Source organism: Populus trichocarpa, chromosome 3 (genome assembly GCF_000002775.5).
Source record: "Populus trichocarpa isolate Nisqually-1 chromosome 3, P.trichocarpa_v4.1, whole genome shotgun sequence".
Classification (NCBI taxonomy): domain Eukaryota; kingdom Viridiplantae; phylum Streptophyta; class Magnoliopsida; order Malpighiales; family Salicaceae; genus Populus; species Populus trichocarpa.
Window position 1 is genome coordinate 7,071,291 of NC_037287.2, and position 72,089 is coordinate 7,143,379.

Sequence of the window (72,089 nt, forward strand, 5' to 3'; positions counted from 1 at the left end):
GAAAAAATAAAATCAATTTCAAAAAATGACCCAACGCAAAAAAAAATTAAAAGAATAAATACCAAATTTAATATAAAAATAAAATAATATAAAAGCCCTGAGCCAATCCAAGTAAGCATGACAAATTCATGACCTAGATTGTGAGGTCAAGCTATCCTTGTAGAAAACAAACAAGAAAAAATAAAGAAGCTTAATCTTTAATAAAGTAAAATCGAAAAAGAAAATCGATGTAAAAAAAATAAAAATAAAAAGAATGATGTCATTTCAGGTTAACATTTCATATCCGTGACTCAGGTCATAAGACAAGGATCACCGCACAAAAAAACATTGTGAAGCCCAACACTCAACCAATCCTGTTAAAGTATGAAGTTGAAAAAAGAAAACCAATTTTAAAAAAGGAACCAAAGCAACAAAAAAACAAATTAAAAGAACAAAAATCAAATCTGACAAAAAAAATAAAATGATGAGGGATGAAATTAAAAAAATAATAATTAATATATATATATATATATATATAGAATTAAAAGAATGAGAACTAAATAAAGATTCAATCAAAATTGAAAAACAAATCAATAAAAAAAAATTCAAAACAAATAAAAAGCAATCAAAATAATGGCTAGAATTGAAATAAAAACAAAATGGGAGGACAACTTTAAATTTGATTTGGGCCAGCACAATTCCTGAGCAAAGAGGGGGAGAAAAAAATTCAACCATTACCAAACCATCGTACATGCACTTCCCTCAAAGGATACGTCGCCACTTGACTCTTTGGATGAAATGATGGCTTGTTGTTTTTTGCCACTGGAAGGTGTCACGCACGCCGCCTGAAATGTTTGGTGCCTTCCACACACTAGCACACACTAACAAAAAAAAAAATTAATGATATTTTATATTTTATTAAATATCAAATTGCCTTGGAGTCCACTTTATAATTATAAAAAAATAAAGAATGAAATGACAAAAAACCATTGGCTGCAAGCCTAAGAAAAATTAGTTTAAAGGGTAATTATTTAGTTATTTATTTTGTTTTAGAATGAAGAAACAATTATTTCATTATATGAATTTACAATGAAATGTGATGTGAGTGGTTTCACATTAAAACACCAACCCCCAATTAGTTTTTTTATAATAATATAATATAGTTATAATAATTATAATATAATAATAAAATGTTGCTATATTTTATAAGATTGTAAAAAAAAATAACACAGAAATAACTCAAATTTGCAATGTTCATCTTTTGTATTTTAGTTGTGGATCCATCATAAGAAGATTGTGAAGTTTCAAAGGACTTCTCTTCAATATCTCTGAAACCAGGAACAGGAGTCTGTCCTTGTCAGTAGAAGATTCAATAACAGCATGTCGTAAAGGGTGCCAGTAACAAGAATTAGTTGTCTAATAGATGCTCAGACAACGTCCAAGGGTTTAAACAAGACACAACATAAGACAAACTTTCAGGTGAGAGTCTGTTTGGTATTGTGGTAACTTTTATGGTTGTGGTTTTAAAAAAGTTATTTTATAAAAAGTATTTTTGGTTGATGTTGGTTTGGTATATATAAATATATGTTTGGTTAAAACTGTAGTTGAAATTGAGATTGAACAAAAAGTAGTTTAATGTGTTTGGTCAAAAATGCTTTTCAAATTAAAGTTATAAAATAATTAAAAAAGATATATATTAATATTGATGGTTTTAATTTAAATATTATAGATTTAACTACTGCTATTACATCATGAAATAAATAATACTTTATATAAAATATTTTTTATTATTCTATTAAACTATCTACAATTTCATCACGTATAAAATCCATTCGACAAGAACTACAGTTTTCTTGGTTTCTGAAGCGTGCAACAACATCAGGTAAAATATCATCAGGAACAAAATTGGGATTGCGATCAAATTCTGCAAATACTACGTCATCAAGCGATCTCCTTCTAATTTATGTAGTGTTATTGAATAATATTAAACACTAGTTTTTTGAATAAAACACAATTAAAAATAAATAAATAATTGAATTTTTTTTTATTTTACTAGGTTGGATCCGGTTCAGTGCATTAAAAATAAAAATAAAAATTAACCCGGTCCAGCCGGAATAGTGGAGACATTCTCCACTGTTCACATGAACAGTGGAGAGTGAATTAGTTCACTCTCCACAACAGAAGAAGATGAAAATGGGGTTCTTGCTGTTACCAAGTTGCCTTTTCCAACTTTTGTTAAACCACAAGTTCGGCTACAAGTGTTGATGGGTCCCACCAAAATAAAATCGGGTTTGAAACATAACCAACCACAAAAACATTGTGGCTTGCTTTAACATCGGTTACAACCGCATTACCAAACGGCACCTAAATCCAGTAATGCCATCTATATTGCTGAATTAGAAGAGAAGGACAGAGAGAAAGTTCAAATCAGGACAGCCTAAAAACATTGTATCATAAATACAGGAATTTAGATAAAGGGTACATAAAAAAGAAAAGGGGAGTTTTTATTTGAAAAGGACACTTTTAAGCTTTTTTTGGTATGAGATATATAGCTCTTTACTATTATTTTGGATGGAATTTCTATTTTTTGCTTCTTTTCTCAATAAAGTTCTTCTAACTAGAGAATGACTAGTGTGGTACTGACAGATATCTACCATTTATGAATTATTTCTTTTCATTACACTACCATTCTTCGTGACCATTAGCCCTAACTCTTTTCTTCACAAATATAGAATTTATTATCAATAGTAAGAAAACAAACAACAAACAATCATGTTAACCTTTTAAGTTGCTCTAGAGTGTAATAAACATTACTCAATTGAGTTTTTCAGAACATCAATAATTGACAAAATTAACGGACATGAGTAACATCTTTAATTTTAGTGAAAATATATTTTAATCAATCAGTTGGTTACATGTAACATTGCTTTTATTCATGTAAAACATATTTATTATTAATAAAGACTTTCTTTATCTTTAATATTCAATTATATTTGATTAATGAATCTAGAGTAAAGGTAAAGTTCGTGAAAAAAATAACTTGCATAGAAAATTATAAAATTGTTATAATTATGAGATTCCTATTGTATCAAAACATTGTTTTTAAATGTTACTGTTCAATGTTCTATTAAGATTGAATATTAATTAGAGTTGTTGAAACCGATGCATATATTTGTTCCTTTTTAAAACATTGTTTTTAAATGTTCCTGATCAATGTTTCTAGTCAATGTTCTATTAAGACTAAATATTAATTAGAGTTGTTGAAACCGGTGCATACATTTGTTCCTTCCTTCATGAAAGGAAGCAATTACTCTCATAAACTAAGGTATGAGTAATACCTAGAACTACTATGCAAGTGTTTATCATATGACATGTACATTGAACTGACCCGCAATAGAATTCTATATGGAAAGATCAAATATGTCTATGGAAAGACTCATGTGATAATTGTGTAGGTGATCCTTAGACTTAAAATCACTAAGTTATCTTATATAAAGAGTTTTATACTATGATTATGACCACATGTTGCCCTAATAAAGGGTAACAAAAGGAAAAATATTGAGTATAACATAAATTATATGAACATATTTGAGTAATCAAGAGAGGATTCATTACCTTCGGTGACTTAAAAAAATATTTCATTTATTCTCAAATAATATTAATTAAGAAATCATTGACCAAGGTGGAATGAGATTTGAAAACAGTTTCAAGTCTTATTCAAAGAATCAATAATAATATTGTTGAGAGCTAAATGATTTAACAAAGCAGACAAACTCAATGTTATAATGTCTAAATCAAAACATTTGATAAAGGGATAATAATTACATTAAGAAACTAGTCACTTTAAGGTTAAGTCAAACCACTTACGACTTTCTTAATATTTAGATAATCATGACAGGTTGTTAAATATTGTACTTGATCTTTAGATATAAATTAATCAATTGTTTAATTTATTTAATCCTATTTTATTTAAGATTGTGATTTATATTTGGACTAACTTATTAGGGAACCTAATGAATCACACACATAAGAACCATTGGTCAGAAATTAAAGTGGGATGCTTAATCAAGTATGACTTGATTATTTAGAAATTAAGATCTAGAATGTAATTAATACAAGGGATTACAATTCTAGACCTAGAAAAAATCAACTAGGGACTTGATTGATTAAATTTATAAAATTATCCTAATATAATATTTGTGATATTATTTAAGGAGAAAATTGATATTTTGTTATTTATAGAGTTTTTAGGTTTCCCTATAAATGGAATGTTATGCCTCTTGTTTTCTGGACATTAAATAATAGTACAATAGTTTAGTACAGAAACATCTAAACTTAAAAGAAAAGACTTAGCGCTCATAAACATAGCAATCTCTCTTGTCTAAAAGGATTTAGGAGATTTTTCACTAGTGGTTCGTGTAGTAATATTGTTAGAGGATGAACACTTAAAGGACTTGTAGTTTGTGACAACTTAACCTTGAAGAAATTATTCAAAGTTGAAAAAAAACATCTGATCTTTCGATAATATTCATATAAACCTTAAACAACTCTAGATTTGTGTAACTGAATCCTTAGGACTCCTGAAAAATTTTAAATTTATTGTCTCCACTATGTGTATTCATTTCGAGAAACCTAACATTTAATACCTACCAAAAAATGGTTGATGCATAAAATGAAGTGTTGATAGCTCAAAATCAAAGATTTCCGGATCGTCACAAGTATAAGAAAATCAATATGCGATGACAAGACATAGATGATTGCTGGAGAAGTTAAATAGGGTGTCGCATTGTCAACGATTTTGTCATGCAATTTTGCTATTCAGCACTTTTGTTTTAGGATCACACCTCATTCTTTTAATGAAATGTGTCTTTTCCTTGCCTTTTTGTTGTTCAAAAATCAAGAGATGTGTCAATTATATAGTTTTTTATGGCAAACATATCTGCTCTTATTAGCTCAAACTCTTAAAGGAATGAAAGCACAGCAACTTGGCAACATTGTGAAAATCAGGGTCCTACTTGATCAATTGATATTGAATTTTTGGATAACCATGGAAGACAACCTCTAGATTTATGTATACATTGACAAGATGTGAATTAAGAAATAAGTAAGAACTAATAAATGTATGCATTAAACAAAAATAGTCAAGCTCAGAAATCCAAAGGTTTGTGATTTTTTTAAAATAAGGAAATTTAGTAAAGAGTGTGTAATGAGTAGAAGATAAATAAAATTTATAGAAATTGTTCCCTAAGATACAAAGTTGAAGGAAAAAAAATTAAGAAAAAGAAAAATGTCAAAGCAGTTTTTTTCTACTAGAATGACATACCAGCTGATATAGTACATTATACATGGACATATCTAAATGGTCACCACACATAGTAGTAGCCTAGGATCACAATATGAGGACCCCGATTGCAACAACCATGCCACCACATGTCACACCAGCCACAACAAAGGGAGCTCAACTCTTCAGTCAAAGAAGCAAACAGTTATTGGGATTCCTAAGCTTCTTTGAATACAAAAGGAAAAATGAAGAAAAAAAGTCCTTCAACATCTATACTCTTCACTCTTAAAGTAAAAACTATATACACATGACTTAGTAGTCACAGTATAGTGAAGAACCAGGGAGGTAGAAGCAACGTTGAACTTACTAGGTTGGTGGATGATAAGAGGTTGGTCATAGCTTGCATTGTTCTTACCACTTTTCTTTAGATGTTGGAGCATATTTGTAAACTTGGAATTTTTATTTTTTTTTATTCAAGGAAACCCCACCTCCCGGAAAGCGCACTTTGTGAGCCCAGGTGAGCGAGTAAAACATCGGTTGTCCCAGGCTCTTATAAGAGATGCACGCCCTGACTCAAACGTAAACCTGGAATTGGTTAAAGTTTATATGTAAAACACAAATGCCTATGCTTGGAAACTTCAATGATTTGCTAATGGATCATCTTCTACCTTTACTCCTCAAAAAACTTTCTTCCATACCAAAAACCTAGATGGCAACACTTTTCTTAAAACTTTTTTTTTAGATGGTAATGTTTAGAAAATTAAAATTTAATAAAGCCTAGAATAAAAACTAAACTAACTTGGCAACTATCCACAGTAAAGCATTTAAAAACATTTCAACTAATCCAATAAAAACAGATATCTATCAAGACTGCATTATATATAAATTCAAGATGTACTTGAAAGTAAGCTTCCCTGTGAATTTTGGAATACCCAAACTCTATTTATACATTATAAAAAAATTTCAAGGCATCAATGAAACATTGTAATTTATAACACAGTTTATTGTGGATTGGACTAGGGTATTATTGTTATTTTCATAGTCATTATCAAATTAATTGGGTTAAATTGATCCTTTTTTTTATGCACAAATAAATTACTTATTTAACCCTGGGTGCCAAAAAAATAAATCTAACATGCAGAGGGTTTTTAGCATATTCAATTGTTTTAGCATAGCAAATTTATTCTATTACCCTTTGACTAAAAAAATACATTTAGGCTTAAGGGTGTTTTCATCTTTTTCATGGTTTTCTTATAATTCTCGTGTTATATAGGGACAAGATGATTATTTCATGAGCATGTAAATTATTTATAAAAACAAAAAGATGGCACATGAACACTAACCGCTAGATTCTAACAGCGCATGTGGTGTCATTCAGCGGTCGAACACCAACTTCAGAACGGTGACCAAATTACCTTAGCGACTCCTCCACTACTAGGTGATGCATGTTTTTGAAGTGTCACTAGTTTGGTATCGATAGCCTTTATCAACTTCGATTTTTTATTACTATTTTTTTATTTTGAATAATTTATCAAATTTGAATTTTTTTGCAATTTCATCCCCCCTTTTTTTCAAATATCAAATTTGGCCCCTATTATTTCAATTGCTATTTTTTTATTTGAGATAGTTTTCAAATGTTTCTTACAATTTCATCCTCTTTTAGCCTTTTTTATCAAATTTAATCCTTTTTTTTAATGCTATTTTTCTTGCCTTGAAAATAATATTTTTTTTAATTCATCCCCCAGCGTTAAATTGGTTGGGTGATGAGTTTTTAATTGAACTCGAGTCTATAATTTAATAGATTACGAGTTTGAAGGATTAAATCAGGTTCAGAAGATTCGCTCGAGTTTGCTTGGTTTCTTTTTTCTTTTTTTAAGCTTTATTTTTCAATCTCATCATATTTTAAGCTCGTTCTTATATAAAGATGACATGACCTGTTGTTTTAAAACTTGGACCGACTCGGTGGGTCGATTTGAGCCCTTTTTTGTTTGGTGTTTATTTAGTTGAAGATTGGGCCCTGTTTTTTTTATTATTTTTAATGATTTTAAAAATGACACGGGTTCTCACGGATTTGTTTTCGATCTTTATTAAATCTTCTTTTTTAAAAAGGAATTTTATTTTTAAATTACATTAATTGATTGGATATAAGCATTAGATGCTCGCTTCGTAGTATTTTGTTTGGTTTGCTTTCTGGATCACTGCTCTAACGACGTGTGCGGTCTCTTTCAGTTACTTGAACCGACTCGACGAGTTGATCCAAACCCTTTTTTCTTTTGGCATTTATTTTAATTGGAGATTGGACCCTATTTTTTTGCTTTCTATAAGATTTTTCAATGATTTTTAAAATAGCATGTATCTCAGAGTTTTTTTTTTTCTAGTCTTTAATGAATTTAGTTTTTTTAAAAAAAAATTATTTTTTAATTAAATTAAGTTAATTGATTGAATGCAAGCATTAATTTCTCGATTCATAGTATTTTGTCTAGTTTGCTTTCTGGGTTGATGTTTTGACAGTGCGTAAGATCTCTTTCAATTACCTAAGTCTTAGATTATTTTTACTTTTTAAAAATGTTAATGCCACCTGAACATTTTTTTTTTACGTTACAAAAATTTATGTCCAGCGTGTAGCATAGTGCATGCCATCTAGTAAATTCTGAATCTCGTAATAAAGTATTTGCAATAACCAAATTTTCAGCACACAACCTTTTCTTAAGGATTCGTTTGTTTCACGTAAAGATGTAGTTTTTTTCTTGTAAAATGTTTTATATGTAAAATATTTTTTAATATTTGATTTGAAAAATATTTTTACATAAATTACTTTACATGTAAATATTTTTCTATGATGGTGGTGGTGGTATGACGATGATTGCGAATAAAATGATGATAGTAGTAGTTGTGACACGACAATTATGATTGAGCTCATGGTGAGGTGGTCAATATAGTAGTAGTGAGATGATAATAATGATGGTGGTGGAGTATATGGTGACGAGATGATGATGGTAGTGAAGATGGTGACATAACGACGATGGTAGTGAAGATGGTGAAAAGAATGATTGTCAGGTGGTCATTGTGGTGGTGAAAGAGGAGGAGATGGTCGGGGTCGGGGTGTTGATTTTGACATGGTAGTTGAAATAGTTAGATAATATTTTGACATGTGATGCATTTTTTTTTAACAAAACAAAATAAAATATGAAAAATAGTATTTTATATTTAATATATATTACCATCAAATTTATTTCTTAAAACAAAGCTAGCTAGATGATATTTTATTTTTTTACTTTAGTTTATATTAAGTATTGTAATTAATAATAATATAATAATTCTAGTTATGAAACTTAAACCGGCCCAGATGGTTGACCCGAAGCTGGGACTGATCCAAGACTCTAGGTTTAAGAAAAATAAAAGAAGGATTGGCCTAGGTCAACCCACAACTCAAGGTAAAACCTGGTCAAATACTGGGTTAAAAACCCTTTGACTTTTTGAAAACAAAAATTGTTGATACGACATTTGATTTGATTGTTTTTAAAAAAGAATTTTTTTAAAGTTGATCCTCCTGATCTGTGACTTGAACCTTGTCCCAAGTTAACCTCAAAGTCAAGTTTTAAAACTATGATAACAACTATTTTTATCGTTCTATGCTTTGGTTGAACTGGTTATTAATTAAGAGTTTTTTACATTGATATTTTAGGGATAAAAAAATAATAAATATTATCTCTAGAAACATCTTCTTTCTACCTCTTGTTTTGAAAGTATAAAAACTCTTTAAAATTATCTCATTAAAGTATAAATTGCTTACATGGATATTTTAGTGGCTTGTACTTTATTACAGGTCGGGCTGAATTTTCAATAATGTAAAAAAATGATGCTAAAGTATTATTAATGTATTTTAAAGAAAACAATCCATGACTTGACACTATAAAAATAAAATTGAAAAAAATAAATTTCAATCCCGAAGAATCCAAACATACAAGGATAAAATAAAATAAAATAAAAATTAACAAAAAGAAGTCTAAAAAACAAAGCACCAGCAAATCCGACTGAAGTCACCAAAACTCGTGAAAGAGATCATGTGAATAGGATAACCCAATAAAATGCAAAACAATGGGTTGACTCGAGGCTTAAGGCGGGTCAGGTTTTAAAAGAAATTTGGAAAGAATTAACCCATTATAAAACAATAAAAAATACAGGTTGGCCCATGACCTAGTCAATCCATGGCAAACCTAGTCAAGACCATGTCAAAAATAGTTAACTATTTTTCTTTATATTTTCTCAAAATGATGTCATCCTTACTTTTTTATTAAATAAAAAAATTGATTTAATTTGGTTAACTCAAGTCAACCCACCTGACACGTGACTAGTACTTGCCCCAAATTGACTCCTGAAAAATGAGAGGATAACATAAAATTTTGAATTAAATGGCAAAATCAAAAAGAAAAACCAAATTAACAAAAGAATCCAAATTAAAAATAAAAACCAAGAGAATGAGGACCAAACTTGAAAAAATAAAAAAATCAAGATTATGGATCCAAGAATAAAATTGAAAAAAACAAATTGATAAAAGGGTAAAGACTTAAGAGTCAAAATTTAAAATCAAAACATTAAAGACCTAACCTTAAATGTCATGAAACTTCTAATTGAATAGTAAAATTGAAAAGAAAAATAAAATTAACAAAAGAATCCAAAACAAAAAATAAAAATCAAGAGAATAAAGATCAAGTTTATAAAAATAAAAAACCAAGATTATAGATTCAATAATGAAATTGTAAAAAAAAATAAAATTTAATAAAATAGTTAAGAATCAAAATTTAAAATCAAAACATTAAGGGTCTAATTTTAAATATCATCAAAATATAAATTGAAGGGTAAAATATGATATTACCGTAATAACCCTTGTGAATTTGACAATAATATTTGAACTCTTATAAACTTATTGACTAGCAGTTATGTTGTTCATGGGTTAAATAATAATTTCAATATGCAAAACACCGAGTGAAACACTGAAATCTTTTTCTTGATTCAATTTAATAGTTGATAAACTAAAATCTCAAAGTGAAATCATTATAACAAAAGTTAAATTATGTGGGGAAATCACTGTAGAACAAGAAACATTTTACTGTGGATTGTAATAGTAGTTTTACTTTTCATTTCTCATCTTTTTACGAGATTTTCTTTGGCTTTCTTTTTTTTCCACAACGAATGGAGGGCGCCTGCGCCATTAAAAAGGCGTGTGTGACACTTCCCGGTGGTCAAATCTGGTCATCTCAGGTCTCACTGGATGCGCAATTGTGCCATCTTCCATATTGTATGGCACGTGTAGACAGATAATGATTGGATTGCCGTCGATGATAGATTATTTGCGTTTTTTCTTTATTTTCTCTCTCGTGACAACTAGAGTGCACAATTGTTCTCTTTGTTTGTTGTTTGTCAAATCAGACATGTTTGTCATACTCAAATGTCTTGGGTCTGACATGGTTACGAGACCCACGCATCTTGGGTCTGGCATGGATGGCAGACTCAAGCGCTGGACTTAGCAAGCATGCCAGACCCATGCGCCTGGGTCTGCTAGACACGCGTGCCTGGGTTTGCCAACCCGTGTCTGGGTCAAAAAATTTAAAACTTTTCAAAAGAATAGTTAGACTACAAAAACAAAAAGTGCCTCATTCAAACAGGATTTTTCATTCATATGCAATAGAATTTAACTGCAAACTCTTTCCAACTTATTTTATAAATTTTTTATATTTGAAGAGGAAAGAATGGAAAAAAAAAATGTTGAGTTTTAAGTGATTTATTTCAAGTCTTAAAAAATAAACTTTTTTTTCTTATATGCATTGTGGATGAAAATATTAATTTTGCGCCTAGGATTTGCATAATTTTTTAAATTGATACATTATGTTGTAGGAAAAGAAAATATTGTACATGTAAAAAGATTTATTGTCCTTTTGACTATCATAATTTATGCAATTTTGTAAATGATTTCTTCACCAAAATTAGAGATTAATAAAAAAAAAATTGAGTAAACTTTAAGAATACGTGTGGTTAATGTTCCAAAATAAAAGAAATAAATATAGAAAAGATAAAAATATATTTGGTTAAAAAGACATAAAAATACAAAATAAATATGTTTTTAGAACAATTATAAGTGAATTTCTATATTTAAAAAAAATATGCATGGATCTAGCATGGTTGGCAGGCCGAGACGCTTGAGTCATGTCAGACCTAGGCGCTTAGGTCTGGCATGGTTGTCATACCTAAGCGCGTGGGTCTGACTTTTTTCTTAACAATACATCAGAAGTCCACAATGAATTATTAGTTAAATATCCTGAGAACATTCTACATATTTATATGAGTATTTTGATCCTCAACAAAACCATTATCTTTGTCTGACTCATGAAAATTATGCAAATCTTAAGTGCCAGACCCAAGGTACTTGTGTCTGGCAACCATTCCAAGCTCAAGCGTCTTGGGTCAGGCAACCACACCAGGTCCAATAATCTTTAGTATAGCAACCATGCTAGCAAAAACATCTTGGATCTGACAATCATATCAAGTCCAAGCTACTTGAATCTAGCATTCAAAAATTAGTGCACGAGTATGGCATTGATGTCAGGCTCAGACACTTGGATCAAAAATAAAATTTAAAAATATTCAAAAATTACAATTCAAAAACAAACTTAAATCTATATTTTAAAATTTTAAGAATCAATTAACTGATTTTACTAAACAAAAAGAAAATTGTAATTAATACTCTCAAGCTCACTTAATCACTTAATATAATTGTTGAACACAAAACACTTAAGTCTAGCAAAGAGTTAAATAAAAATTTAAAAATTAATCTATTTAATTAAGTTTAATAACAATATTAAAATATTTTAAAAAAAAAAATAGCAAAAGGAGTGAGCGACCCCATCCGCTGGTGTTCATTCTCTTAATATTTTTTTTAAAAAAATAATATTAACCCACTGTGATTATACTAGTCATTTAACTGACCAAATGCCTTTTTTCCTAACCCCCCACGGGTAGAACTACAAAAATTGGAACGATCAAAATTAAACTGCGTCATTTACCAGAAAAAGCACATCTAGGGACATTCATAAACAGCAATTCTAATAAATTTCCAAACAGTAAATCACAAGTGAACAGAGTTTTCGATTGCATAAAACTAAACACAGAAAATGCACTACAAAGAACAGCATGCAACTGTCCTATTAATATGCAAATCTGAAGGCCGGAGCATGAAGTGGTGCAGACAAAATTCTGGTGGATATGTATGACTTCATTTATCCCATTCTAAATCAGGCATTTGTGGATCCACTTTTGACAGCTTTGATGCTAAGGTTCCAGGCAGTGGAGTAGTCAACCGATCCCAACCCATGATGTGGGGCAATGCAAACTGCACAAGAAACAACCAAGGAAGATCACACAAGAAAACAAAGCAAGGACATAAGTTTACATGCTCTAGTCATTCTGCATTACAGTGAAAGATCAGACAATAGTCAATGTTCATATACAGAAGACGTTTGTATATGGATGCATGACAAACCCTTCAATTTAAACAATTAACAAGCAATTATGAGATCAGATATTGTCTACCTGAGATTTTAGGTTTAAAAAAAGCAACAGAAAGAATCAACAAGAAACATGATTGCAACAGACAGCATATTCAGTTAGGTTAGTGGAGAAAAAAGAGGGGAGGGGGGGCACCTTGTTTTGAGGATTAATTCGTATTGCCCTAAATTGTCTGTCATCACATTTCTCGCAGCTTAATACTCTCAGCATTTTTCAATATCCATCAGAATGCAGAGTACACATTATTTCCTCAAGGGCAACGCTCACAGCTCGCTAACTTAAAACTACAGATATCATTCTTTTTCTTTAGTTGCCCCCAAAAATTATCTTACAATCTCTAGATGCCACTTCTGAAGGTAAGCTGCCGCCCCATCTCATATTTATTATATGCAAGTTATATGCAAGTTTCTGTAGCAGCATAATCCTGCGCTAATGGTACTAATGGTTTCTTTCTCATCAATGAACATACAGACTTAGGACCAGGAAGCCATTTGGACACGTGTCTTTTGTAACTGATTTGCCAAATATTCAACACTCGGTAATATGTGGGCACCAAATCAAAAGAATGATCCAGAGATGCATCTATTAACTCTGGTAAGGGATTTTTTATCTTCGTTTAATGGGCATGTACCCACACTTGCAGCAATATTAGAAAAGGTGAGCTTCTTCTACTTGTGATTTTGACTGTATCCAGCAACTAACAAGAAAAGCAGGAAAAAAAAATGCACCCCAGTGATTATGAAGAAGAAAAAGGAAAAAGGAAAATTCATCGTAAATTGTCCTCAGTCATCTATAAAACCAGGCTGCAGTTAACAGTGACAAGAAAACTTTTTTTTTCCAGCTCTTCCCACGGTGACAAATAAAAATGATGCTTGTTACATAACTAGTATCACCAAAACATGCAAAGAAATTTGTCTAGCCCCAGATGTCTGTGCCCTCTATTTTGGAAAAGAAGAAAGCGATTATGCTATTAGTACATATCTTCATAAAAACACAACCAACTGGCTCTTTCTTTGCATTCCAAAATTTCCCTATCAAACTACCAGTCAGATAGCAAATTTTCTAATTTCTTCAGATTTTTTATAATCTAATATTTTATAGTTATGAATTCATACCAATTGTCAAAGATAGCCATTTTCTAGTATATTTTCCTCTTCTGCCTTTTGTTTTCCTAAAACGAAATCCAGCTAAATGGTAGAAGCAGAAATTAAAGAAAAGAGTCAATTGTCATACACTGCAAGCTGTCTTCAGAACTGTAAATTCAGCAGTCGTGACAGGAACAGTAAATCGTTCGGTAGTTTTCAGGATGTTGTTGACAACACCTGCAAACAGTAATTGCATATGATATGATGTCAGGTAGGAATTCTACCCAAATAAACTTTAACTTAAAGCAACAAATTAAGAAGCCACACAAGACAACAAGGAACTATCAACATCAAGTTATCATGATGCACATGCAAAAGAAGAGGCTAGTGTAGGCGAAAATTTTCAACTCCAGAACTCTAAAACCAAAACTAATGCAGCAGAAGTGGCATGGGCTATTCTGAAAAAATAGGTAGGTTAGAAACTCTTCTCGTCATTTGGTATCAAAGCAAGTTCTAGTCCACCTTTTCCCATTACTCATTTATTCCCTAGATTTCTCTCCATTCAAGATCCTAGAATTCATATCTAGGCTCGCTATGCAGATCAAACCTATTCTAGACAGCTTCAGTCACAAGATTCGATCAATTTGTTGTGTTGTTGTGACCGGTGCAAATTTAATCACTTTTGCTATATTTTTGTTCAAGATTTTGAGTTTAAAATGGCACGAAGACAAAGGGGTGGAGCAAGGTGGAATCAAATGGATGTTTGAAAAGGAGTTGAAACCAACCTTCTAGTAAGGAGAATGGTGGACAACAAAAAGATGATGATAGAGTTGACAAGATTGTTGAATTATGAAGACAAGTTAAGCTACTTACAATACAACAAATGTTCCCTCCTAGCAAGGTTGATCGTAAACTTGAGGATTCTCATTTTCAGTTTGAGAATCCTTCTAATGCAATGCAGTTTGACAAACCTAATATTAATAGATCTAAGCCACAACTTGAACAAAGCTTCAAGGTTGAACTTCTAGATTTTCAAGTAAGTTTGAACCCGGATGACTTTGTAGATTGATTGAACACTGTGAAAAGAGTTTTTTACTACTGTGATGTAGTTGATAAAAGAAAAGTTAAACTTATAGTTATCTGCCTCCATGAAAGTGCTTCAGCTTTGTAGGAACTTTTGCAAGTCTCTCGTCAAGGAGTGGTAAAGGTAAGAGTAATAACTGGGAGAAGATGAAGAAAAAGTTGTGTGAGCAATTTTTCTCTTTTAACTACAGTCAAATCCTCTGCAAAAGCTTGCTAAACATCAAGCAAGTAGGAAGCACGGAAGAGTACACCAATTTATTCTATCAACTCATTTCTAGAGTTGATTTGAATGAAAATAAACAACAAAAGACTATAAAAATAAGCAACCATTTGTTGATAGAACAACTTGAAGATAATCAACTCATTTCTATAAAAATATGCCTTTGAAACATTCTACAAGCTTTGCAAGACAAGAACATCTTGAATTGAGGGTTTAATCAACTCAAATAATAAGCAACCATTTGTTGTTTATTTTCATTCAAATCAACTCTAGAGATGAGTTGATAGAATGAATTGGTATACTCTTTCATGCTCCTCATTTGTTTAAGGTTGTGTAAGGATTTGTTGAGGGTTTATGTTCCTACCCAGCTAAAGCACTTTCCTTGAGGCAAGTAATCACAAATCTATTAACATCAAGCCTGCCAAGCTACATTGCACCAAAATGATTCTCAAACTAGGAATGAGAATCCTAAAATTCATAATCAACCTCACTAAGAGAGACCATTCATTGTATAAGCCCTACTAAGGAGCTCAACTTTCCTTTGTAATTCAGCAATCTTGTCAATTCTACCATCATTTTATTGTTGTCCACCATTCCTCCCTACTTAAAAGGTTGGCTTCAATTCCTTCCTAAACATCCATTTGACACCCCTTGCTCCACCCCTCCATCCTCTCTCTTTTTGTGCTATTTTAAGCTCAAAATCTTGAACAAAAATCCGGCACAGGTGATTAAATCTACTGATCAAATCTCATGACCGAAGTTGTCTAGAACAAGTTGAATTTGTATGGGAAGCCTAGATGTGAATTCTGAATGGAGAGAAATCTAGGGATCAAATGATTAATGGGAAAAAGAGGACCAAAATTTGCTCTGATACCAAATGATGTAATCCTAGTTTGGAACAAAGGAAAGTTGGAAGTAGAAATGCTAGAATTGATAGGAAGTGAGAAGAAATACAGAAACTTTAGAGAGAAACTCTTTTCTTACAATTGAGATTACCAAATAATATTCAGGATTGACCAAGAATACAATCTAAGACCTAATTTATTATGTTTTCTACAGCTGTAAACAACCAACAACAATAGTAAGGAAAAAAAACTACAGCCATAACTTAACATTAAAAGAGATAAAAGTGAAGAGTTACGGCTCAAAATCCAGCCGTAAACCCAATCACATTCAACCCACAAATCCTGCAAGAAATCATCAATTTTGTCCACATTTCAGATGCACACCATTCTAGATCTTGCTGGAAATCAGCAAGGAAATCGACAATTTAGTCTACATTTCTAGTTGCACATCAGCTTTAAAGGCTATTATAAAAAACTAGGTAGGTTAGTCAAATAAATAAATAAATAAAAAATGGTTTGAAACTAGATGGGATGAATACGAAAGAACTATTGATTAATAGAGAGGATAAATAGCATCATTAGACTCTTCCTATGAATCACCTACTAGGTTACTTCCACATGAAGTACTTTAAAGCTAAGTGATTAAAGCAAATAAAATCAAGGTGTTACCTACCTTGATTAACTATTTCTCATCAAAGTTACATCAATCAATCAACCAGTTGGCTATTTCTTCTATGCATTTCAAAATGAAGAATACAATGTAATGATGTTCTTAGTTGAAACAAATTATGCATAGGACTAAATAAACATAGGTTAGCTTCAACATGATTGTTAGTAATGGCAATGATGTTCCATTTGAGAACATGGTAACAATATCTAAAATGTAATAGAAAGTGGAAAAAAGTAGTCAATAAAGAGAATTTCAAAGAGAATAGGTTTCATACATCCTTTTATTTAAATCCATTTTAGGCTTAATTAAATTACAATAAAAAATGATGGCATTAATGATTCTAAGATAAGGGAAAATAGGAATCACTTCTGTGGAACTGTAGTAGATACTTTGAATGGTAGACTAACAAGGTTAGCTCACAAGTCAGCTGGCAACAGCTAAGGAAAGGGGAAATCTCTAAAGCATATAGGATTTCCTTGATATAACAGTACTCGTTCAACTATGAATAAAAATTTTATGTAGTTCTTAAACTTGCACAAAACATTTTATGTTGGTCCATTAAAAAATCTATTTTTGGATTTAAAATATTTAAGAAAATCCCAAAAAATCTAAAATGAACACAAGACAAAAGGAGATTAAAATTTCAAACCAAACAAGATCATGAGCAGGATCAAAAGCTTACTTAATGAAACGAAATAGCCACTACCATCTGCGTGTGGCTTAATTGATAAGTTCTTTCTCACTTGGCCAGCATTGCTGTGGAAAAAATTAGCTGCTTAGAAATGGATGGTATCACAACAGAAACAATAGCATAACTGTCTCGAGAAACAGAGCATGATCTTGAACTAGTTGTACAGATTACCCACACACACATGTGAATATGGTGATGCAGAAAATTAACCTTGACAACATTGAGGGATCATGGAAGAATTCACAAGAATCTTTGGGACCCGTGCTTATCAAAGATCCCACTTCTGTTGCTGATAGAGCAAACTTCTACAAAATATCAACAGAACTTGTCATTAAGCTTCATAGAGCTTGCAGAGATGCAAATGAGGGTGGGGGGATTTCTAGGTCATCTCCTGATGAGTCAATGGCTAAAACTAGATTCTTTACTATGCTCAAATCTGGTATGAGTGATTTGTTTTTAATAGAGTTTGAAGAAAGAAAGATAAATGGGGAGGTCAAGTCCGTCCTGTGGTGAAAAAATCACATGGCATGGGAATCATTTATGAGTAAGATAGTAGTGATGGAAAAATCAAGAAAATTTACCTGTCTCTTTTCATAGTCATACTTACGCTCACCTATAGCAGGCAAGAAAGTTAACATCATAGAACCACGTCGGTCAACTCTAAGATTCCCAGACTGTTAAGAAAGAAGAAAGATGAGGAGCAACCCTACTTGAGTTAGACAGAAGTATATGAGCAACATAAGGTTATACTTACACCAAACTTAGAGAAAGTTGGAAGAACAGGTTCAACAGAGAGCGCAGCTTTACCCTTGAAAACAGAATAAGGAGCAAATACACGATCTGCAAACTTTCCAGTTTTAGTTGCATAACAAGACATAGTATCCAAACTTGCAAGACACCTAGGAAACCATTTGTATGGATGCCTCGGTACCTTGAATAGAACTCTTCCCACCAGTAGAAATGCTAGCCTGGAAAGTTAAAGCATGCAATGCTGAACCATCTCTAACATCAGTAGGTTTCCCAACTGCATTCCTGTTTAGACAATAAAAATCACCATGACGTGCAGAAACCAATACAACCAATAATGCAATGAACTCAAAGAGTTTGAAACAACTCCAAAACACCATCAGATTCATGTATTACTTCAGACAACATGTTCTGTTTAAAGGATATTTAGCTAAAATCAAATTGAATAAAATATATATAATAAAGAAACAAAAACCTAAACATTTCAAAAGTTAGAAACAACTTCTATATATGGAGCAGCATTATAAGAAATTAGCTACCAGCAAGAGAATGGTAAAAGAAAATTAACATAAAAAGATTGGAAACCATGATATACATTGTACTTTCAGCAGGTAAGGTATCGAAATGTTTATAAATCCTCTTTATCCAGAAATTAACACTAGGATTCCAAAGATGGAGTAAAGAAACTCCAAAAACACAGGGAGAGATGAGGAGGGGAACCTTCTAAAAGCACCATTTAAGTTGACATTCAGATGCAGAAGTTTCAAGGCTTCCAATAAAGTAAAGATTCATAAGCCAACTTTTTAGTAGCACATCCCTTTATCAGTTAAAAAGGAGGAAGAGCAGGACGGGAATTTTTGATAGGGAAGAGAGAAGAAGAAAGCAACTTCCTAACCAAATTCAGATGGAATAGCATTCCTCTTACGGCCATATATCCAAAGCTATTGAAAATGAACGGGAAAAAAAAGAAAAGAATTATGACCACAATTACCTCAATGTTCTAGGATTAGTGAAAGAATAGTTTTCAATCAAAGGGACTATAACAGGTGTATACTTAAAATTACAAAAATTCTCTCCTGCTGGTTATTTGTGTGCATTGTACTATACTCATGCATATAAGTACAACAAATGTCAATCAAGTTAAATCCCACTCCAAAGTGGCACTCTCATGGACTGAAGCCAAGCTGAAAAATCTTCGAGTGTTTCCATAAGTTTTTCCCCTTTCAAAATCACTGCCAAATTATTTATTAACATCGAGAGTTATGTTAACACAAAGGAAATAGAAAGTCGTAATAACGTTTTCAAGGTCTAAGAATTATGCCTTCTAATAATGCTGGGGTTCAACGGCAAAAAATTTAACCTTGTTCCCCACACACTACTACTGCTAAGATAATAATATAGTTCATACAATGTAGAATTTCTTGTTCAAGGTGTAATAATAATGGAAAAACGAGGATAAAGATTCCCTCCTATAGAACTGCTACTAAAGAGATCGTGCAGGCAAGCAGCGCTTTTTGGTAGATGGGAGAACCCAATTTATTTTTATTCTATTTTTTTTTTATTTTTTTTTGAAAAAAGTAATGAAGAAATGAAGAGCATGATTTATGACAAGCCAAACCCAAAGTCCACCTCAAAGAAAGATTGAGAACTAACTAGGCATTCCATTTAAACACAACCATAAAAAGCATTGAGTAAAAGTTAGTCCAATCTTCCACATTTCAATCTAAAAACAATAATTTTTTTTTAATTTGCGTGAAAAAGCAGGGAGGAGAGCATTTTATGAGGGATGGAGAGGAAGATGAGAATGGAGCTAGCTAACTAGGGTTTTATTATTTTCAGTTATAATAATAATAAAAATAAGAAGAAGAAGAAGAAGAATACCTGTTGAAGTTCAGAAATCTCGATAGTTTCATCATCTTTGATGCAGAGAGTGAGAAAGGGGAGGGTTTCGAAGAGTGTGGATGAGTTAGGGTTCTAGAGTGAGGTTGGGCAAAACGAAGAGAGTGGAAGCGGTAGCAAATGGGCCGCGCGGGTCTGTTTTCAAAAACTTATTTTTTTTTATTTGTGATCATTGGAATAAGTATTAATAAAAATAGGTTAATTAATTATATAAACTCTTTATGTGAGTTACGTTTTTTTTTACCTCAATTCCTTTAAAATTATACTTTATATCTTATATTTTATAAGTTAATAACATTTTATAATCTCAATTACTCGCGCAAAGAAAAAAAATTAATAAAAATAAATAAATCATTTACCTAATTATATTATATTATAATTAATTACTAAAAAGTTTTTATATTAAATATTATAATTTTACCATCAAAATAAAAAAATAATAAAAACCTGGACACTATCTCTTTTTTTTTTCTCCTTCCTTTCTAGGCAAACCAGACTACTTGATGTCAATTAAAAAACTCAAACCTAGAAATTCATTAATCTCATATCCATGTACAATCTCACATTCTCCATCCTTATGAATAAATAGAGCACAAAGATTAAGCTAAAAGCCAAAATAGCTTCAACTTGTTTCAACAAAAATATATTTAGATTTTAGTATTGCTAGAAGCTTATATGACTTTTAACTTTAGAATTTCAGGGAATTAATCGAGTGTGTATAAACTGCCCAGACATCCACGATTAACAAATATATACATTCAAACCCAATTAGCTCTAAGTCATCCAAGTCCAATACGCTCGATCATGCTAGTGAGGTTAGAGAGAGTAGGAAGACACAATGACTCGTGTGTTTTTTTTTTTTTTTTGATCAAATGTAAGAATATATTAAGATCAAAGGTAACAAAGCCACAAAAGTAGCAAACAGAAAAAGTATATACAGAGATGAGGGTAACCAGTACCCTAAACAAAAACGGGAACATGCTCCCATTGAAAAGAAACATAAAACAAACATCCCTAAGGCCAAAAGTAGCCACACATATAACAAACATGAGGGACTGAACCAGCCAATCCAATGTATTGCCAGCCAAGTCAATCTACTGCCAGCAGAGCCAAAAACAAGCAGCCGAAATCCAACAAAAACATCTAGCTGCTCCTCTCCCATGCCGAACCAAGTCAACAACATGAAGCCATCATAATTCAACAAACCACAGCTGCAAAGAACTCAACCCCAAGGGCCCATCAAAAACTCCCCCTGAAATAAGGACCCGCTAACTATGCGAAGCCAACAGAGGATAGACCATGCAGGGGCAAGATAAACGTGCATTCACATTAAACTACCCCAACCAATCCAATCAGAATGCAACATAGTAAGCCAGGGGATTTTTGTCATGAAAATACAATATAGTGTAAAATAGAATCTGGAATTTTCTGAAAACAGCCTCAACCGATTGGGGTTAAGTTGTGATTTTTGTCATGACTCGTGTTTGCTGGCATTGGTGATGGATAAAAAGGAAGACTGTTCTGCTATTGGACACATGTTGGTTGTTGTGTTGTGGGGATTGGGGTTAAGTTGTGATCACAGGCGGAGCCAGGAATTTTTCGTGTCCTTGGCTATTAAATAAATATATGATTTTTTTTAATATAAATTATTAACTCATGTACATGAATTTTTAAAGTTAACAGTAAAGTTTTAATTTAAATACACTACCCAAAATATTAAAAAATAAATTTGAAAGTATATAAAATTAAAGTGAAAGTAAAAATAAACTCACTATTAAAGTTACATCTTTCGATATTTTGTGGAATATAATTCATCTATAATTGAATCTGAATCGATATTGTAACAACCCCTCAACCGGGATAAAATAACAATCTCATGTCAACTAAAAAACAAAGTAATTAAATTTTTTCCCTCTCTCAATTCCTCCTTCCTTCACTTGATTCTTTCTTAGATTAGTATTTTATAAGTTGGACTTTATAAGTTTACAAGGTTATTCTCTCACTTTTCTTAATTTTTTTCTTTGGATTTTTTTTTATGTTTTTTCCTTACTTTTCTCTCTTTCTCTCTCGCCTTTTCTTTTCTTTATTTTTCTATTCTGCTTCTGCCCAGTCGGCAACATATAAAAGGAAGGAAGAACTGATTTGTTTTATTTTTTTAATAGCAAATAACCATTTTACCCTTAATGAGTCGTTTTGCTTTTATTTGATGTTTTTTTTGTTAGCACTACCAAACTCTGTTCATCCTAAAATTTAAACCAGATTTTATTCAATATATTTTAAGATCCCTCGTAAAATTTCAGCTCAATCTGAGATTGAAAATTACAACCAATAACGTAAAACTGGTCAAATTGTGATTTTTTTATCAAATTTCTGAATTTCTCCAAAAATTCTAAATTTTTAACCCAAGCTAAAACATCATATTAAAAGGCTACACGGATATTTTTAGAATTTTTTGATACCTCAATTGAGAATTACAAATTTTCTTTATATAAAACTAGTAAATAAATATTGATAAAATCTTGACCTGGGCTAGAGCCCACCCTAGCCCATACATGCCTCCGTCCTTGATTGTGATGGATGTGTTGATTCAGTGATAGAAGAAGAAAGATGAAGAGGGGTTGTTAGGTTGGTTCAATTTAGGTTGATTCAATGGTGGTGGTGTGTTGATGTCGAGCTGATTGGTTGATGAAGGTGGGTTGGTCGGTGGCTGGTGGTTGTTATCTGTGGGTGGTGGTGGTCACAACAGCGTTAACTCCTCTCTTTGATGCTCTTTTGTATGAAAACAACAAGCATCATGATTCAAATATAAGGATATCACTTTTAATTCATGCTACATTTTTGCTCGAATCTTTGTTACTTCCATGGCGAATACCATTGGACTTGACCAAGCATCGTTGGCCCTTTAGAAATCTCCCATTATTTTCTTTTAGAATCATTCTTGTTTCTTCTGGTGATATAAAGAAAGAAAATTGGGTTGTTAAAGAGAGTCCAAAATCTAATTACGGATGTTTGGGTAGAGATACAATCGTCGTTGTGGAGATTGCTTTTATTAGTACATGTGTGTTTGGTATTGTGATAGCTTTAGTGGTTGTGGTTTTAAAAAAGTTGTTTTATAAAAAGTATTTATAGTTGAGGTTGGTTTGTTAAAATATATGTTTGGTTAAAACTATAGTAAAATTGAGGTTGAACAAAAAGTTGTTTAATGTGTTTGGTTAAGAATGTTATTGAAATTGAGGTTATAAAATAACTAAAATATATATATATATATATATATATATATATATTAATATTGATGGTTTTTAATTTCAATATTATAGACTTAACTACTACTATTACATCATGAAATAAATAATACTTTATATAAAATATTTTTTATTATTCCATTAAACTATCTGTAATTCCATCACATACGAAAATCTATCCGACAAGGACTACAGTTTCCATGGCTTCCTGAGCGTGCAACAACATCAGGTAAAATATCATCGGAACAAAATTAAGATTGCGATCAAATTCTGCAAATGCTACGTCATTATGCGATCTCCTTTTAATGTAATTATGTAGTGGCATTGATTAATGTTAAACACTATTTTTGTTAATAAAACACAATATATGAGAAATTGTTTTTGGATTTTTTTTATTTTACTGGATCGGACCGGTCCAACGCATTTAGGTTTGGGTCAGACCCGGTCCGACCATGAACAGTGAAGACACTCTCTACTGTTCACTTTGCATAACAGTGGAGAGTAGCCCAAACGAAGGAGAAGGGGGAGGGGAAGGGGAAGAGCAACGCGGCGGTGATGGACTGAGGGACGGTGGAAAAGCCGGAGGCCGGTCACTCTGCACTGTTCACGTTGCAGAACAGTAGAGAATGCAGAAGACAGACGAAGGAGAAGGAGAAGGGGAAGGGAAAGAGCAACGTGGCGGTGGGAACGATGGAGGCAGTGGTGAAAGGGAGCTGCTCTCCACTGATGGACGGCGGTCCTTCTTTTTTCCTCTGTTTTTGCTCTTCTCCTTCTCTCTTTCTTGCGGCCTCTTGTCTGCAAAATAAACAGAGTAGAAACGTAGCATTGCGAAAGCATGTAGAAATAGTTTCTACAAAACTGACTTTTGAACGCATTTCATGGTGGGGCCCATGCATGAAAATTGCATTATGTTTTGTAACCAAACAAGATGAAATCACGGTTAAATAAAAAAGCTGCCGCAAACGCAAATATAGCTAAACGGGCTCTTAGTAAATGATTCTATCATGGATTTATTTCTTAATTTTTTAAGGAGTCCATTGTTTTGTGGGTTGTGGAGTGAGTGGTTTCTGGCTCAAAAATACATAAACCTGACAAAAAAAAAAGTTAAGGATCAAAAAATCAAACAACTTTCAAAACACAAGATTCTCTCCAAAATTCCCAACTTTTATATAAAAATACAAAAGATTAGGTTTTGATTTTGGTGAGATATTTTGTTCTGAGAGAGGAAAGAAAGAAATCATGCATAAAAAGAGAAATTTTATTGAACTAATTTGTTATTTGTGGTATTTCTGATATATTGTATATGAGGGTAGTTTTTTTATCAATTTAAAAATTTAATTTAACTTATATATAAAATGTAATATAAAAAAAATAAAAATAACATGAGAAATGAGTGAACTACACTAGACTTAATGTAGTTTACCTAAAATAGTTTAAATTTAAAAAATGTTAAAGTAATAAAAGTTCTTATATTATGAATTACACGTAAGAAATTATAGATTGTGTTATTGAATATATTATTCGTTACTTCACAAACATTATTTTTTTAAACTTCGAAGCTTTCCTTATTACGTAGTTATAACATATAATGACGGTTTAGAAGCTACAATTCAACATAAATGAGTGTCTTACTTGATAAATAAATTGGAGTTTGTTGTCGAGTATGCAATGGGATTTTTTTTTGTTGTTGTTGTAAATATGGATATTCGAACCAGCTTATACAAACCTCGATCTAGCAGATCTTTTTCTTCTTCTTTTAGGGGGTGGGCTAATATCGACTCAATCAGGATGAGCTTGGCCTATATAGCTAGGCCAGGCTCAACCCATATATTTTATAATATATTTAATTATAATAATATATATTATAATATTATTTAAAAAAATTCTAAAAATCTCCAAGGGTCATTTCAAAAAAATTTGTGATTTTCTCGCATATTTTTCTATTAATTTTGCATAATATTGGGTTGTATATTTATATTGTAAGATACATATCTAATTTAATAATACTCAGTTTTCTCCGAAATATTTCTAAAAAAATTTAAAAATTTTAAAAAAATCTAAAAAATGTTAAATTAATTTCCCCTTTTAAAAAACAAAAAAATAATGTTTTGTTTTCATGCATACGGTCAAGTCTTAAAAAGTATGTAGTGGCAGATGGCATGAAAGAAATAAAAGGTGACCTTACGGAGGGGATGGCGCTAATATCACTGGCCTGGCATGAGGTGGGTGGAGGTGCTGGTGACTTAAGGTCGAGTTAAAGGGAGAAAAAACCACTGCAAGAGAGCCGAAGAGGAAGAAGAAAAGGTTGGCGATGGTGGTGGTGGTTTTTGTCGTCAGCGTGGAGCTGGGTTGGTGGAGAAGGTTGAGCTGCTTTTGGTCATGGCGGTGCTGCGGAGGAATGGCAGAAGGGGCGACAGATAGAGAAAGAAGAGGGAGAGATATTGGCTGAAAAACAGAGAGAAAAACTTGATGGCCAAATTTAGATCCGAATTTCTTCATGCTCAGGCCATGGAATCCACCCCTACTTATAGGGGGTGGAAGAGGGAAGTGTTGTCTTTAATGGTGCCAAATCTCAGCCCTTATTTCGGTTGAAAAGGATCACAATCGTTGGTTCAAAGTAGGCATTATGAACTGTCAAATATGTCAGTTAAAGGTTGCTTGAGTTAGTCACTTTAGGCCAGCGTTGCGGCCGTTGTAATGTCAATCAATCTGAACGAGCCATACCTAGTTGTAGAGAAATGTCAAATGATCATTTTGGTTCGGGTGTTGTCAAATTTGGTTGAGATGTGAAACATTAAATACACCTGAAAAGTAGCCACCCGAGCAGATTTTTCGGACAAAAAAGAATTAGACAATGAACCAAAAGACGCACGTCGTCTAGTTCTTTTTATTCAAAATGGCACCGTTTTAACCTTGAATTAGGGATTTTGGCCAAAGTGCAATGTGGTCCTTCGGCTTTTAATTTTCTTCAATTTTACCCCTAATTGACTCCAAAACTTTTGATTTAATGCAATTTTGCCTTTGCCAAACTTTAATTTTAACACTGGATTTCAGAGCCTTTTTCACTTTAGTCCTTGGTTTCGGATTTATGCAATTTTACCTCTCAATTGACCATTAAACTTTTAATTGTCTTCAATTTCACCCTTGATTTTAATCAATTGGGTTCTCATAATTCGGCGCCTTTTGCAGATTGATCTATAGCTGTGAATGACTTCAATTTTACCCCGAATTAACCCCAAAACTTTGATTGTCTTGCAATTTTGCCTCTGATTTCAATCAATTGACTTGGTAAAAATTAAATTTGGTCTTTTAAAATTTCAATCTTCTCAATTAAGCCTAAATTGGACTCCAAAACTAAATTTTTCACTAATTAAGCCCCTAAAAAATTAATTTGACCCATTTAAAGTATAATTAAGTCATTGCATCTAATTAAATCCTTCAATTAGATCCAAATTAATTCTTAAACATAATCAAACTTTAATTTGGCACATGATTAAATCAAATTGACCTATTAAAAATTTAATTATGTCCTTGAACTTAATTATTATGCATATTCGTCCAATAATCATTTAATTTGACCATGAATTTGCATTGTTTTTTTAGTTTTGGGTGTAATATGGTACAATTAGGTTCATATTGCTTCTATAATTGCAACTTTGTACCTTGTTGATTTTGCAATTGTGGTTTTGAAACAAACTTGGTTTTTGAGATTTCAGTGATTTTGCTAAACTTAAAGGGCAAAGAGTTATTTCTAGGTTTTTGATCTTGAGATAAATGTGGTCAACCCTTGATAAGAACTCTCTGAGAAGGTTTGAAGGATAAACACATGAAAAATATAATGGTTTTGCAAAATGGGTGTCACAATCAAGACTGATTAAGTTGACCACTTTCAAATAGTATTGATTGTAAATCCTTGCATAAGGTGAAATGAGATTTTAAAAAAGTTTCAAATCTTATTCAAATAATCAATGACTATAGCGTTGAGAATGAACATGATTTGAAAGAGTAGACATATTCCATATTATAATGTCTAAATCAAAATATTATTGATAAAATGGATAATAATTGCATTGGAAAATTAGTTACTGAAATGTTAAGTCAAACTACTTATGACTTTCTTAATATTTTAAAGATCATGAAATCTTATAAATATTGCACTTGATCTTCAAAAATAAATAAATCAATTATTGAATTGATAATAATTTAATTTAAATAATCCTATTTTATTTAGGATTATAATTTAAATTTGGGACAACTTATTAGGAAACCTCATGGGTCACACATATAAGAACCATTGGTTAGAAATTAAAATGAGATAATTAATTAAGTGTGACTTGATTGTAAATAACTTTTAAAAATTGAGGATTAAAATATAATTTATATAAGGAATTACAATTCTAGACCTAGAAAAATCAAGTAGCAACTTGATTGAATAAATTTTTAAATTAACCTGAAATAATATATGTGATATTGTTCAGGGGAAAATTAATATTTTTTTATTTATAAGATTTTCAGGTTTTTCTATAAATAGAATGTTATGCCTTTTATTTTTAGTACAATAATAAATTTACACAGAACACCTGAAAAACATAAAAGGAAAAAAAAACTAACACTTAAAAGCATAATAATCCCTTTCTTATAAAAGGGTTTAAGAGATTTATCATTGTTGGTTCATGTGGATTATCATTAGAGACTGGAAACTTAGACAACTTATAGTTTGCGACAACCTGGCTTTTAAGCAATTATTCAAAGATAAAAAGAACATCTAATTTTCTTGTGATCTTCGTATAAAACCTAAATAACTCTAGATCTGTCTAATGGGATCTTGGGACTCCTATTTTTTTTTCAATTTATCATTTTCATTATATATATGTATTTCGGGGAAACCTAGTAGTGGTATTAGAGCCATCGTTAGATAATTAGGCTTGTTGATTGCATGTTTTAATTATTATTAGCATTAATTGCGAATTAAATTTATATGCAAATTATTTTTTCAAAAATTATTTTTTCTCTCATGATGTTTTGACCCTAAATTAAAAAAAAAGCTTTTACGTGGCTGTAACAGCTACCAGTTGTGGCGCAAATGTCGCTAGCGCGCTTAGTTATGTTATGTGCACACCCAATCACTACTGGCAACAATAGTGTGAGGTGCTGTTAGGCAGCCATGCATGAGGTTATTGTCTCATGTATGGTGGTTGCGTAGCGCAACACAGTGACATCCAATCTCTATAAAGTGCAACGACAACCATTGATATCACTGTTGGGGTTGCTCTAACGGTGGGCAATGTGCCTACTGCCGGCAACAACTAAGGAAAAAAAAGAGATGAGAGGCAGAATTATGATTATGGCACTAGATCCTTATCTAGGTTTTTAAGGGTAGAATTATAAGTCTACCTCTACACCTTATAACTTATTGCAGTAGGGTTTTTGAGATGTAATTTATATATTTACCCATGAAATTTATTTTTTATTATAATCTGGTATATAAGATAGAATTATGATTCTGCCCCTTCATATATAAAATATTGATTTTATATTTTAAAATTGAAACCTAAATTAAATTAATTATAGAATTAATTGTTCTAATTGGATTGAATTAAAATATTTAATTCATGAATTTGATTTTTTTTTCCTAAATAGAGTTGTATTTAATAAAAATATTTTAGAATGTTTTTCTAAATAAAGAGAGTTTTTTAGCAGGAAAAGTTTATTTAATTGTTCCCAAAATAGTTTAGGATGTTAATAGGAGTTTTTATATGATTAATTTTCTTGTTAGACTTTTAAAAATGGTTTTCCAAGAAAATTGTATTATATAAAATTTATTATGTTTGGAAAATTATCAAATTAGATCTCATTTGATATTTCTAAATGTTAGAAATACTATTTTAAAAATTGCACTTAAAACCAATAATTAGAATTGAAGTATGAAATATATTTATTTACGCATATTAATAGATTATTATATATGATGGATGGTTATAGACATTTAAAGACCACTATAATTGTTTTTTTTTATGGTTGAATGGTTGTGATATTAAATAAGGTTTGTGTGTACTACATTTTCTATATTTTTTTCTATGTTGTAAAATTCTTTTCTTATCTATTTCTCATTTAATGTAACTTGATATTTCTTATACAATTATATAAATATTATATAATTTAGAAATATAGGAATTTAGATAGGAAAAACTATTTTGTAATCTAAAATGAAGAAAGAATGATGGTAAAGGCTACAATTATAGTGCTTACAAAGAACTTAAGAGAATTTGCAACAGCTACCTAGATTTTGACCACCTAATTCCCTTTAATGGCTCAAGAGAATTAGTTTAGATATGTCCATAATCATCCAATTAGAATGGTATACTGAAGGTGTACGTTTATATCACTAATGTTATGGAATGAGACTTAATTAAAATAATAAATCTCTCATTTATAAATTAAGTACACAAAATCAAAGTTCTATTCACAGATAACTTGTTGAGCTACTCAAGATTATCATTAATTGAATATGTTTAATGTTATAAAATTAGTTCCTATTTAACTAACTTATAAGATTTGGATGAATTACTTATGATCATATAAGATTAAAGGTAATAGTTATGCAAAATATATATGATATGTTTAGATAAAAAGTTGTCACTTAACTAATCCAGAAGTTAAATAAAGATGTGATTGATAAGTTTTGTCATCTACCTAATGTAATTTATTTTGATTTGTTGAGTTACTTAAGGTCATATAAATTAAATGGGATCCTAACCCATTAGGACATCTAAGCAAGATTTCTCAAATTAATAGTGAAGGCTATTAATTTGTAGGAAAATAGTAGGAGATCAAATTATGATTAAAGCCATTATCTAAATTTGGTTATAAATACTTATGCATGAAACCAATACTCGTTATCTTTACATGAATAGGTTGATAGATTACCATGAGTAAAAGTAAATATATCCCTACGAAGCATATTTGATGCTAATAAATTAATTGAATCAAACTTTTTGGACTAGTATAGAAATGTGAGAATTGTTCTCAAATAAGAAAGAAATTTATATGTTCTTAAAAATCTGATTCTTTGTCCTTGATGAGAATACTGATAACAAAGTTAGGACTGAATATCAACATCATAGGGATATATTTATGAGGTTTGATTATGATGAGTAGGTTACATGTATGATGTTAGCTAGCATGTCATTTAAACTTCAAACATAACATGAGAATATAGATGCTCAAATAATAATTATGCATCTAAAAAAGTTGTTTTATGCTATTAGATACATTAAGAGGTATGAGACTTCTAAGAAATTATTCCGCTGTAAAATGACAGAGAGTTCTTTAGTGAATACATGTGTGTTGAAAATGATTGGTTATTTTAAGAAATTAGGCTAATGAGGCTTTTTTATGGACCATGAGTTAAGTATTGACTTAGTCTTACAGTCCAATCATAGAAGGCCACTTGGAACATCAAGAATGATAAGGGAGCTTATCATCATTGTGGCAATAAAAACTACTATAAAAGGAACTGCAAAGATTATCTTGCAACCATGAAGGCTAAAAAGCTTATCAAAGTTTATACTTTAGGTATGTTTATTTATTGAATAAAGATAAAATAGACCTAAATGTAGGCAATGAAGTAAGGATTGTTGCATTAACTTTGCTAAAGGGGCTGATATTAAAACTTGATAATTGTTATTTTGTTATAGCACTTTCTAGAAACATCGTACCCATTTTTAATGGATTTAGATTTATTATTAAAGGTAAATATTATTCCTTCTATAATAATGATATTTATTATAGATATGATAATATAAATGGTTTGTATATACCTGATTTTGAAATGTCCAAGTTCAATATAACTTCCAAGAAAAATAAATTAGATAATCAATAACCATATTATTTATAGCATTGTAGATTATGTCATATCAATGAAACAAGAATCACTAAGTTACATAAAAAAGGATATTTGATCCTTCTGATTAGTTATTAATCAAATGAAACTTGTAAGACTTATTTATCAGGTAAGATAACCAAAACACCCTTTACTAGAAGAGTGGAAAATCTAATGAATTGTTAGGTCTAATACATACAAATATGTGTAGGATAATAACAATTTATACCATAGATGGATATGCATGTTTCATCATTGATGACCATATTGGATATGATCATGTGTTTTTTTTATGAAAATCTGATTCAATTGAAAGGTTCAAAGAATTCAGAAATGAAGTTGAAATACAAATTGAAAAGGATTATTAAGATACTTTGATTAGATCAACGCAGTGAATATTTCAGCTAAGATTTTTAATATTATATAAAAAAGAATGAGATTCTCTCATAATAGACACCTCCTAGAATATTAAAAAATAATAAAGTTTCTTAAAGGAGAAATTGTACCCTATTGGATATGGTACGGTCTATGATGAGCTATGCAGACCTTCCACCTTTTTTTTTAGGGTTATGCCCTATAAATTACTACTTACATTTTAAAAATGGTTCCATCAAAATCTTTTGATAAGAATCCATATGAGATATGGAATGGTAGGAGATCAATTTTATGATACTTAAAGATTTGAGATGCGACGCTTATATAAAACATGATGTATCTGAAAAGTTAGGGGATAAGTCAGATAAATATAAGTTTGTGGGATATCCAAAAGAAAATATTAGATATTATTTATATCGTCATATTAAGCAAAAGTGTTTTTCTCAAAACATGCTACCATTTTAGAGAAGAAATTTGTTCTTGAAAGGAGTAGTGAGAGGAAAATAGAACTTGAAGAAGTTCAAGAACCACAAACTAATGTCTAAATTGAAACTAAGCCTGAGGCTATAACATTGGATATTCAGCCTAAAGCTCAAGAAATATAAAAACTTTGTTGATCTGGTAGGATATATCATGCACCTGTGAGATTTAGACTTCTCATGAAAGCTGAAAAATAACTCGTTATTTATACTTGATGAACCTACCATTTACATGAAACCAATATGGTATTAATTTTAAGAAATGGTTTGGGGCCATGAAATTTGAAATAGATTACATGTACATCAATAAGGTAAAGACCTTAGTTAATCCACCTAAAGGGATAAAACTCATTAGATGTAAGGGGGTCTTTAAGAGAAAGACTGATATAGATGACAATGTAAAAATGTACAAAGTTAGACAAGTTGTCAAATGTTATAAACAAAAACAATTAGGTTGACTTTGATGAAACCTTCTTGTTGGTAACTATGTTCAAATCCATAAGAATTTTACTTGCTATGGTTGCATATTATGATTATGAGACTTGGCAAATAATGTCAAAATTATATTCCTGAATAAGAATCTTCAAGAAAATATGCATGTGACAACCTAAAAGTTTTGAATCTAAGCAATTTACCAAAAAATATATGCAAGCTATAAAAATCCTTTTATGGACTTAAACAAGCTTCAAGAAGTTGGAATATCTATCTTGATGACATAATCAAACAGTTTGATTTCATAAAAAATATAAATGAACATTGTGTTTATAAAAAAGTTAGTAGAAGTGGAGTTGTTTTCCTAATATTATATGTAAATAACATATTATTAGTAGGAAACACCATTTCTTTACTTCAGTTAGTAAAGATTTAGTTGTCTAAGAGTTTCTTCATAAAAGATATGAGAGAAGCATCCTTTATACTAGGAATAAAGATATATAGAGATAGATCTAAAAAGTTGTTTGAATTATCCTAATCCACGTGTGTGTGTGTGTGTGTGTGTGTGTGTGTGTGTATAAGATGCTAAAACGGTTTAACATAGGAGAATCCAAGAAAGGATACTTACCTATTTTTCAAAGAATACATCTCTCCAAAGATATACGTCTTAAGATATAAATTGAGAGAAAGAGGATGGAAATGATTCCACATACTTCAGATATAGGATTTATAATATGTGTGATGTTATGTATAAGACCAGATATATCTTATGATTTGAGTTGATAAGATATCAATCTAATCTAGGTGAAAATCACTGAAAAGATAGTTTAAAACATTCTTAAGTACTTGAAAAGAACTAATTTTCTAGTCCATGAAGGAGATGAACTAGTAGTTCATGGTTATTTAGATAGTAGTTTTCAATTAAATATTAAAAATAAAAAATCTAATTTGATTATATTTTACTTTAAATAATGGTGTTGTGAGTTAAAAGAGTTCTAAATAAAAAACCAAAGTAGATTCTACAATTAAAATTGAGTGTATCTTTGCATTTAAGGAGACAAAAAAGGTTGTTTGGATCAAGAAGTGCATCATTGAACTAAGTATGATTACTAGCATTGTTGATCTAGTAGCCCTACATTGTAATAACAATGGAGTTATTGTACAAGCAAAGAAATCAGGGTCTCATCAATGATTAAAAAATGTACTTAGACAATTTCATTTATTAGAGAATCATAGAAAGAAAAAAATGTAAAGATAGAGCGAGTACCCACTAAAGAGAATCTTATAGATCCTCTAACTAAGACATCGTCTCAGTAAAAGCATTATCGTCAAGCAGAGCGATATGGTTTTCGATACATGAGTTATTATCTTTAGTGCAAGTGAGAGATTGTTAGTGTATTTACTTTGTAGCCAATTGGTTGGTTGCACATGACATTGACTTTGTTCATGTAACTAAGACATTGTCTCAGTAAAAGCATTATCGTCAAGCATAGCAATATGGTTTTCGATACATGAGTTATTGTCTTTAGTGCAAGTGAGAGATTGTTAGTGTATTTACTCTGTAGCCAATTGGTTGGTTGCACATGACATTGACTTTGTTCATGTAAATATATTTATTTTTAATAAAGGTTTTATTTATCTTTAATATTCATTAAGTATTTGATTAATGAATCTAGAGTAAAGATAAAGTCTTTAGGATAAAAATGCTTTGCAAAATAAATTTAAAGTTGTTATAATTATAAGATTCTTAATGTATCAAAGCATTATTTTTAAATATTCCTGGTCAATGATCTATTAAGACTGAATATTAATTATAGTCATTGAAACTATTACTTGTTATGTACTTTTTTTATGAAAGAAATCATTTTTCTCATAAGCTGAGGTATGAATAATATTTAAAACTAATAAATAAGTGCTTGTTTGATGACATGTATACTGAATTGACCCGCATGAGATTTTCATATAAAGAGATCACATGTGTCTATGGAAAGATTCATATGACGGTTGTGTAAGTAGTTCTTAAACTTGATATCATTAAGTTGTCTTATATATGAAATGTTATATTTTTATCCTACTACATATTATCCTAATAAAGGGTAACAAATGAGAAGATATTATGTATAACATGAACTATGAAGGTATTTGAGTAATCAAGAAATGATTCATCACCCTAGGTGAATTAGAAAAATATTTCATCTATTTTCAAATAGTATTGATTGCAAATCTTTGCTCAAGGTGAAATGACATTTGAAAAGAGTTTCAATTCTTATTCAAATAATCAATTAATATGGTGTTGAGAACAAACATGATTTGATAGAGAAGACATATTTTATGCTAAAAAAGTCTAAACCAAAACATTGTTAATGAACGTATAATAATTGCACTTGGAAACTAGTCACTAAAATGTTAAGTCAAACCACTCATGACTTTTCTAATATTTTGGGGGATCATGACATGTTGTTAGACATTGTACTTGATCTTGAAATATAAACCAATCAATCATTGAATTGATAATAAATTTATTTATTTAATTTATGTAATTTATTTAATCATATTTTATTTAGGATTATGATTTATGTTTAGGACAACTTATTAGGAAACCTAATAAGTCACACACATAAGAATTATTGGTTAAAAATTAAAATGTGATGATTAATCAAATGTGACTTGATTGTTAACACATTTTAAAAATTGAGGGTTATAATGTATTTTATACAGTAAATTACAACTCTAGACTTAGAAAAATCATGCAAGGACTTGTTCGAATAAATTTATAAAATTATCGTAAAATAATATATATGATATTGTTCAGGGGATAAATTGATATTTTATCATTTATAGAATTTTCATGTTTCCTTATAAATTGAATGTTATTCCTTTTATTTTAAGTACAACAGTAAACTTGCATATAACACTTGAAAAACATAAAAGAAAAAACTTAACACTCAAAGATATAACAATCACTCCTTCCTAAAAGGATTTAAAAGATTTCTCACTGGTGGTTTATATGAATATCATTAGAGGCTGGACACTTAGATAACTTATAGTTTACAACAATTCAGTCTTGAAGTAATTATTCAAAGCAAAAACATATATTAAATCTTCATGTAATTTTTGTATAAACCCTAAATGATGGAACCCAAAAGACACCAAGAGATCTGTTAGAGGTTCTAGTTGATCTAATGACAAGACTTAGGGCTAAGAGGTTTAAATAGGCTTTCAATGGACTTCTACAAGACACATGAGCCAAAGTAGATTTCAAGGAGATATTAAAAAATGAAGTACAAGCCTTGATTAATTTAATTCTTGTTAAAGAAGAGCTTATAAGTGGGCATTCAGACATTATAAGAAGATTCAAATCTGTTAGTTTTGACATTTAACTACTTTTTGGTTATAACTAGAGCTATAAAAGGCATTTTAATATGATTCTAGTTGTATTGGAAATTACACATCCATATCTTTCTAATGACTTCTAATTCATTAATACGAGAGAGAACCATGCATTTGAAGTTGAGATTTGATTCTGCCAGCAAATTATAAAAATTACTTTAATCTTATTTAAATTAGTTGAGATATTTTTTATTTATCTTTTAGTTATTAGGCCTTTTAGATATATTAGGGCCTTTATTTAAATTTGGGTTTAATTATTATTATTATTATTTATTAGGTTTATCCATATTCATTAGGGATATTTTACTTAGACTTAAGATTCTTTCTAATATAAATATTTTTTATAAAGACTTTTTTGGGGGAGATATAAAGACTATTTTTATATAAAGAAACTGACATTCTTGTTATCTTTTATGTGATTAAGTAATTCTCATACTAATTCTTGATTAAACTTGCAAACTCTTCAAAGAATTGATCAACTTCGTTGTAATTTTATACTACTCGTTCACGTCTTTCTATAGGCGTAAGGTGTGGGTGATCATTGCAATAACTTTGGTTTTTCAAGACAATTTCTTGTTGGGTGAAGTTGCAAACCATTAAAATATGATTTTAGTGTATCTTGAGAGGTATCCACATCACCAGACAACTCTACATATGTTTAATGGGATCTTGGAACTCTTGAAAAAATATTAAATTTATTATTTTTGTTGGGTATATGTATTTCAGGAAACCCAACAAATACGTAGGCAATCAAATGTTTTTGGGAAGGTCATAGATATATTTTACTATTATAGCGAATTGTAAATGTGTCTATGGCCATGGTGATTTTGCCTTCAGCTTTAGTTTTTTTTTCTCTTCTTATTTTATACCAATTAACAACTCTCCCATTCCCAATCTTAATACTGTTGCATTGCTTTATAAACTTCTTTCTTGAAATTTTTTATCTTATGACTTTTTTGTTGTTTTTTTAGATAAAATAGAAAATTAATAGACTATTCTACACTCTTCGATAGAAAATATTGTGTCTACATCATCACACTATACTTATTAAGTATATTAGGGCTGAAGCTTAACCCCGTTACACTTATATTAAGGCTGAAGCTTAAGGTATTTTTTAGGATAGCTTGGATTATGTGTGGAGACGCATATACATTACAAACTGCAAACTACGATATGGATGAGTGTTCTATGAGGAGTTCACTTACTACCATACCAATTCATTGTTGGCATCCTAAAACTATTTAAGATTAGTTAGGCCTGTTTGTTTTTGCGTTTTAAAAGTGTTTTTGAAAAAAAATAAAATTTTTTTATTTTTTTTATTTGCTTCAAATTAATATTTTTTTGGTATTTTTAGATCATTTTGATGCATTGATTTTAAAAATGATTTTTAAAAAATAAAAAAAACATTATTTTGATACATTTCTAAATGAAAAATATTTTAAAAAGCAACCACAACCACACCCCATTACAATCTTGACTTGTTAATTAAATTGGACTATTATATAAGTGATTTTAGATGTTACTCTCGTTAAATTTGGGTTGAATGTCAAAACATTGTCATGACTTGTCGGTGAAAAAAATAAAATAAAAGAGATAATTAATTTCTTAAGGACTTAATTTATTTTAAACTAGTCCATTAAATTGGTCTTTGCTATGGATTGAGCAAATTTTTTAAATTATAAAAAAATATTAAGAGGATAAATATTTTTTGACTATATCATTAAATCTGTAGGGTGGACCATCCTTATTTTATTTAATAAAAAATAAGTATAAAATCGTGTGAATTCGTGCAAATTTTAAATTTAAATAATTTTTTTAAAGAAAATAAATTATAAAATTATATAAATTATATTTTGAAATTCTATTTAATAACTTGAATTTTTAAATGATAAGGTGTGTGTGTATATATATATATGTATTATCTTGTGACATTTATTGTAACAGAGCTTGACGGGAAAATAAAGAACTTAAAAAAATATAGATAAAATTTATAGAAAAATATTATGAAACTTTTTTTAATTAGAATTAAATAAGTATAAAATCGTGTGAATTCGTGTAAATTTTAAGTTTAAATAATTTTTTTTAAATATATTATAAAATTATATAAATTATATTTTAAAATTCTATTTAATAACTTGAATTTTTAAATAATAAGATTATATATATATATATATATATGTTATATTTATTGTAACAGAGCTTGATGGAAAAATAACGAACTTAAAAAAAAATATAAATAAAACTTATAAAAAAATATTGTTAAACTTTTTTAATTAGAATTTGTTTAGAAGTGTGAAAAATATTGTTTTTTTAAAATTTTTTTTACTTTGAAATATATTAAAATAATATATATTTTAAATATTAATATATTAAAATTATCTAAAAATATATAAAAAATTAATTTAAAATTAAAATAAAATTTCAATTTTTTTTTAAAATATGATTAAAATGCAATGCCAAACAGTGATATAATGAAACGCTCAGTCGCTCCTTCAAACTCACCAAAACGGTATAAACCTCTTTTCTTTTCTGTTAGCTCCCAAAACCCTAAAATTCTCTCCACTCACAAACAATGGCAGAACCGAGTCAGCTGACTCAGCATATTGAATCTTTTGTTGACTCATCATGCTCCTCTACTCAGCAGGTTCAAGGCCTCCTCTACTCTTAACCGCACAAGCTCCTCAGTTTTGAACTTTTACCTCTTCATTTTTTAGCCTTTTAAACTCTTCAACTGGCTGCACCATATATTCATAGAAAGCTTAATTTCTCAATTATTGTTGAATATTTAAAAAACAAAATGTAAAAAACAAAAAAAAATCAGATATTTTTCCAAATTTAGAATAGTTTTGGTTTTGTTTGTAATGTATTTAATTAATAATTTGTGTCTTAAGTGCAGGCTGCAAGTTTGGATGCAATAGTTTCCTTCGTGAAGAATGATGTAGTAACTATATCATCACTGGTATAATTCACTTTTTTTTTTCTTACAATGTTTTTCTTAGTTATGGTCGTTCGGTGAACTATTGTATTGATGCTTGTGCTATGCTTAGGTTAGGGAGATGGAGATGTATCTGACTACAACAGATAGCATAATCCGTGCACGAGGTACTTTTTGTTACTGTAATACTTTATGTTTGCTTATGTTGATTAATGTGCAAATAAATGATGAGTACCAATCCTTTCTGAAAAATGGTTCTTAAGCAAATTATATGGTATATGGTTATAATGTGGGGACAATTTTTTCATTTTGGAGCATGTTTACGGCATTATGGGGTAAACATTTTGTGATTGTTTTTCGATAGGTAATTTTAAACTAATTCAAGCATGCTGGTAAAAATTTTGCTATCCTCTTGTTTATTTATTTAATTTTTTTTTGAAACACCATACTCTGAGAAGCTCTTGGAAATTTTTTTTTTAACTGTATCAGGCGTCCTTCTGCTTGGAGAAGCACTTAAATGTCTTTCATCAAAGCCGCTGGATGCTGCTACTATTCATAGCTTGATGTCTTTCTTCAAAGAGCGACTGGTGAGTTTGTCATTTTGCAATGCATATACATGTACATGGAAGAGGCTGCAATATATAATAATTTAACTTTATGTTATTTAGGTGTTTCTGGTGTTTATGGCTTATCACATGGAAGAGGCTGCAATATATAATAATTTAACTTTATGTTATTTAGGTGTTTCTGGTGTTTATGGCTTATCTGCTGTTTTGTTTCATTTTACCCTGTAAAATTAGCTGCACACCTTTGATACTATGCATGAAGAAATTTCTTCTTGGTTCCACTATATTGCACAAAGTCTTGTCCATTGTAATTTTGATCTCAATACACTTGACTGGTGATCTGGGAATCCATTAGAGAATACATGAGATTATGCACATTTAATGAACAAGTCAAATGAAGTATTTCTAAGGTTTACTTATTCTGGAAACATTCTTACCTATGTTGCCATGTGATTGGTTCCGTGTTCCTCCTATAAAGTTGGATAGGTTTTGTTGGACTCTTTTTTTCTATGTTTAGATTCTCCTTCCTGATGAGTCTTGGTTTTACTTTGAAGCCTTTCTTTGAGTTTCAATGTGGTAAGGATGGAGTCATTCCAGTGAAAGATGTCTGCAAGCACAAATGCTGGATTATTGGTGCAATACAAAATCCTTTTAGTCATTTATTTTTTTTAGGAATATTTGTTTATGCTGGTATGGTTACTGATTACAATTCTAGAGAGAACTCAATCATCGTTTCCTTACAAGGATTCAATTATGGTACACATATGAATAGAAAGAATAGATCCAATTTGGTATATGCTCTGGGTACGCACTCAAAAGCCGGGATTGTAAGAACCACACTTTTTCAGAAAAGGGGGAAGCTTGAAATGACATTGGCTAGAAGGAAAGCTGGGCAGTCCACAGCTTTGAGCTCTTAAGCTAGGAGTTTTCCCTTCTTTCTTCTGGTTAGGAGGATTGAATTTCCTTCTGGCTGAAGGTAAAGTAGCGTTTGAGTTGAGTTACTAATGGAAGAGTACTGTAGGTAACTGTACTACACTTCCTTAAAATAGCTTTATATCAATAGATAGAGTGGATGCTAGAGTCATCCCTATGTAATGGGCTTTAAAGCTCAGTTATAGACTACAGTTTTCTAAATTGTAGTGATTACCAGGTCTTTAGGAGGTTATGAAATGCTGAATTGGTGGTTTATTTTACTTACTATGTCCTTGCCATATATTTAGGTCCTGTTATTGCATTCTTTGTTATGGTCTCGCTTCTCTTTTCATCCATAAAGTCCAGATTAGACTTTGAAACCTATTTGATGGTCCATGCTCACGCTCATTACTATGAGTGCTGATTAGTATGGGTTTCAACAATCTAATCCTTTTTTCATTCTTTTTATTTTGGCCAGGTAGTGATTAGCTATATTCTTTATTATATTGCATCAAAATTATAAAGATGATATTATCCTTATATCAGGCAGATTGGAGAGCTTTACGTGGTGCACTTGTTGGTTGTTTGGCATTGGTGAAAAGGAAAAGTGGTGGTATGGTCACTAGCAGTGATGCTAAAGGAGTTGCAGAGTCTTTTTTGCAAAACTTGCAGGTTCAGTCTTTAGGACAACATGACAGGAAGGTAGGATTGTCTACACATGTAATTCTAATTCCAACTCTTCCAGAAGTTACAACAGCTTTCTGTCTGGATTAACTTTGCACCCTGGTTTTTTCTCTCCAATTTTTTTAGTAATTTCTTTGTGAAATTTCAACTTTAGAACTTACCATTAAATTCTTCTTGCAGCTTTGCTTTGAACTTATGGAATGTCTGCTAGAATACTATCCCCACGCTGTTGCTTCTCTGGTATCTCTTCAGTCTCACTTTCCCTTAACTCATACTTTCCAGTTTCAAGTGAATGACTCGAAAAAGTTAGAAAAGAGAAAGAATAAAAGTGGATTCAACCTCAGCCAAACTCGGAACTAGGTTCAAGCTTGTATCTTAATTGTGCAATGAAACAAAAAATTGTGTAATAGGGGAGATGCCAAATTTTGTCTCCCGAACAATGGCCTTTTGTCATTGTTATTTATCAGTGGTTGTTGCTTGGTGGAATGGTGATGTTCTGGGAAAATGTCTACTTCAGGTTTTTGTCCCATGACCTGTTTCATGAAAGAGTTGAAGAGTAGTATTGTCTCCCATTTCCCCTCTTACGACCTATTTTGATGTAGTTGTAACTGGGAATAACTTTTTCTATGATGTAGAAAAATATGAGAAGCTGAACAAGGGTTTTGCTGGGTTCAAAATGATTTTTATATAAGCAGCACAAGGTTATTTAGGATATTGCTCATGATGAAACATAACCATGGAATCCATTTGCTTGCTTAAATCAATGTTAGTTGTACCTGTGAAATTCATAGTTATTATGATCCATACATTAACACTATAGATGCAACCCACTGATCTTATTGAACGATATTTATTTGAAATTTTGGGTATGTTGTCAATTAAAATATGATTGGCAGAGTAGATCCTCGTATTATCCTAAATGTTAGCTTACTTGAGTTGTTTCTAGCTCTATCAAAATCTTTTAAGCTACTGGTCAGTAGCCATCTTTATGCAATTACGAAAACCTTATGTTTGCAAACACAAAGTTAGTCTTGATAGCACCAACTTTGTGCAAAAGTGCTGAGGGATAGGTCTCTATAAATTCATACCTACAAGCACATACAAACACCACCTGGTGTCTGTCACCTAGTGTTGTAATTGATTTTGTTTTTTACAATGTCTTGTACTTTTCATGTTTTGATATGATCACATTGTTGATTGTGATTCTAGGGTGATGATCTTATTTATGGAATTTGTGAAGCTATTGATGGAGAAAAGGATCCTCAATGCCTAATGCTAGCATTTCACATCATGGAGGTTCTAGTGCAAGTGTTTCCTGATCCTTGTGGTCCCATAGAAAGTTTTGCTAGCGATCTATTTGGCATTTTGAGCAGTTACTTTCCCATTCATTTTACACATGTAAGCTTCATATACCAATCACTCTTTTGTATGGACCAGTTGTCTGGATATGATTGCTTTTCACTTATCTAGTTTTTTTTTCCCTTCCTGCAGCTGCCTTATTAAGAGTCTCAGGTTTTGCATTGTGTCTACATGTATATACATGATATTCAAGGAGCGTTTTTGAACCTTGCCTTTTAAATGACAAGTGATGCATGTCTTAGGCTTATTTTTTGTTTTACTTGGATGTCGTAAACTCTTTTTTCTTTACATGGGGGTGCTTAAGTGACCGCTTGAAGTATAGGGAGTTTACCATCTAGTTAAATTCTCTGGTCTATTGTCTACCTCGACAACTTTTTTTTTTCATGACACAGAATCTTTATTTTGAGAGGTTTCAGAGGCCTCATGTATTAGATTTGTAGAAAGTGCCTTCATCTTTTCTTATGTAGCCATACTTGTTCTCTTAGTGATGGATGAGATGCCTGTAGTAGTTATTTGCTGTATTGGATATTTTATTAGTTTTTGGTTCAGCCAAATGTTAGTGTTTGTGAGTACTCCCATTTTACTTGCAGTCAATCATACATTTGCCAATAAGGTTATGTTGATGCATAAGATCATAGTTCTAAATCTTGTAACGATGCTAAGCATGGTTTTATTTGGATATGATCTCTAATTCATGTTGTTTCCATCAGTAACCAATGCTGGTCTTAAGACACTTTCAAAAATAAAATAAAATTGTAGAATGTGATTGCTTTATCATCTGGTTCCTGCACCACAACAAGAATATCTAATAGCTTCAGCAGTTCAACTACTATTTCTTACCAACACTTTGAATTATGCTAAAGTCTAACATGTATTTCTATATGTCTATGAATTTGATGGTCAAGTTTTCAAAAAAGAAAAAAAACCCATCTCTTGTTAATAATAAATCAACTTGGAAAGGATATTGATGTTTAAGCTTTAAGATGCCTACAAAGTACTGCCATAGTTGGTAAAATTTTCTCAATTCAACTGCACTATAATTTGTTGGGGAGGAGGTTGTGTTCTGTGAGGGAGGACTACTGCTTGCCACTGAACCCAAAAAAAAAAAAAAATTATAAATAACAAGAGATTTGCTATACAGTGAGAAGGGAAACTAGGAGCAGGGAATTCAGTCAACTTGCATGGCATTTTAGATCCTTTGGAATCAAGTCGTGAAAACTTTTGGAAGCTGGAAATGCTTGAAACACTTGACAATTGATTGCCAGATATTTAACTTTCGCTTTTGGTTCAATTGCAGTTATTGCAGAAGTTAAGTTAAACAATGAAACTTATCAGATGTTTATAACGAAAACATCAATTTGAGTCATACTACTGTGTTAAGGTCTGTTGTCCATCAAACTTTGGGATAATTTGAAAGTGGAATTAGTTTCTGGAAATTTGTGGAGAACAGGGTATTCTGAAACTGTGTTCGATATAAATCCATAAGCATAACCAGCGGGGAAAGGAAGTAATGTAGCTCATGGGGTTCATTTCATTATGGGCACTGGCATGGGTTAACAGATAAAGCAAAGTGTCAGTGGCCTTTTTGGGATAATGACAGATTTGAGCCCATGTTGGGTGCAGTGGAGGAGGTTTCCTGAGTGTAAATTTATGAAAGAAAATAAGAAACTTCAATTTTGGATTTTGTTTTTGGTGTTTTGGAATCATCAATAACTTAAGAGCCTTGATGCAGAATCTTAAGTTGTATTATTAAATGCCCTTTCCTGTTGCTCTACTTGTGAATGTGAAATGAATTTGATCTTATTCTGTTACTCATTCTTTATATTAATATGGTTCTGCATTTATTGATTTCTGATATGCATTATTTTATTTCTTTGCATTTCCAGCCCAAAGCTGAAGAGGATGTTCAGGTGAAAAGGGATGATCTTTCAAGGGCATTAATGGTATCTACTGCTGTCCTGTTAAAGCTTTCTGGCTTGTAGTAGATTTTTTCTCTCTTAAAATTTTCCTAGCTATATTGCTCTGGAAGTAAATCTTATATTTTATTGGCTGCAAGGTAAAGCTGGTTTTTTTATTTTCTGTTAAATCTCTATCATCAATTCCATTGTTGGTAATGATACTGTGCTTTGGTGCAAGCCTGCAAGAGCATAAGAAAGTAAATATTTGGCAGGCTCATATTACTCAATTAAGCTTTATTCGTATCAAATATATGGTGGTCACTCCTTGCCCAGTTTTCTTGGACATTTCATGGTTGAGTTTGGATAGCATTTTGTAGTGAAAAGGCACTGTGTAGATTGTATCGAGATTTGCTGCACTTGCAGCTGAATAGACTATTTGGAAGGAGCAGAGTTTATGGATATTTTGATGACCATACTCTTCTGAGGCATAATAGTTCTCTTAGCCACATTGTGATGCAGGACAAGTTTGGGGGCTGTTCTGGACGAGTTTCAGGAGATGTTTGGTGCTGTGAACAGTGCAGTTTACAGGGTTTTAGGAGATTTTAGGCTGAACCTTTGATTGGTAATTGTTTTAGGGTTGACTAGGTATGTGTGAGAGTTTGTTTAGGGAATTTAATGAGTGCTTTAAGATTAGATTGATGGGATTTGCTTGCTGGAAATTGTGGAAAGTGATAGTCAGACTAACAAGGTTTCTAGGAGTCACACCTTTAGGATAGAAAAAACAAAGCTTCACACCTGGGATTCTTAGCAGTCACACCTAAGGGAAAATTGAATCGCACAATCAAAAGCAAATTGCTGAAAATTTAATCTTAAACTTTAATTAAAAAATTGAACATTACATAACCTTTATATAGAGTTGCTCTCCAAGCCCAACAAGACACTTATTATTCTAGATAAGAAAATACTAAGTCTATTTAGAAAAGGAAAAACCTAATAAAGCTAGTTACTTTAGAACTGGTAGAATACTGAATGTAAAATAAAACCTAGACTTAAATAATTGTCCAGATTTTCCAGAAAATCTGAAATTAGATAAATACCATTGACTACAAATACACTTTAATTTTTCTTCTTTTGTTGTCTGTGCCACACTGCGGACTTCTATTTCTTGGCCTCTGGTAGGAGTCTCTTTAGCTGTTGGATAGCAGGATCAGAGGCCCTAATGTCACTACTTTTAGCTTCTTACTCAACAGAGGATATCTCCTTCCCTGATTGTGTATACAATCTCTTCAGGTTCTTAGAAGATGTTGCAGGTCAAAATTGCTGTTCATAGAAATTTCTGGGAGTAGTAGAAATAACTTACTAATGTTTATGTTGTTCTCTGCCTTTGGAAGGATAGTTATATGCTAGAGTTGCATGTCCTAGACAAGGTTTGTGGAAATCATTTTGCCAATGATGTAAAGTGCATGTGTTTATGAATTTGAAGGAATTTGTTTTTGGTGTCTTGGGGGGGGGGGGGGGGGGGTTTCAACTTTCGATTCTTAAAATATGACAATAGTAAGATTAAAATAAATGGATCATCTTAAAACTAACAACATACAAGAAATTATCTAAGAACATGCTTTCATGCTCAAATAATGCAAATCTTACATGTCCTATGAAAGTTAATTATACAACGATGAGAACAAAAATAGCAAATGGTGGGGGTCATAGAGGATGCCTGTTGATGCTTTTGGCTGTTGGACTATTGCCGAAAGGAGTTTGTCTAATTGCGAAAGGGAAATAAAACCATATCCTGGAAGGGAGCTGAATTCCTTCCATTTGGAAGATATGTTTTCTGATAACAAGGTGAAACCAAGTGATATATTCCTTGGAAGTGTGGTTTAAACAGATGTAATTTGCCACTTGAAACTTTTAATTAGGTGAGAGAGCTCCCACAAACGAACGTGGTAAAAGTTTGCATATAATTTCCATCCTACTTTGCTATGATGTTTCATCAGGTTTATTGCTTTGGGTTTTTTTTTTTTACTTTAAATATTGTATAAACTGCCAGAGATCATGTTGAAAGAGCGACCTTTCTTGACTATATTTTCTACTCTTTTTTTTACAGCTTGCATTCTCATCCTCGCCTCTTTTCGAGCCATCTGTCATTCCGTTGCTTCTTGAGAAACTTTCTTCCTCCCTATCATCCGCGAAGGTCAGTTCTGTTTAACTTAAGCTAGATTTTAGCAATTGATGATTATGCAGATAGGCTTACTCGTATGCTAGCTGAACATGATTTTGGAATGTTAAGGTCCACTGCTTAGTCAAAATACGTGATTTTCCATCTCCATCTTCTGTTTTTCCTTTTCAATGCAAAACTAGAAAATGTTTTCATTTTGTTAAAATAGAAAACTTTTTCAAATTGTAAAATATTAAACAGCAGGCACAAAGTTGATTCATAATGTGGAGGGTCCTTTGGGAAAAAAGGAAAAAAAATATAAACGAAAGCCTTGTTGATATTTCTTTGTTTTCCATGTGGTAAACACGAGCAAATAAGGTTGGTTTTTATGAGGGAAATGTTGAAAACAACTTTGATAGTGCTCTCGTAAACCCAATATAAACTTGGAAAACTGCAAATCAAGATTTGGAGTTTTGTGTTTTAAAATAATATTTGAATAATAAACTCCAATTCTTACTTCTCCATAACTTTCCAAAAAGGTACTTGTTTTTGAAATCTGTAGAATGCATAAATATGTATTCTGTTTATGTGTTTCCAGGTTGATTCTTTAAAGTACCTTAGCTATTGCACATCAAAGTATGGAGCAGAAAGAATCGCAAAACATGCTGGAGCTATTTGGTCTTCACTGAAAGATGTAATATTTACTTCAGGACAATCATTTGTGTTATCCTTTACCCCAGAATCCCTAGGTGGTCTAGGCTGTCAGGAGAATGAAATAGCAGCTGAAGCACTGGCTCTACTGGAAAAGGTTGTTATCCAAAATAATGATTTGTTCTCAAGTATGATTGTTGGTGATGAAGAAATAAATATGGTTTTGAATTCCATCACTGGCTGCCAGAGTTACAATGAAATTCCCTTGCAAAGCACACAGAAACTGTATTCAGTCGGTCGTATCCTTTATGTTTCTGTGAAGGCATCTGTTGCTTCCTGCAGTAGAATTTTTCAATATTTCTTCTCCTGCTTGATGGAGAGCATGGGGCTTCCAGTTGTGAATGGATCTGGGACTTGCTCTTTTAATGATGACTGCATAATCTCCAAAAGACCTAATCACGGATCTCTTTATCTCTGTGTTGAACTTCTTGGAGCATGCAGAGATTTGGTCATCAGTTCCGGTGATCTTGCATCACAATGTGTTTCTGCAAATGAGACATGGTGCTGCTTGCTTCAGAGATTTTCTACCTCTTTAAGCAAGATTTTCAGTTCAACCCTGGCAACAAGTACAGACAAGCCTGCTCATGACGCGGATGTGTATCTTGGAGGTAAATGCTTTGGTTTGCAGTGCTATTGAGGTGGTCATTGTTCCCATTTCTTTTTCTATTTTAAATTGCACGTTTTTGGATATTTCTCAATAAGCTTGCCTTGGGTTGTCTACCAACTCGAGTAATTGATTCTAGGTTCAGAACCAATGGAGATCTGACATTTAGGTTACCTAGATCTGGGTACAAGGAGTTGGACCTGAGAGTTCTAATGTAAATTATATTTGATCCCAAAATCTTCCTATTGCTGACTTGTTTTAGTGCCTGAACACATTCTGTACCATGGGTGAGTTCAAAAGTGTGAACTTTGGGATTTATTTTGTAAGAGTTGGTTTCCCTTTGGATTTTATAAAAATCAAGAAGAAAGGAACCCTTTCTGTCCGTGAACAAGAGAATGTAGTTTCTTATCGCCACATATTATGTAACTCTCGTTTTCCTATTTGATTTTGATATCCAAACCTAGTTTTAGAGTAGGAAGATTTTCCCCACTCTTGGGTCTGCCTGATGCACCTGGACATGCATCATGTGTCCAATGTGCCACCCACCATCAATAGCCTGCCATTTCCAGGAAGGAAAACATGCTTGCAGTACCTGTGCTGGAAACAAATAGAAAACGTACTTTTTTTTTTGGGTTTTATGAGATGTAAATGTGGACATATTACAACTCCTGGAAACATATGCAGTGGTATTATAAATCAAGGAATATAAGTCTGATATATGGTGCTAAAACTAAAGCACCATTGAGGTTTTAAGAAAAATAGTTGTTTTCAGTCTTTGCCTCCCATTAGTTGTCAAGGAATATAACTCTGATATATGTTCCTAGATGAAGCACCGATCAGCCTTTTCCTTCCATTAGTTGCTGTTTGGACTCTCAGCATAATTTGTTGACCAGTTACAGGAACTCAAACATAAACAATTCTGATTGCATGCTTTTCTATTTTGTAATTGATGTGCAGTGAAGGGTTTGCAAATTCTAGCTACATTCCCTGGAGGCTATTTACTAGTATCAAAATCTACTTGTGAAAGTATTTTGATGACCTTTGTATCTATTATCACTGTTGATTTCAATAAGACATTGTTGTGGAAACTGTCGGTGAAGGCACTGGTTCAGATTGGCTTGTTTATTCATGGTAGTAACGAGTCTGAGAAGTCAATGAGCTATATGGATATTGTTGTTCAGAAGATTGTTTCAATGATATCATCTGATAATCATGATATACCATTTCAACTCCAACTGGAAGCCATCTCTGACATTGGCACAAGTGGGCTTCAATACATGCTGAAAATTGTTACTGGATTGCAAGAAGTTATACGTGCCAATCTGGCTGAGGTTTATGTACGTATGTTCAACAATCTCTAAACGCTTTATAAGAGCTCAGGGAATGTCCCCATTGAAAGAACATGATACTTGGACACCCATGCACCGTCTTATTTTTTTCTTTTTGTGTGCGCTTAAATGTCGAAAAAAAATGTCTCTTCTAAATTCAGTGAGTGATTTCCATAGATTGCATTACAATTGTGCCTACTCTAGCACTGGGGACATTTCACCGGGTTCTTCTGTTAGTTTTAGTTTTCTCCTCCCTACAATCTGATTTTCATATCTGGACCTATAGATCTGATGGTACAAGTTTCTGTTGTGCTTCCATAGGTTCAAGGAAATGTGAAATCAGCAAAGGTCATAATTCATCTTTTGGAATGTTATTCAAATGAGTTGCTTCCATGGTACAGCATCTCTACCTTGACCATCCCTATCCTTTTTTGCTAAATTCATTATCTGTGTTTGTATCCTCTCAAACTACAATCTGTTACAAGTATTCCTACTAGTCACTTGTCAATACTGGCATGGCCCATTACATCGCACCTTTGTGCATGCAAGTTTACAAATGAAAGATGTTATAAGCGTTTAAATAAGTAGTTCTTTTTTTCTTTTTTGTTTCAATCAATTCATTGTATTATGAGGTTGGTTGCTTTTTCACATAAGAGGCACGTTTGATGTAAGGAGGTGGAATACTTACCTACAATTAACTATCGTCTTTCCTTTTTGTGTGCTTATAGCAAAGATATTTCCCCTTTTGAGACTTCATTTCTTTTTTAAGGGGTGGGTTGCACAGGGGTTTAGTTAGCAATGGGGTGGGGTTATTTGCTGTTCTCTTTTTCCTGTTGATGTAGATTTTTTTGGAATGGTCTCAGGATTCAGAAATATGAAGTTTTCGAGGAAGTCTTGCTCCAATTTGTTGTCAGCATATGGAACCAAATAGAAAATTGCATGGCCTTTCCTGATGGGATCTTTGAAAAAGTGAGTATTACTACTACTTTCAGGAATGTTACTTTCCATTTTAATATGTAGTGGTGCTAAAAAGAAATTTCTGGTGGTGGCTTGCATCAGAGAAGATAGATGTTAGTTTGAGATGCAAAATCTTTTTCTTTGAGAAATGGCTTTAACATATAATATTTTTGACTTCAGGAGCTTCTTGATGCTACAATGAAAGTGATGAAGCTTGCTGTTGCTTCTTGTTCAGTGGAAAGCCAGAACATAATAATTGATAAAGCTTATACTGTACTCTCATCCAGCACTTTCTTATCAACGAAGGATTCCTTGTCCTCTCTTCAAGCTCAACTAGAAGAGTTAGAAGATACTCAAGAAACGAACAAATTTTCCAGTAGAGATGAGTGGATTCATTCTTTATTTATATCAGTAATTATAGCACTTCATCCTCAAACACGCATTCCGAATATAAGAACAGTACTGCATTTTCTCATGATTGTGTTCCTTAAGGGCTATGTTACGGCTGCTCAGGCGTTAGGTTCTCTAGTTAACAAATTGGATCTAAAGACTAGTGGAACAGAGTATTCAGGTGGTTGTACCTTTGAAGAAGCAATGGATATAATCTTTGGTAAAAATTTAAGTTCTTCTGACCATGTTTCTGCTGGGAGATCTGGTATCACAGGCTATTGGAGTGAGACAGGTCTCACTAACTTATGCCTTGGTGCTGCAAACAGTGGTTTGCTTGAAATTCATTCCATTGTTGGGTTGGCATGGATTGGGAAAGGTTTGCTTATGCGTGGACACGAAAAGGTTAAAGACATAACTATAGTTTTTTTAGAGTGCCTGCAATCAAATGGCAGAAGGGGTGCCTTGCCATTGGAAGAAAATAATTGCAACTGGGATATGCGCCTGTCTGCAATGAAATGTGCAGCAGACGCATTTCAGGTTCTTATGAGTGATTCTGAGCTTTGCTTAAACCGCAAATTTCATGCAATAATACGACCACTTTATAAGCAACGATTTTTCTCCACCATAATGCCCATCCTGCAGTCTTTGATAATTCCGTCTGACTCGTTACTCTCAAGGTAAACTTCTCAAAACTAATTGCAGATTGCTTGTTTCCCTCACTTCTCTTGTTGATCCTGTACTCCTTTAGATGTTGATGGATTTTTCTTGATAACTAATAAGCAGAACCCACTTTAATATACTTTTGGTTTCATTTTGTTGTTCTATTAGTATTGATTTGTTGACTCGGTTCATCAAAAAGTTCCAGATAAATGCCAGATCATTCCAGAAAAAATGACGTGTCAAGGATTGGTCACTAATTTTGTTTCACTTCAAGAGTTTTGAGTAACACCGCTAATTTTACAATTTACATTCAACTGTCTATTAAATGGTTCATATGATATTTTACTTGCAGACATCCAGCTGCATGGCTAGTCAAATTGATCTAGGAACTTTTGCAATTTTTATTATTATCTATGCATATGTTTAAAAGCTGTCATGACTTGGTTAGAATTTAGCCTGTTTTATGCCAGAAATAATACGGTGTTGTTAAATCATACTTGTTTTTCCTGTGGTGTCCATTTGTTATGGTTATTTATTAGAAATATTGAGAATAGAAAAGATTAGTCATGCTCCATCAGTGGGAAATAAAAAAGGATTAGTCCTGTTGCTGGGAGGTCCAAGAAGTTTCAAGGAAAAGATTTGAGCAGTTGCAAATTGTAACATCCCACACCATGATGAAAATTATCTGCTATAGTAAGCCAAATAAAACCTGTAAATCTGGGTCTCTTGCTTGAGCATCCATGAGTTATAGTAGAAGTTAGTTTTGCAGATGAATCCCAAGTGACATGGTTGATGTAATAGCATGATGGTCCAAAATAGATGGTTATGATTGATTGGGCAGTATCTTGATTCCTTGAGAAGTTCAGATCCTCGAGAACTGTCTATAGACCAAGTTCATTTGGGATGTTTGGTCCATTTCTTGATTGATAATGCAAGTTCTGTGATTTCAGATCTATGCTGTATCGGGCTTTTGCAAATGTTGTAATTGGCACCCCATTGATTGTTATCTTGAATGATGCAAAAAAGGTTAGTTTGATATCTTAGTCTTCCAGTATATTTGGTTCACATCTAGCAAGCATGCTTACTAGTAAACTGAAGCATGCCATTTTCCAGTTAATTCCAATGGTGCTGGATAGCTTAAAGTTGTTGAGCAAGGATGTTTTGGATAAAGATATAATGTACAGCCTTCTGCTAGTCCTGTCAGGCATTTTGACAGATAAAAATGGTAAGACTCTCTGTATGTCAACATAATTATCTTTAATTTTAAAGGGGTGTATAATTTTTCTAACCCTTTCTTTGGTAAAGGAAATAATTGAAGTGAGACTCTCTGACCTTAACTGCATTTTAGTTGTGCATATCAATTTATGTGTACTCCATTCAAATTTGAACTATTCTTCCAGGCCCTTAATTCTTAAAATTTCTTCTTGGGGCTTTGTGAGTGATCTCTCTGCCTAGTTGCTACTCCTGTAAGATTGTACATGTCATGGTGGTTGTGTGGCAGTGGTACCGGTACTTTAGTGAATGATTCTTCTCTTTTATGTTTGTGACCTTTGGTAAAGTATATAAGAAGATGTGTTTCACTACTGTTCGTTTTTCCTTGGGTCATGGTGCAATTATTGCTGTGCTGGGATTTTGAAGCAAGAGATTTGATAAATGCTTAGGCCTGTTGTTGGTTGTGTTTCCTGTAAATTACTTGAACATAATTCATGTTTTTCCTCTCCATATTAATGTATTAATTAGTGCAAATCTGGAAATTTTCTCTCTTTATATATACTTATATGGGTCCATACATATATATCACTAGGTATGCTTTTCTGAGTCATTTTACTTTGCAAGGATTATCTGGATACTAGTCACTTGCAAGCTTCTTAGAATCGACTGTTTAGCAGTTATTAATCACGTTTAAGCTCCCAAAGCATTTACATTAAGGGCCTTTATTGTTAAGCATTCGGAATTCTTCTTGAGCTCTCTTTGTAAATCCTTGTTATTGCATATTGTCTTTAATCCATGAAAGATGAACCAAAACTGTTTTCCCAACTAGTGGAAAATGCAAGTTGTCTCCTTTTATGCACAAATTGTCAAATAGGGACTATCAGGTTATGATTTATGTGTAAATTGAGTCTCCGTTACGGTTATAATCTCTTGTATGCTTGCACATGCAGGACAAGAAGGCGTAATAGAGAATGCTCATATTATCATCAATTACCTCATTGGGTTTGTCACCTACCCTCATACGATGGTAACAGCTTTCCTCAAAAGAAATTCTAATTTTCTGCTAATTTGTGCCCTAATGTGCATTTTTGGATGTGAATTCAAATTAAAAGTCTGTTTGCCTTTTACTTTAACATCTTGTCTACTTATTTATTTCCTGCCTTTCTGTCATAAATTTCTGATCGTTGCTATCAAAACCCACAATTAAGATACTTGGATTCTTCTGCTAACGTTCTCAGCTTGTCCGAGAGACAACAATTCAATGTCTTGTTGCCATGTCAGAGTTGCCTCACACAAGGATTTACCCCATGCGAATCCAGGTTTGTTAAACTTTTGAGTCGAACAAATTCAGTAGGTTTATTTCTAATTTTCATCCTTGAGCTTCCCGCTCAACTTAGTGGGTGGAGCCATCAGCTAATATGCTCCTAGCAGGAGGGAGCAAGTCATGATAATTATGACACTGACCTCTTTGCTGTATACCAATTTATGACGAGGCTTTCGCGATGCAGCTTCTTTCTCCATTGTCCATGCCTGAATTTCTAAATTCATAATTTTCAGGTGTTGCAAGCTGTATCAAAAGCTCTTGATGATCCAAAGAGGGCTGTTCGTCAAGAAGCTGTTAGATGTCGGCAAGCGTGGTCAGTGATTTAGATATATACTTCTGTAGGTTGAAACGATGTATCTACATGTGCACGTTCTTGCTTGCACAAGTCGATTTCAAAGTGGGAATTAATTACATCGTAATTGGTTCCTCTGCCAACATAGGGCATCAAATGCATCAATCCCAAAGCTTCCTTGGCAAAATGAATCTGTTGACATGATTGTTTTTATTATCATGTCTCTTTGTAAATATCTTGCACGCTGAAAAAAATGCTTGATATGTTTTTCCCAATTATGATGGACATGGAAGTTGACCATAAATATATAAAATAGGTAAGTATATGCCTCTCCCTCCCCATCAGATTGCATGGATTTCAGTTGCTTCTGCTGCCATTTGACATGTTGCGCTTGTATCATTGATTACGTAATTACCAATTTCGTATGCTTCTATGAAAATTCCAATTTTTTGCCATTACATCGTGTTTAGTTGATGACTTGTCTTCCCGTTATTTAGGTTCTAGTTTATATACAGAGATATACTAGTTAGTAGTTACATGTCCTGTGCTTTTTATTGCATTTCGGATCAAATTTATTTCGACGCAAAAAATTTAATTAAGAAAGAAAAATTGAAGGTCATGGTGAAATTACTTTAGCATAAGACACAAGACAAAGATCACTATTCACTAAAATAGTGTAATAGGAATGATAATTTAATTTGAAATTGATTAATACTAACCAGACATGAATGAGTGAATGTTTTTTGAACTTAATAAATAAGAGGTAGGGTATGAATATTATTAAATCTAATCTGAAATTCACCATAATATAACTAAAAATGCATAAAATACCTATTACTAAAAATGCATAAAATATTTTGGTAGAATATTTAGATTTTTTTAATACAATATACTTTAATATTGGCATAAAACATATGAATAATATTTATTGTTTAATAAATATATATACACACACACACACACTTCAAATATATATTAATTATTTTATTTTTTATTAATTAATAAATAATAGTAGATAATGAATATTCATTGGATACTTGAAACTCGATGGATAATTTATGAATATTTAAATTTCTTACCTGATGGATAATAAGTAGATTATAAATATCACGAAATTTGTCATGCGGATACCCATTATCATCCCCAAGTGTAATTACTCTTTTTAGCTTCTAACAATAAAAACTTAGGCTTACTTTAAGGGGTAATTCGGTTTTTTAAAATTAACCAATGTCATTGTGTTATTGATAGGGGATGGTTTTATCTTTACACCTTTCAAATGCATAGTAAAATGATTTTATTATTTTTAAAAACAAAATTTGTTAAAGGGTTGATTTTAATTCAGTATTTTCACTTTTTTAGCGTAGTATAAAGACTTAAAACCTTAAAAATAAAAATAAAAATAAAAAAGTTACGGTCGAGGGACATTTGTGTCTTTTTAGGTTGGTTTTCCTGTAATTAACAAGTTGGGTTAGGGGTGATTTAGTTTCTCTCTCTCTCTCTCTCTCTCTCTCTCTTTTTATCAATGAGGATAGTAATAAAAAAAATTGTTGCCACATACTAGTGAGTGAGCGGCGCATGCAATGCTATCCTATGTCTTAACACTACCTTCCAGGGTACTGTTCAAAGCGAATTGTCACTGTTTTTCCAACAATGTTGTGTAAGTGGGCGAAGGAGGAGTGGTTGGGCTCTAATGATTTTTTTCCCTCTTGTTTCTCTCTTCTCCTTATCAAAATATAAAAGTGTTCTTTTATTTGTTTTTTGTATCCAAATTTGTCATTATTTTAATTGCTATATGTTTTTTTTATATAGATTTTTTTCTTCGATTTTGCTCCTCATCATTTGATTTCATTTAATTTTTATATCAAACTTGGTCTCGTTTTTTTTATTGTTTTTTGTTTTTTCTTTTTCTAATTGATTTTTTTTTCAATTGAATTCTTCAACATTTGATTTCAAATTATTTTTATATCAGATTTAGTCTCTATTTTTTTATTGCTATTTCTTTTGTTTTGGAGCCTTTTTTTATTGTATTTTTTTCAAATTTATCCCTAACCATTTTGTTGATTTATAATTTTTATTTGTTCTTTTTTACAGTTTCTCTTTTATGGGGTTGATCCTGGTCTCATGACCAGAGTCACGAGTTTTGAAGGTTAACACGAGTTGACTTAAATCTTTTTTTCATTAATTTTTTTTCTAGTTTTCCCATTGAGCATTGAGTTGTTTGATAATTGAGATTCATAGTTTTATTCAATTTGTTTTTGATGGAGTTACCTCGATATCTCAACCATATCATAGATTTTGCATGCTTAAACATGGATGGGTTTGGGTCGTTTTTTTTTTTACGTAGTTAAGATTTTTTGTCATTTTATTTATTGATATGTTTTTTTATTCATATTATTTAAATTAGATGAATTTATTAAACCTCAGTCGAGTCAATGACCCGAATCTTAGATTTTGTTTTGCTTTTTTATAAACACTTGCATCATTTTAGCATCCTTCTTTGCATTTGAAAATTTTTAAGGTGGCTTGCAATACAGCACGAGCCCTCTATCTAGTATTTTCTAAAGCATATGTTTAATAAAATTAATAAAGGCTTGTGTTAATAAATATCAATATTATCATAATGTTATTTAAAAAAGAAACAACTTAAATCATGTGGTTTAAACTGTGTGAGAGTTGAATTAATATAACCTGATTGATTTGATAGGTTCAAGTATGACCTTGTTGACTTGGTCAAGACCTAGTTTGATTAAAAAAAATGGTATACACTGTTGTTTTATTTTATTTTTATAAATATTAACATCAGGATCAAGGAATTGTCACCTGGTTATTTGATTTAGGGTCACTAGGAGACTCGAGTAGACTAGTCTTATCTAAAATTTCAAGGTAAGAGATTGATTGTGGTTAGAGAAGGTATTAGCACCCTAGCACACCTTACACGAGGTAAGTTGTATTATGTAGTCTGGATGTGGTTTAAAGGTGTTGATGAGGTTCCTAACTAATGATTCATCTATGGATCAGAACAAATATTTAAGCTCATGAATAAATCTAACATTTCAAATTTATTATGGGCTCACATACCTAGGTAAATTTTTATAGGAAAAATCCATATAAGTGCTCTGATAGGGTTCACCTATTCTAAAAGGCAAAACTGTTTTTCATTACTCGTATATTGTGATGAAAAAAAATACTCCAAATTAAAATCAGTGAATATCTAAAATAATTCTAAGAATTTTCTAGTTAATTTCTGATACTTAAATACCAGCCTGCTGGTAGGTCCACCATTTTTATCAGAATATTAACCATTAATTCATAAAAATTAAAATTTTAGAATTATTAAAATATTGACCAAATCCTTAAGAATTATTGTAAATTTCAAAAAAACAAAAAAACAAAAAGATTTTCTAAAAAAAACAATGCTAATGTTTTTTTATCTTTTTTTTTAATGAATAAAATGCAATTTGTTTTTGTAAGGATGGAGCCATATGCAATTAGAAAAATCTTTTTTATTATTATTTATTTCTCTAAGGCCATTTTTTGAAAAATTATCTTTTCTTTCCCTAGAAAACTGCAAAAATAAATTTAAAGGTGTGTTTGCCAAACATTCTCTTAGATAAAAAAATCATTAACAAAAGGATGTTCAACCAAACAAAACCTTAAGTACTTGGTCCAAAATAAAACCAAATGAATCGACCCAAAGACACTGGTTCAACCACGAATCGAATAAAAAACCAAGGTTTGACCTGAAAACTAAACCAAAACAAAGGTTTAAACTGAAACAAAATCAAAGTTGAAAATTAACACAAAACATAAAATTTTTGCACACCAATACAAATATTTAACCCACATAAAAGAAGCTTATTGTTTTATTATAAAATAGATTCAAACACCAATCAAACTACCTCAAATACATCATCAACATGTTATTAGGCTAAAAACATTGAATCAAACAAGCATCAAAATCAAGAATCAATCATTTAGTGCTAGCTTCAGTAAAACATTATTGACCAAAACTAAAACTAAAACAAACTATCATAACAAAAGCTTGAGCATTCGAAAACATGCTTAAAACACTAACAAAAACAAAATAAACTATGCTAAAAACTATCAAATTATTCCAACACCAAAATAAAATAAAAAAAATGCAAGATAAGCTCAAGCAACCTAAAAAAAGATTTAAACTTTAAGAAAGCGTGAATAGAAAGGCCACATGGACTTATCCTTTGAACTTTTACATGGTTATACCTTCTCCAAGCTTGCTGGCCATGGATTGTTGTTTTCCTTCTCTTTTCTTTTTTTATTTTCCTTTCACTATATTTTCCTTCTAAAGCTTGTTAGACTTTCCATGTTAGGCTTTTGAACCTCCACACTTGGATCTTTTCACATTGTGTTTCTCCTCTGTCTTTTTTTTTTTTTCATTTTCAGGGGGTATTTATAGGGTTTTGCTAGGGTTTTTGATGGATTCAAACATAGATTGATCAAAGTTTAGCCCTTTGCTTAAAATGAGAGAGTTTTCTACAAATGTTTACAACTGGAACCTGCCATTTAATGATTTTGGGATGGTGGTTTTGTAACAAATTTGTTTTGATGGTTTTGTTTTGTTTAAAGACAAAGGCAAGCATCCCTCACCTTCTGATTTTGGATGAAAGATTTATGACTCTCGATAATAACCTTCTAAGAATTTTTAAGTATGAACATATAAAAAGTTGAGTGGTTTTGCACAAATGAGTATCTTAGTCAAGGCTTCGCTGGAGCAACTTCGATGTAAACATTATTGGAGACCACCTGAAATTGGTAGAGGAGAAACATACCTTTCTATTGGATCCATTCTTGCTCAATTTGGAGGTCTGTAGCTAACTCGATCAACCAAAAATATAAAAGTGTAATGATGGCTGATCATGGACAAGATGTTGTAGAGTTTGTTGAAGAAAATGAGATGTAAATGTTTGATAGGAGTAGCTAATCTTTGTAGAGGGGGTGTTTCTCATTTGAATGATGGTAGTTACAGTCTTAGAGGTGGTCAGAGATGCTACATTCATTCACCTGAATGTGCGTACTCGATTAACCAAAACCTCAAGAAGAAACTAAATAGTGGTCTAATGATGATTTGTCTAGGTTAAACCCTAGAAATTAAGGTTTTTAATTTAAGATTTGACAAATTTCACTTTATTCCTTGTTCTTCCAATTGCTTTTAATTGCATCCGTAATTTCCTCTAAAAATCTTAATTTCATGCAATTTCACCCCTCTCAATTTAACATCATCCCCAAAGTTCAGCTTCATTTTTATCTTGGTCCTCGGTTTCTAATTTGTGCATTTAGACCTTTAATTGACCATCAAACTTTTAATTTTCTTCAATTTGGCCCTGATTTGGTCAATTTCAGTCTCTACAACCACGCGTCTTTTTCAGTTTGGTTATTGGTTTTGGATTTTTTCAATCAAGTCTCTAATTGCCCATCAAACTTCAATATTCTTACAATGAAGCCCCTGATTTGTCCAATTAAACCTCCCAAAAAACTAAGTCCCCAATCTTTAATTTACTCCAATTAACACTAACATTGACTCTAAAAACTGATTTTTCCTTGTAATCAAGTCCTTAATAAAATTAATTAAGCATTCCAAAATTCTCATTAAGTCCTTACCTATCCAAATTTGTATTTTTTTTATCAAAAAAAAAAATATTTTCACCAATAAGACCCTTTTTCAATCAAAATTAGGTTGTTAATTTTGCCAATCTCATATATTTTGGTCCTCCAACTTTTCTACTTGTCATTTTGGTCATTCACCACCAACTTGGACAATATTCTAGGCTTTTCATGTATATCCTCTTGTATTTTGAATTTTTTTTTCTATTTTCCTTTCTTGATTTTTCATGGGATCAAAAGTGAGTAACAACATTGTGTTTTAAAATGTGGCCTAAATGACCAGACATTTGGGGAAAACCCGATTCACTTTTTTTTTATTAAAAATCTTTTAAAGCGATGTCGATACAATGTATTCTTTTAAAAAAATACCAGGGCGATGACATTTTGATGGACCTAGATCAAACTGGGTAAGATTTTCCAACTCATGATCTAGATCATAACCTTGTCTGAGTTTAATAACTTTTTTTTTAAATCTATTTCTTTATTTAATTGAATGATTAACAATCTTAAAAAAGAAATATGAGAGTGAGTTTTAATCAAGATTTAAATAAGAAAAATAATGCAAATTAAAAAAATACATTAAAATTAAAAAAGAAGAGTTTCACAAATTTTTTTAAAGAAAAACTAAAAAAATACATTAAAATTAAAAAAAAAAGTTGTACTTAAATTTTTAAAGAAAAAGGAAAAAAGTTCGTAATCAAACTCAATTATTCCCTTAGGCAGGCAAGAAACCCAAGCCCATGCATATCTGGATACCTGAGCCTGAAAACCATAGTTTTAAAACCCGGCCCGGCCTGACGGGTCAACTCGGGACCCAGCCTACCCGGAGCTGGAACCGGGCCGGGTTTAATAAAAAACCAGCCAAGAATTTAACCCGACAAAACCTGTTTACCTGGCAGGTCGACCTGAGACCCAGATGACCCGGGTAAACCCATATGAGACCCGACTGTTTTTTTTCTTATATATATATATATATATATATATAATTAAAATGTCACCGATTTAGCTTTTTAGTTTTTACTGTCAATTTGTCAAACTATTTGCAACATGAAGACAAAATTACAAAAACCTAATCTTTTCAATCTTCAATGCTATATCAGTTACAGAGGAATTTAAACCACTCGTAAAAAACTTCAAGGTAAGCCATATCAGATTACCAGGTTTCGTGACTTTTGTTCCCATCTCTCTTTTGGTTTTACAGAGGATTTTGCTCTCTTCAATTCAGATTTATAAATCAAGGTCACATGAAGCTGATGTTGCTTGTTTCTTAAAATAATCCGCCGCTGATCCATACTTCATAGAGTCTGCCTTTCTTCTTTCCACCTTAGTCCTGAAAAGAGAAAAGTTGCTAGACTCACTTACTAATAGTTAATAACTGAGCCTTGAGCTTAAGGCTGGCACGTGGTCTTCTTCTTCTTTATAAAATGGAGTATACTTCTTTGAGTCTTCATTCACTAGTTTGAGTATATGTTTAACACTGCTTATTTTTTATATGTTAATCTTTTGCACTTGTTATGAATCTGGGCTCTGGTTCTTGCCCTGCTTCTGTTTCTGTTAACAACAAATTCAAATTTTGCTTTAAGTGTTACATTGGAATTCTCTTATTTTTTTCGTTGACCCGGGTGAACCCGGATCAACCCATTTGACCCGTGACCCGGTCATTATACCGGGTCGATCACCGGGTCGGGTCTTAAAACTATGCTGAAAACCCATGTCTATATGCTTGGTTTTTTTTTGTTTAGAAATAGATGATATTTCATCCACTTCTTTTAAAAAATTAAATGACATGTCATTACATGCAGCACGGGATATGTAATTCATAAACCCCAAAAATAGAGGAATCAAGCAATGAGATTGTTGTTCCTCAGTTTTCTTTTCTCGCCTTCTTTTAGCTTCAAGTACAAGGACTTCTTCTCCAGTATAGCAATCAGCTCACCATCCTCTTTGGATGTTTATAATTCTTAATATGGGTCACATTTAATACTCTTAAAGGTGATACAACGAGTAGGTTTGCATCCCCTTCAAGGCTGACTTTATACCTTTTAACCCAATGCCACTTTTAACAGTGGATCCACACATCGATTACTATTGTTTTGATGCACTGAATTCCATCTGGACCAGGTGCCAAGAACATCTATTTTCCAGGCAATCAATTTGAAGATGAAAACTCGAATGCACAACTGTAACTGACTAATTTTTCAAGAGACCTGCAATTGATTTAAAATTTATTCTTTCAAGGGCTCACAAGATTCTGCATGCAAATGGAATATGGAAGCTATCAAAGAAATGCGACAAGTCCTTTGCTAAGAAATTTCATTGATCAAGAATTATAGAAATGTACAAAATCAAAGAAAGATTAAAGAACCAGATGTGGGTTATTAACTATTTTCCACGCCTATCAACACCTAACCAAGCAAGCGCTTATATTTTTAACAACGAGAAAAAAGGAAAAAGAGCATTTTAATGTTACATGGATCAAAATTGAACACATTAGAGGAAATGAAACTCGGTTTATATGATGTCTAACCTTTTTTACAGCTTCCTTTCTCTATCCCTCTTGATATCAGAAAATCTGTATAAACTAAAACCAACTACAATCTGGGGGGCAAAAAGGAAATTCCAACTGCCGGCACGAATGGCGGGGGTAAATTACTCAGTTTTTCATTGCGAGCATCTGAATACACAATCTCCACCTAGTCACCTTCCAACCCAAATAGGCAAGTACAGAAGTTTTACAGCATTTGCATCAAAGGATCACTCAGACATCTCATCTTCAGCCCCACTAGAATGGTGAAGGTCCTCGTCTAGAGCAACCCTCTGTAGTCTTCCAAGGCCATCCTCATCCTCAAACCTTTCCATCCTTGAATTGTTTCCCCTTGAATTTGAAATAGCCTGAAACCATTGTTTAATCTTAAGTAATAGAGGAATAAACAACACAGTTTAAAAAACGAAAATTCGTATGTATGATTCCATATCATTACCCCCGAATCTCTCTGTTCAATTGTAGCAGCTACAGCTCTTTTCCTCACAGTTACTCTTGACGGTATAGGAAAATGTTCAATCTCGTCACCTGATCTTCCCTCTCTGGCTCTCTTCTTTCTTAAACTAATCTTTGTGGGAAGAGGCTGCATCATAAAAATAGTGTAAAGTCACAGTAATCAATGTAGAATGTGTGCACTGAGAAAATGTGTGCGGTGATGATAATGATGATGATGTACATTGAGAACGAGTGTGAGAGAGAGGGTTGATACCAAATAGCGAGCTTCAGCTTCATCAAATGAAACAAGGAACGTTGAAGGGTCATCGACATCATCCCCCCGTACCTGATTGAGGTGTTATGAAGAAAAGTTGTTGTGTTCAGCAGTTATAAAGAAGCTTGCTAAGTAACATTAACAACTTACATCCCAATGATACTCGCGAATCCAAGAATATAAGATATCCTCATTTTCATCATACATATCCTTTGACAGCTGTTACCATAACACAACATAAAAATAATGATGACAGTGTAGTATGAAAACAACCATTCATTGGAATTTTGAAACATAAGGAGAAATCCAAAACTTAAGTGCTGATATGCATGTAGAGCATTTGGAATTCTGGATAAAATACAATCTTACCTCATCTGGAGAAGGTACTGTGTATGCCAAAAACTTCTCTGGGTTAGCCGGATCTGAACCTGATGCCACACAAGCTTTCATAATAGCCTGTAATAAAAAATCAAGAACCCACTCAACAAAATGCATCATTAAGTGTTTACTTTTCAGGACTATCCATGCCAAATTCCATGGGTTAATGATAAGTTATGGTTTAGAGCAAAATATCTAATTTGTTTCCAGACATACACTTTTCATTAACACAGAATTTATTGTCTTGCGTTCACTGCATTCTATTACTCGCTTTTGATTATAGTCCTTCAGCTTTCTATTTCCAAGTTGAATATTTCTTTTGGTGCTTATTCTCAATTACTGGTCCTAGTCATTAAATGATGCATGAAAATAAACCTGCAAGTATGTTGCCACTTATATTTCTGATTTTCAATTTGCCTACACATTCACCTAATTTATCTGAATAGGCATCACAAATATTCTAATTCGACTCTCATCTGCCTGTTCCCATGCAATACATCCACTCAAAGAACTTACCCATGATTCATAGGCATCACGGTCAGATGGATCGAACTTCCTGTAATTTTCTGCATCAGCTGTAGGAGCACCATCAAATGCTACTGTGACAAATTTATCTCCATACCTGGTACAACATCATAAAGCTGTGAAAGTTAAAGATTTGAAAGTGAAAAATGCTGGAACGCAAAATGATCATCCACTGTTTTGCAAGTTCCAAAATTTGGCCAGTCACCAGAAATTCTAATTCTTTTCATTTCAGAAATGACACTCTTGACATTCCACACGTTGTCCTTATTTATATATTACAAGTGAAAATGCTGGGATGCAATATGATCATCCACTGTTTTACAAGTTCCAAAATTTGGTCAGTCATCAGCAATTCTAATTCTTTACATTTCAGAAATGATGCTCCCCTTCCATCCCACACAGTGCCCTTATTTCTATATTGGTTACTCAAAATGCATATGTAGTAAAAAATTTAATTCCTTAATGTTACTGCATCCTTTACTAATAAATAATATTCTTCATAATTGTTAAATAAAAGAGTAGGAGTTGTGGAATGGAGGGGGGGTGTAACATAATATTTGAAGCAGAAGAAAGCAATATATGCTAATATATCATTCTATGCATACATGTATTTATGTGTAACATATGTTTCTAAGAAACACAAAAAAAAATAAAAAAATTAAGCAGCATAGCTTTTTTCCCTGACCAAGAACGAGGAGGAAAAGAAGGAAATCTACCAGCCAAACTAGCAATCATTGAAGACCTTTACTTCACTCTTACATGGTAAATTAATAGGAAGAGACACTCTGCAAGGAGAGATTCTATTTTCATACTTTGTAGCACAATATAAAAAGCAACAAATAACACCATACCGATCAAAATCAGGTAGCAGAGGCAGAATCTCGACTGGCTTTAAGTTTTTATTAGTTGCATGCACAGGGGGTAACTTGTTTGAGGCAAACGATGCTTGAATTTCCTTGATTTGTCTCTCCCTGAAAATATTACTAATGCTTTCAGAAAGTAACGCAAAAGGGTCATATAATTTCTTCTTCTCTTCCGACATTTTCTTCACATAGGCAAGGTAGAAAAAACAAACCTTTTATTGAGATTGTCCAAAAGCTTGCAGCCTCCCTTCATCTCTCTCAGTTCTTTAGCTTGTTTTTCAGTCAGAGACTGAAAATTCAAATGTCTCTAATTATGCTACAGCTTTTAGCAATTTGTGAAGCAAATAACAAGCAATGAACTGCATGAAAAGCATACCAGTTTAGCTGACTCCATGCTAAGAGGAGATATATACTGTGTCTTCACTAGCCAAGAAACACCTTTATCTGTTGGCCTTTCTTTTCTTTTTATGCCGTCTCTCTTTACAGGGGTGACTGACTCATCATCATGCAACAATTCCTCATCTTCAGGAGCAAGAAGTGGTCTAACACTAGGAGGACTAACAAAACCAGTAGAAAAAAGGGTGCTCAGGAATGTCATGTTGTATAAATTACCTTGACCCTAAAAAATTAAGCTGTTGAGAGATTATACTTGTATACACTGAGATCAAGAAGGTCAAGAGGTATCCCAAGATCTGGCTCAACATATAGTTGAGGTTTATACATTTTCTCCAAAGATGTGATTGTGTACTTAGTAAATCTGCAAATAAGAACACTGACATTGACTATAATAGTTTCATATAGAAGTACAGCATGATATCCAAGCATATCAACAGAATATTAGGTGACTGGAAATTCTGCAGCATTTTTTTCTCCTTTTTTAGCCAAAGCTTCGCTTGAAAACGTTTTGTAAAAAAAATCTGCATGGCAAACTTCATAAAAATCAATCATAAGCTGGTGTAAGATCGAATAGATAACTTGATACAAATAAAGTCTTATCTGCTAAACACCATGAGTTCACTGCAGTTACGACATACAAGAATGACAGAAACATGCATGGCCATACTCAATAATCACTAGGTTGTCCATCTATGGAATTCAAAATTCTATTAGCACATCAATGCTTTCTTCAAACATCAGATAGCCATATCCAATACTATAAGATATCAGCATCGTTTCAAGTTTTCCATGTGTGAATTACATGTATATTGCTTGCCTAGAGCATTACATAACTTCGTAAAATTTATTATTTATGCTATCTGTCTCACCAATTTACCAGTCATCTTTTGACATAATTTATCATGTGCATGCTTTAAGCTTCTTCCTGTTCGTACCACCAATTTGCAGGATAAACAGGATCACAGCATTTTAGGAATCATGCAAACACTGAAGAAATGCAATAGTTATTATATCCTTTCTCAAATACCAATAAAGTAGATGCAATGCTTCCTACTGACACCTCTTCATCGAGATTCTTCCTTTTAAATAATTGTGATAAGATATTTTGTGAATACAAAGCTAAATTAGGCTCACTCCCAAAATTAGATAGTAACATCGGAATATTTGTTGTATGTGTGTTGGGGGGGGGGGGGATTAAGAGAAACAGTGGAATGACTGCAATCTAAATTTCATACAAGCCTCATCTAATGTAAATAAACTTACACAAGAGTTAAGACATTAATCCCCTCCCTCAACACTCTCCTTGAGGTGGAACAGATATCTATCACGTCCACCTTTTGGGAAAGATTCTAGGCATGCCTCAACTTAAACTTTCCTGCTAAAATTCTTAAATGCACATATATAAAACCCTCATGCTACATGCACATACCGATCTTTCTCTCTCTTTAAAGGCATCAGCTTCGGTTGAGCACTCGGATCAGGAAGTTCATTCCGGAATCTTCAAATAGCAAGCAAGCAAAAATAACATCAGTACTGGAAATATGCAAGTAAATTTCAGTTTAAAAGAAGCGAAAACTAGCATGTACAACAAACTTTACTTGCCAGTCATATGGATAGCGTGTCTAGAGTATTAAATAATACACATACTAGAAATCGGTCACAGGATCCAAAAATGAAGAAAAATAAAATACACCCACATGCTGGCATGAGATAACATAGGTTTCCCAATTAGAAAAATGGGTTTAAAGGCATAGTAGAACAAGAAAAATGGGCAAAGGAGAAACTTCAAAATTTGCAAGGAGGAACCTACCTGATCCACACAACTAAGTTACCAACAGATTCAAGGCTCCATAGCAAATAGAAGTGGTTTTCAGAGGACACCCAATTAATTTTCCTTATTTAATATCTTGAGATATTGGTGTCCCTCTCTGTATACTGGAACACCCATATAGTACAGCATGATATCCAAGCATATCGACAGAATATTAGGATCTTAGATGTCAAGCATGCACAAGAAATTACCAAATCAATAACAGAAAACCTATCACACAATAATAAAATACCCGCTGTCTTGCAAACTTGCAATACAGTTTGTTTACTTTTCAGTAAGTTAGATTATGGTACGCTGCAGCATTTGGTGCTTCTAATATCTTTGAACATTCATTTCATGACTTAATTTAATATAATTCAGTTTTGAGATTCTAAAAGTTCTTAAGAAACCCATCACCATTTTCCAGCAAAGTAATCATGTCATTAGTTAATAAAAAAGAAAGGCTGACATGTATAATGAAGAAAGAAAACCGTTGATCCTTAGGTTTAAAATCAATGTTGCTGCTGCTAAGTTCCAAAGGGTAGAAACATTATGAAAGACAACAGGAAATCAATATCATAGAAGCAGAGTTTGATGTTGATAAATTGCTGTGATACATCATGCATTGGTGCAAGTCCCAGTAACACCTAATTTACAAGAAAATATAAAACAAAGTAAAAAAATTCAATCATAAACCTGAGGCCCCAAAAGACATAACATCAAACCACATTAGTTGATCTACCAGAGTTAATAATAGTACTAAAAGTGGTCACTGGAGGGCTAAAGGACCAACAAGTTAAAGATTATTTTCAAGAAGCCCAAGTGTTTCAGTCAATTTCTGTCAAAACAACAATAGCAGGCTGGAGACTTCACTAATAAAAGCAGGCTGAGACACATTGGATGGGCTACAGCTTTTGTTGTTATTCTGACTATTTAAACTTAATTCAGCATACTCACTTCAACTTGCACATGAAGGTCGTTGGCTTCTTCAACCTATTCTCAGCCCTCTCCCCACCCAACAATGGAGTTGCCACCCTATCCCCCAACCGTGAACCAACAATGGAACCATGCCCTTTTTGAGAAGAGATCACGTGGTTCTTTAGCAAAGCAGAGTTCTGCGACTCTTTCAATTGCTGCCTACGGTTCTCCTCCTGCCTTTGCTTCTCAAACTCTCTCTTCTTCCTCAACCTCCTCTCCTCCTCGGTCTCCACCCTCCCTGGGTGCCCATTCGCCTTCTTCACCACCAGAGGAAGCTGCGACTGCTGCTGCTGATGTTTCCCATGATTGGGATGATCATGTTCTCTCTTCTCCTGAGACACCCCTTTATCTCTTTCAAATGCACTGTCCTTAGGAGGGGGAGGGGGTGGGGAGCTGGGAGGGGGTGGGGGTGGAATTGAAGAGCTGGGAGGAGGAGACGAAGGGGGTGGAGGTGGAGGTGGAGGCTGAATTGGCTGCTGCAATGATTGAAGAGCATAATGTGAAGTGGGATAGTACATATTAGGTGGTGGCGGCGGCGGCGGCTGTTGCTGTAGTGGTGCTGGTGGAGGAGGAGGAGGTGGGTAAGAGGATTCAGGAGGAGGGGGTCGCTGATAAGGGTATTGTTGGTGAGGAGGCGGGGCGGGGCGGGGCGGCTGAGGGTAATGTTGTGAGTAATTCTGATAGTTTTGAGGTGGTGGGGCCAATTGAGGATTGTAACTTTGAGTATACTGATTTGGTCTTTGCTGTTGTTGTTGCGGTGGTTGTGGCGGTTGCGGTGGTGCGGTGAATGGCCTATAGGAGGCCATTGTTGTTTTTTTTTTTTTTTTTTTCTAAATTCAATTCTTGAAAATCAAATCAAAGTTGTAGTACTAAGTAAGTATCAACTAATTCTCTCTGACCCATTTCTTGAGTTTTGGAGAATCAAGCCAAGAAAAAGACTTTACTACTACTACTGCTACTACTAACAGAGTTAATAATCTAAAATTCTCTTGACGACCCAACAAAAACCCTAAATCCCATCGACAGTGAAACAAAAACTTGAGAGAGTTGAACTCACCGGGATATCTCAAAATGAATCAATCAATTGAATCTCATCTGCCTGATTTTTGCGAGAGAAGAGAATGAGAGGATTTTACCTTTATATAGAAGAGAGAATGATAGTGATTTTTCAATGCTTTGTTAGTGACTGTATGATTTTTATTTTAAAATGTGTAAAAGTAATATATGTGTGTGTTAAAAAACTAAGTCACATATTTTCAACAATCTGTATCATGAACTTGATAATACAAACTCCCAAGTCAAATAAATTTTCATCAGATCGGCAACTTCATTTCTTTTGATCCACACTTATTTCATTCTTCGCATGCCAATAGTTGTCTATTTTTACTCTGTATGTTGCATTGACAGTGTTTCACTATTCATTTTTTTTCAATCTTTGTCTGCAAGAGTTTAGGGTTTATCTTCTCCACTTCTAGCATAAGCCATTAAAGCAAAACCAACCTTCTTCCTGGGTGTATCCAAACCCTACTTTTTACCTTTTTATATATTACAAACTCCACCACGCAATCTACTCTTCGATGCTCTTCCTTCAATCTATATAAATTCTTTTAAAAATTAAAATATTCTTCTTTAATCGGTATCAAATTTTCTCTACCGTTCTTCAATACTATACACAGTACTTGTGACCTTACGAATAAAGTCTACCAAATAATTTTTGTTCCAAGCTTTGATACGTGCCTAATGTTACATAAAGTACTAGATTATTTATCCATGGCTTCGATGGATTCTTTTTAATGAAAAAAAAATGTTAAAGTTTTGTTAACATGCTGAATAATAATAAACTTAAAATATGATGCATATTGGATGAAAGTTTTTCAAATATTAATACCACAACATATTTGATAATATTTATTTTTAAATATTAAGATAAATATATATTAGATTGACTCGAGTTAACTTGTTAAATCTTTAATCCCTGTTAAGAAATCGTGATAACCCTATAAAAAACAAATTAAATTAAATCACGAAGATTAATTCCTAATTAACTTAATGTTGAAGGATGAAATTGAAAAAAAAAATTATTAAATTAGAAAAGGATAAAAAAAAGTACTTGAGTCAATCCAAGTTAATCTACAAAACCAATAACTCAGGTCATGATATCGGAATAACTTCATGGAAAGCAAATAAAAATATATATTATGAAGCTTAATTTCCAACCAACCCGAAGTTGAATGATGAAATCTAAAAAATAAATAAATAAGGGAAAAAAAATAATAAATCAACTCGGCCTAACATGTTAAACCCGAGACTTGGGTCATGAGACTAGGATAACTTTATAAAAAACAAATAAAAAAATTATGAATCTCCATTCTCAACACATCTAGTGATGAAGGTTGGAATCGAGAAAAACTAATCCATGAGATCATGATAACTTTACAAAAAGAAATTTTAAAAAAATTATGAAACCTAATTTTTAAATAACCTAACATTGAAGGATGAAATTGAAAAAAAATATTCAATTAAAAAATGATTTAAAAATATAAATATAATCAACTCGGGTTAACTTGTCAAACCTGTGAGTTAGGTTATGATATTGGGATAACCATTTAGAAGGAAAAAAAAAATACAAAGCCCAACTTTCAACCAATTTAATGTTGAATGATGAAATCGAAAAAAAAATCAATTAAAAAAAATAACTCAAGTCAACTTGTTAAACCTGCAACGCGAGTCATGAAATCAAGATATATTCATGAAAAATAAATAAAAAATAAAACAAAACCCCATCTCCAATAGATCTAATGAAGCTTGAAATTGAAAAAAAAAAAATTCATGAGACCGGTACAAAAACCAACATAAAAAAATTAGAAAACAAATTATGAAATACAATTTCTAAAATAACATAATATTAAAGAATAAAATTAAAAGAAAAAAAATTAAAAAAAGAAGAAGATAAAAGATTAAGTTGGTGAAAGGTAAAATTAAAAATAAAATATAAAACACAAAATATTCTAATAAATAGTATTTTATAGATGTTATTGCAATATAGTGATTTAGCGCACCTTTTAGTGCTTTATTATTTTAATTAATTCATATTATCAACATTTATCTTGATATTCACAACGTAAATTTTTTTAACTTAATACTTCATGATAATCACCACAAAGCTCTACCTTAAATGTCTCTTTTTCTAATGACAATGTGGCTACCATGGCGACCAAGATGTTAGAGGAGTCATTGGCAATATTAAGGTCAAATCATCCTCTTCATTCTTTACAATTAAGTTTGTATTTGATTCATGTTTAAAGATTAGAGGTTAAGTATTTAAAAGGTTATATGTTAAGGGAAGAACTATTGAAGATATTTAAAAAATGGTTTAAAGATAAAGTGTTAAGGATGGTTAATAGGTGTATAAAAATTATGTATAAATATAGGACTTGGTAAATTTTAAGTCAATTTTAAATTAAATATAATAAAAAGTATATAATATATATTTGTGGAGTCAAAGGAAAAAGAATATCAATAAGTAGTGATATTGAAAATAAAAAAACAAAATGTACAAAACCCAAAACTTTCTCTTGACATCCCCCAAGCTCTTCTTGGTTAACACTTAATATCTTTTTTGTTAAGTGTTGACCCCTTTAATTTTTACCCTTTTCTATACAAATTTACGAAACATGGTTAAAGAAATTATAGTTTAAGAGGTTAATCTTTACTTCTTTTTAACAAAAAAACCAAACATAACCTAAGCATTTAAATAGTTAATACATTAAAAATATTTAACTTATGTATATTTTCATCCATATTTGATTTGTAAAACTTTTTGAAATACAATTGGTTTGTGAATGATTCTTCTTATATGTCATAACCCATATGCCTTCTGACAAAAAAGAAATTGAAAATGATGTTTTCAAACAAAAAAAAATGATTTTTCTAGCAAAAATGAAATTCTTGTTTTAGTTTTGGTCAATGATATGTTAGTGAGGCTTGCATTAAATGCATGATTTTTTATTTTGATGCTTGTGTGATTCAATGTTTTTAGCCCAGTACCATGTTGATGATGTATTTGAGGTATTTTGATTGGTGTTTGAATTTGTTTTGTAATAAAACAACAAGTTGATTTTGTTTGTGGGTTACAAATTTTGGAAGCATGTTGATCAATTTAATATCTTTCAGTGCAAGTACATGGTTCATACAAGTATGTTTTGACATATAAATGTTAAAAATATCAAGTTTTGAATTCAAATAGCTTGAATATGTTTGCTGTTTAGGTTTGATAGTTTTGAACTTTGAAACTTCATGCATGTTATTGATGATCTTATGTTATTTGTTAGTTCTATGGATTCAACGATGCTTAGTATTGGTAATGTAATTTGTGAGGACCAAAGACAACATGTT

General features: G+C 32.0%; 3 protein-coding genes across 9 annotated transcripts; 1 reads left to right on the top strand and 2 right to left on the bottom strand.

Annotated features, from left to right (window-relative positions):
* Window positions 1–12,344: 12,344 nt before the first annotated feature.
* LOC7483546 (single-stranded DNA-binding protein WHY2, mitochondrial) lies at window positions 12,345–20,214 on the bottom strand. Of its 2 annotated transcripts, XM_002303277.4 has the most exons (8): window positions 20,046–20,214; window positions 18,349–18,449; window positions 18,172–18,257; window positions 17,999–18,091; window positions 17,628–17,722; window positions 17,409–17,482; window positions 14,057–14,145; window positions 12,345–12,647 (listed from the first exon to the last, which is right to left on the bottom strand). In XM_002303277.4, the coding sequence occupies exons 1-8, from the start codon at window positions 20,078–20,080 to the stop codon at window positions 12,531–12,533; spliced, it is 690 nt and encodes a 229-aa protein (XP_002303313.2). In that variant the 5' UTR covers window positions 20,081–20,214; the 3' UTR covers window positions 12,345–12,530. The 2 variants fall into 2 exon arrangements, with proteins under 2 accessions (XP_002303313.2, XP_052306933.1); XM_052450973.1 differs by lacking the exon at window positions 14,057–14,145.
* An 18,123-nt stretch (window positions 20,215–38,337) lies between these two features.
* On the top strand, window positions 38,338–54,311 carry LOC18096825 (MMS19 nucleotide excision repair protein homolog). Of its 6 annotated transcripts, XM_024597758.2 has the most exons (19): window positions 38,338–38,507; window positions 38,760–38,822; window positions 38,911–38,965; window positions 39,288–39,385; window positions 40,823–40,978; window positions 41,141–41,200; window positions 42,170–42,358; window positions 44,206–44,262; window positions 46,325–46,411; window positions 46,974–47,694; window positions 48,648–49,027; window positions 49,340–49,413; window positions 49,882–49,987; window positions 50,156–51,042; window positions 51,976–52,051; window positions 52,139–52,250; window positions 53,188–53,264; window positions 53,476–53,556; window positions 53,795–54,311. In XM_024597758.2, exons 1-19 carry the CDS (start codon window positions 38,436–38,438, stop codon window positions 53,885–53,887), a joined length of 3,444 nt encoding a protein of 1,147 aa, XP_024453526.2. In that variant the 5' UTR covers window positions 38,338–38,435; the 3' UTR covers window positions 53,888–54,311. The 6 variants fall into 6 exon arrangements, with proteins under 6 accessions (XP_024453526.2, XP_024453528.2, XP_024453531.2 ...); XM_024597760.2 differs by lacking the exons at window positions 38,338–38,507; window positions 38,760–38,822 and having other exon boundaries at window positions 38,923–38,965; window positions 40,827–40,978; XM_024597763.2 differs by lacking the exons at window positions 38,338–38,507; window positions 38,760–38,822 and having other exon boundaries at window positions 38,923–38,965; window positions 40,827–40,978; window positions 42,201–42,358.
* Window positions 54,312–61,792: 7,481 nt separating this feature from the next.
* On the bottom strand, window positions 61,793–69,207 carry LOC7461933 (protein PAF1 homolog). Its single transcript, XM_002303276.4, has 12 exons — window positions 67,674–69,207; window positions 66,336–66,404; window positions 65,160–65,267; window positions 64,887–65,067; window positions 64,723–64,799; window positions 64,499–64,618; window positions 63,639–63,744; window positions 63,114–63,200; window positions 62,895–62,963; window positions 62,745–62,816; window positions 62,475–62,618; window positions 61,793–62,385 (listed from the first exon to the last, which is right to left on the bottom strand). The coding sequence occupies exons 1-12, from the start codon at window positions 68,498–68,500 to the stop codon at window positions 62,248–62,250; spliced, it is 1,998 nt and encodes a 665-aa protein (XP_002303312.4). The 5' UTR covers window positions 68,501–69,207; the 3' UTR covers window positions 61,793–62,247.
* Between the last annotated feature and the right edge of the window lie 2,882 nt (window positions 69,208–72,089).

What these genes read in the sequence shown, in the direction of transcription:
- LOC7483546 (XM_002303277.4), bottom strand. Translation starts at nt 20,080, where the DNA reads ATGATGAAACTATCGAGATTTCTGAACTTCAACAG. An exon ending in TGGGAAGAGTTCTATTCAAG is followed by an intron (nt 18,258 to 18,348) that starts GTACCGAGGCAT and finishes GAAAGTTTGCAG; the next exon opens with ATCGTGTATTTGCTCCTTAT. An exon ending in TTCTGAAGACAGCTTGCAGT is followed by an intron (nt 12,648 to 14,056) that starts GTATGACAATTG and finishes TTTCTTGTGCAG; the next exon opens with TTTGCATTGCCCCACATCAT.
- LOC18096825 (XM_024597758.2), top strand. Translation starts at nt 38,436, where the DNA reads ATGGCAGAACCGAGTCAGCTGACTCAGCATATTGAATCTTTTGTTGAC. An exon ending in TTCCCATTCATTTTACACAT is followed by an intron (nt 42,359 to 44,205) that starts GTAAGCTTCATA and finishes TTGCATTTCCAG; the next exon opens with CCCAAAGCTGAAGAGGATGT. An exon ending in ATCTTTCAAGGGCATTAATG is followed by an intron (nt 44,263 to 46,324) that starts GTATCTACTGCT and finishes TTTTTTTTACAG; the next exon opens with CTTGCATTCTCATCCTCGCC.
- LOC7461933 (XM_002303276.4), bottom strand. Translation starts at nt 68,500, where the DNA reads ATGGCCTCCTATAGGCCATTCACCGCACCACCGCAACCGCCACAACCA. An exon ending in CTTGATCTCAGTGTATACAA is followed by an intron (nt 65,068 to 65,159) that starts GTATAATCTCTC and finishes TGGTTTTGTTAG; the next exon opens with TCCTCCTAGTGTTAGACCAC. An exon ending in GTGATGCCTATGAATCATGG is followed by an intron (nt 63,201 to 63,638) that starts GTAAGTTCTTTG and finishes TTTTTATTACAG; the next exon opens with GCTATTATGAAAGCTTGTGT.